Source organism: Clarias gariepinus, chromosome 13, assembly GCF_024256425.1.
Source record: "Clarias gariepinus isolate MV-2021 ecotype Netherlands chromosome 13, CGAR_prim_01v2, whole genome shotgun sequence".
In the NCBI taxonomy this organism is placed as follows: domain Eukaryota; kingdom Metazoa; phylum Chordata; class Actinopteri; order Siluriformes; family Clariidae; genus Clarias; species Clarias gariepinus.
The window spans coordinates 23,182,116-23,254,204 of record NC_071112.1 but is presented as its reverse complement, the minus strand read 5'-3'; the positions used below and the strand labels follow the sequence as shown (position 1 = coordinate 23,254,204).

General features: G+C 36.8%; 4 protein-coding genes across 6 annotated transcripts in view; 1 reads left to right on the top strand and 3 right to left on the bottom strand.

Annotated features, from left to right (window-relative positions):
• LOC128535871 (zinc finger protein DPF3-like) overlaps positions 1–10,838 on the top strand; it is a 35,125-nt gene extending 24,287 nt beyond the window's left edge. The window contains exons 4-10 of one of the 3 annotated variants that reach the window (XM_053509949.1): positions 132–227; positions 2,112–2,175; positions 2,426–2,467; positions 2,722–2,865; positions 3,011–3,121; positions 4,861–5,769; positions 6,913–10,838. In XM_053509949.1, coding sequence (XP_053365924.1) covers positions 132–227; positions 2,112–2,175; positions 2,426–2,467; positions 2,722–2,865; positions 3,011–3,121; positions 4,861–5,021 — 618 coding nt within the window. In that variant the 3' untranslated portion in view covers positions 5,022–5,769; positions 6,913–10,838. Of the gene's footprint in view, positions 1–131; positions 228–2,111; positions 2,176–2,425; positions 2,468–2,721; positions 2,866–3,010; positions 3,122–3,458; positions 4,067–4,860; positions 5,770–6,912 lie in introns of those variants that run through there. The other 2 variants (XM_053509947.1, XM_053509948.1) reach the window with 2 other exon arrangements.
• Positions 10,839–13,361: 2,523 nt separating this feature from the next.
• LOC128535868 (RAS guanyl-releasing protein 1-like) lies at positions 13,362–30,915 on the bottom strand. Its single transcript, XM_053509944.1, has 15 exons — positions 30,551–30,915; positions 28,843–28,948; positions 27,775–27,837; positions 24,152–24,283; positions 23,861–24,014; positions 22,902–23,075; positions 22,020–22,136; positions 21,378–21,653; positions 19,509–19,589; positions 16,634–16,743; positions 16,299–16,443; positions 16,181–16,217; positions 15,372–15,506; positions 14,867–15,162; positions 13,362–13,705 (listed from the first exon to the last, which is right to left on the bottom strand). The coding sequence occupies exons 1-15, from the start codon at positions 30,624–30,626 to the stop codon at positions 13,565–13,567; spliced, it is 2,043 nt and encodes a 680-aa protein (XP_053365919.1). The 5' UTR covers positions 30,627–30,915; the 3' UTR covers positions 13,362–13,564.
• Positions 30,916–31,980: 1,065 nt separating this feature from the next.
• On the bottom strand, positions 31,981–48,342 carry gcfc2 (GC-rich sequence DNA-binding factor 2). The gene is made up of 18 exons (XM_053510548.1): positions 48,006–48,342; positions 46,050–46,157; positions 45,821–45,955; positions 45,500–45,739; positions 44,589–44,683; positions 44,313–44,422; positions 43,687–43,870; positions 43,433–43,556; positions 42,117–42,177; positions 41,545–41,630; positions 40,731–40,930; positions 39,626–39,770; positions 38,073–38,194; positions 37,910–37,986; positions 36,354–36,420; positions 33,064–33,210; positions 32,823–32,962; positions 31,981–32,571 (listed from the first exon to the last, which is right to left on the bottom strand). The coding sequence occupies exons 1-18, from the start codon at positions 48,301–48,303 to the stop codon at positions 32,454–32,456; spliced, it is 2,457 nt and encodes an 818-aa protein (XP_053366523.1). The 5' UTR covers positions 48,304–48,342; the 3' UTR covers positions 31,981–32,453.
• Positions 48,343–52,922: 4,580 nt separating this feature from the next.
• On the bottom strand, positions 52,923–58,758 carry ywhaqb (tyrosine 3-monooxygenase/tryptophan 5-monooxygenase activation protein, theta polypeptide b). Its single transcript, XM_053510253.1, has 6 exons — positions 58,668–58,758; positions 56,865–57,292; positions 55,768–55,888; positions 54,791–54,954; positions 54,602–54,697; positions 52,923–54,023 (listed from the first exon to the last, which is right to left on the bottom strand). The coding sequence occupies exons 2-6, from the start codon at positions 57,156–57,158 to the stop codon at positions 53,976–53,978; spliced, it is 723 nt and encodes a 240-aa protein (XP_053366228.1). The 5' UTR covers positions 57,159–57,292; positions 58,668–58,758; the 3' UTR covers positions 52,923–53,975.
• Positions 58,759–72,089: the final 13,331 nt, after the last annotated feature.

Genomic DNA, 72,089 nt, shown 5'->3' with positions numbered 1-72,089 from the left:
AAAATAAATAAAATTTCTATTTACATGTTTTTTTATGCAATAAAATCCTGTGTCTCACTCCCTATCCTGTACTTCCTCTCCCCCCTACTCTTTCACTCTGCCTCTCATCCTCCCTACATTTTCAATTACAGAGAGTTTTAGAGGCTGACGCCAACGAAGATGGTTACCATGACGATGAAGACTTTGAAGTGGACATACCAAAAAGGAAACACCGGGGAAAAGGCAGAGTGAGTGACTCCTCTCTGATTTATTTATGAAGTCAAAAGGCAACACAGTGCTACACGCCGTACACTGATGCTCGTCTATCGATCTGTTATGATAATGTTCCTGATAACATCAGTGAAAATAAGAGCCAGAACTTGAATACCGTTGTGGCCTGTTCGATGTTTTTTGGATAAAATTTCCTTTTTCTTTCGACATTGCTCATTCACACTGTTTCCACATCCAAAATATCAGGTGATGGGTATCACTAATGAAGGGCATTGTGATTACTTTGGACATGTATGGAAATATTTAAACCCAAAAATGTCTTGAATCTTGAAATGTGGAATTCACTTTTAATTTTAAAAATATTATATCATCATGTGTATATCAATATATAATGTATAGAAATTAATTTAGTATCTTTTTTTCCCAGCACAACCTAGGCAATGCTGTATGATAAACTGAATCTTAATTAATTTTAACCAACTATACAAACATAACTAAGTTATAAAGAAATAGTATTATTAATAGAAATAATAATAATAATAATAATAATAATAATGCACACATTTTAGTTCTGCATTTTTGCGACAGTATTCTTATACTTCTTCGGGAGAAGTACAATTTACATGTTTTAACACTAATGATAGCTTTGGGTCTGCATGACATATCAGAAACCCCAAATGCACAGTGTTATGTCTGAAGCCTCCCTGTTAACACACACCAGCAGGACTCCAGTATAAACGGTTGCATTTTTAAATCGGTCCAGTGCTGTGTTGTTGCACGGATCAGTTCTGCTTGAGTGGGTTTTAAGGGTTAATCCTCCTGTTTTTTTTTGTTGTTGTTTTTTTTCTCAAGTGCAGCCCTTTCACTGACATTGTGTGAAATTTAGTTTTTTTTTTTTTTTTTGCAGAGCATGTGTGACCCTTAGTACAATATTTTTATACTTTTACGACAGCTGGCATGCGCAATGTCATTTACTGTGTCTCAGTAAATGACTGAAACATAGTCATTTGAGGGCCTCCGAGTGGCGCAGCCGGAGGTCTAGAGAGAGCTTATTGGCCGAGCTCTCTCAGAGGGGAGGGATGACAGGTACTTTGTGGTCCCACATTAATCACGGCTCTACACCCAATCAGATTCACAAATTTTAAAAAGGGTCGGCAAAAATACTTAGGCGGCCATCAGTGTACTCTGTGTGTGTGTGTGTGTGTGTGTGTGTGTGTGTGTGTGTGTGTGTGTGTGTGTGTGTGTGTGTGTGTGGGAAAATGCTGAATTTAAAATTAATTTAAAAACACCAATCAGTCTATACCACATGTGTTTGAGAGGAAACTGGTGCACCAAGCCTAGGGAGAACATGCAAACTCTTCTTACAGAGTTCTTACAGTTTTGCATAGCCATGCCACTAAATCGAGCTAAGCTGAGGAATATACAGTAAATCCCTGATTTACGAACATTCTTTTTAAAAATTTCTGCAGATAAGAACGGACCACGGATCTACGAACGTTCTTGGATGCAAATGAATCACGGAAGTAGCTCACGTGTTTTGTACAAAAAATAAACACTCCAGTGCACCAGATACCAATATTTACACTTGTATACAATATTTTCAGTGTGTACGTAAATGTATAGGTATATTTGATTTGTAAATTTGGTAAGGTATATTTTATGTGAAATTAGTTGGCCCTTACCAGTTTTAATGAATCAGTTTGGGAGCATGATGTTAGAAAATGTCTGTCGTGTAAAGTTGTCCTGTTGGAGAATAATCCTAATTTAGGAAAATTCACAGTTCACAGTAAAGTACAGCTCTGAAACAAAATGGCGTCCATTCATGAGACATCTGCGGAAATTCGCAGTAAACACAATCTAGCCTTGTCCTGAGATAAAATAATTTGCTCATCTCATTGCAGGGTCGAGGCTCAGGACGCCGGAGGGCAGACCATGATGATCAAGACAAGCCATATATCTGTGAAAGTAAGTTACTTGTACTGATAAAAAGATAAAAATACGCATTGTGTGAAAAGCCTACCCAAGCACTGAAAATTTCAGTAAAACAAGTACGGTTTCATAGATTGGCCTTTCGTTCAGCATGTAACTTCCCTGCGGAATACCCCGGAAGGCAGATAAGGTGTCAGGGTTAACTGTGCCACCTTTCTGAGTAACCCTTGCTCATGTTTGTTCTTTTTTTTGTGTCTCTTTTTGCTTTGTGTCTTCTCTGTTTCAGACAGATACAAACAAAAGCATAACTCAAAAACTGCACCTTCAGGTATATGAATTTTTGTCTGCTTTGGATTCAAAACTAGGATTAGGAAGTGAAAAAGTTTGCCTTTCTATATTCTTTGTTAATAATGCAAATTTTTTGCATATATTCCATAATATATGCATATTAACTCATATATTAGACAAAGACTTGGCCCTCGCACAGGATAATGGTTGCCTTACTTCTCATTCACAGGTTTTGCATGCTGTGAGGATTTTGTGATAGTGCCTCCTTGCTAATCAGCATTCCTTATTTTTCAGTCTGTGGGAAACGCTACAGGAATCGCACTGGCTTAAGCTACCACTATGGCCATAGTCACATTGCTGATAAAGAGGAACCTCAAGCCAGAGACCAAGAGCCATCACCGTCTCCAGCCATCAACCACCGTCCTCACAGTCGCAAGCGTAAGATATTTACTCCGCTTTCCAAACATAAATAAATCCTTTTAGATGGATTAGCATCTAAAATACAATTATAACTTACCTGTTAATTTTAAGTATGTTATACTTTTTCTAACTCTATATATTGTGTATTGTTTTCTGCTCTTAGATCAGAAGAGTCCAGATGAAGCACATACACTGAACAACTTGTGCAAAGTCTGTCAAGTGCATTCAGACTCCAAACTGAAGGATGGCAAGTGCTCCAAATGTAGCCGGTTAGGTATGTTGTGGTCATTATATTGTTAGAAGTAGCATGATAAAATGTAGATGTGATACATGTCAAGTCTTAACATTTTAATCTGTATAAAATAAGTTAATTTTACATGTTAAAATAGAGAATTTTTTTCACAGACTTTATGGACTTTTAGTTGACTTTTATGGTTTGGTTTTTACATAAAAATTTTTTTAGTTGTTTAAAAAACTCATATTTTACAATTTATTAAGGTAATATAGGATAGCTTTCCCAAAGTGTGTGTGTATTTATTTATTTTTTTCATATCCCGTACTCCCTTAATTTCACTCCTCAAATGTGGCCTTTCTGTGTCTTTGTAAATAAGCTACAGCAGAGCCACACCTCACCAGAGAGCAGCGGAGCTGAGCAACAACCTTGGGGAGGGGTTTTTCCTTTATGAGGTCACATTTGGAGAAAAGTCTAAATGGCTTGCTTAAGCCCTGGCCAATGCAAATATGGAAAAAGAATATGCTCGTCCTCATGCTTTTTTATGTTCGTGCACACCCATCTAAATGTCTATAAAGGTCTAAACAGTGCATTTTGCACAACACGTCCCTTTTAAAGCTGCAAATAACTACTAGTCAGTACTGTAGTCAGTTGATACTGCACTATAGGAGACAGTGAAATTTGATGTTTAAATAAATGAAATAAGCATCTTAAATAGTTTGATTAGTCATTCCTTCCATGATTACAGCTGCTGACTTTTCTCTGTTTCGATTATTTTAACCCAGAGGTTGTGTTAGACTTTCTGGTTGTCCATCATTTTGACAGACAGGGCTGTAAAAAGTCTGTCATAATCTATTACATGTCATTTTAATTTTAAATGATAATTTAATAGCAGGACAATTTCTGTGTTATGACTGTGACATTTAGAGAATAGATAACTTTGTATCAGGGAATTAATTCGCATATCTGAAAATGTAAAGCTAAAACGTCTAAGTCCTCAACATTTTTGCAACCATTTACATCCTGAATAGATGAAATTCTTTGAGTTATGTATATATTACACATACACACTTTTATGAGCGAGTACAGGTTTTCTACAAACTGAATTTTAAGGACATTTGCAGAATGCATTACACTTGTACTATGAGACTTTTCTCTCATTTCTATGTTCTCTTATTCTGCACAATCAAATGTCCTGGTTTTACTTGAATACCCCTCATATTTGTGATAATCTATTATGGTAATAATAATGTAATATTATGGCTGATTAGTGTATATAATTGGGTTAAATTATGCGTTCTAGTACAGATGTTATTATTTGACCTGTGTTTTTTTTTTTTTTTTTTTTTAAGTTAGCAGGGTTTCAGCACTGCATAGGTGGATTTTGTCAGTATAATTTGGCAACCCTACCGAGCGAAAATACAATTTGTGCACATGCACAAAGCCATATAGCGACACTATTATGGTTAAACTTTGCAATTGTATCTAAACCGTAGATTGTGCCAAACTATGTAAAGTCATCAGTATGGATCAACTCCGGTATCATTTAAGCTTTATTTCAGTTTTTATTTCAGTTCATTTATTTCTTTTTCAAATGAACATGTTCCAGCTGGTTTGCTTGTGTTCATGCTCTTTAAAATGTCTTCACCACTGTACAGCTAGGATAATTAGTGAAATTAGTGTGTCAAAAACAATATAGAAAACAATGAGATGTGGTCGTAACAAAAAGAAGAAAGCTCTACAAGCAGTTACAAAGCAACATTCTGATATGTTTTGGTCAGGTGGAGTCGATGAAGGAAAAGAGGAGAAGTCTTTCACTGGAGCGGAGGAGCTATTTGGTGCCAGCTCTGAGAGCGACACTTCTACATTTCATGGCTTTGAGGAGGATGAGCTCGAAGAGCCCATGTTTAACAGCAGCAAGGCCTCTCCAAAGGGAAGATAGAGAACAGTTTAAAAGACGTGCTGTTCCTTTTTAACACAGCGCATCCCCCTGCAAAAATTCTGCTGCTTCTTTTTAAAGGTTTTTGTTTATTTGTTTGTTTTTATTTTTTTCCCTTTTCCCTTTTATTGGAAGCACAAGTCATTGTATCAGAAGATGATGTATGAAAGTTTTATCTTCCTTTAATGAGTTGTGGATATTATTATTATTATTATTATTATTATTTATATATTAAGAGCAAATAGGAACAGACTGTTTTTTTTTTTGTTTGTTTTTGAATTATTATTATTATTATTATTATTTTAACAAACGTTTTTTCTATTGTACTTTTCCCCCTTGAGGGGAAATTATAGTATATTATAAAGGCTGTAATGGACAGAGATTACTTGCAGGTTTGTTTCTGGAAACATTTTCTGAGACTTAAGACAAAAAAAACTTTAAAGGATACCTTGCCCCTGTTAAGGAGTACAAGTCAGTGAAGAGAAGACACGAGCTTCGGGAAAAAGAAAAAAAACTGGTAGCGTTTCATGTCACTGGAATTGCCAAGGGATGCAACCGAGATCTCCTCAATAAGTCAACTGGGTACTTAGTCTTGTGTACTGTGACTACGCCAAAATGGAGTTGGACAACCTTTAAGAAGAGGAGTAGCAGATGTGCCGTCTCTCATGCTTCTATGGAGATTAAGGAGCTGTTGTGAAGAAGAGATTATTTGAATCACTGGTTAAACGTGGAAGATCTTGGCTGTGTAAAGGTAAGGATAGCTGGATGGTTTTTATAGTGTGAAAAAAAAAGATGCTTAATGGTGTGGGTGCATCTTGGAACAAAAGAAAATGCTATAACTTTTTTTTTTTCACACCTAGAAAGTACAACTCCATCTTATTTTTTTGTCAATGTTTCCCATATAGGCAAATCTCTTGAGAATTAAATTGAGACTTTAATGTTACACATCCTAATCACACAAGCCAAAAAAATACATTTTGTTATTAAATGTGTCTAAGAACCATCTGTGTTTACTGAAATCAGCATTTTGACTGACCTTTACCTGTAGCCTTTGGCAAACGCAGGATTTTCTTGTTTATTCATTATAAACTCCCAAAAGTTTGGATACACCACAATTCCACAGTCTTTTATGGTTTTTATTTTGTTTTACATTGTGAACCAATGACCAGTGAATCCAAAATATGCAATAATCTCTAATCTGAGGTGCTGTTAATTGGTGGTTTTTGATGCTCTAAATTAACTTCTCCTCTACAGCGAAGGTAAGTTTTGTTCTTGCTTTTCTGGCATGGTCTTCATGAGAGTCAGTTTCATCACATGGTGCTTGATGGGTTTTTCAAATCCACTTAACAATACTGTTCTTGCAAGAACTATTCAAGAACAGCTGATCTTCATGTCTTAAAATAAAATCGGACTGTTGTTGCTACTTAATTATGTAATGCCATATGTGTTACTTCATAGTTTTGAAATCTCCAGTATTATAGAATAGTAGAATGTAGAAAAATAGATTCTGAATTAAAAGTTGACCAACAAAATATCAATTAAATAGCAAATCGTGCAGCTCTGCCGAACACCACTCTAAGTTTTTTTGGGGGGTTATCTGAAGTCAGTAGTCTATCAGAATCATGCCAGAATAATCATTGCACTAAAAGAGAAAATCATCTCTGCATGTAACATCTATTCTGATACATTAAGGGATGTTCTTGTATTTAGCATAGTCAAAGATAATCAGTTTAATAATCCATTTCAAGAAGTTCATGTGCTATTACACTGAAATGTGAACAGCCTGACTACAGTTTTTTCCCAGTTGTCCATACAGTATATTACACTGTGTATCTAAATTATGGGTCATGCTATTGATATCTCTGCTCATCCGTCCTTTTTTTTTTTTCCACAGCAGAGAGAAGAGCTGTAATGAAGGAGGAAGGGGAGACATGAGCTACTCTTGGAAATAAAAATGAGTTCCAGAGTCTCAATCCACCTCTTCAGTCTTCTGAATGTCTGAGGCAGTAAAGCCGAGGAAGCCTCTGTGCAGCCAGACAAACACCAGACTCACACTCATAGACAAGTATTGATTTTTCATTTTTTTTTTTGCTTTGTTTCTTTTTTTTTTTTTACTTCTCGGACTGCTGCTGCTCTCCTCGTGTTGGTCTGCAGCCTGAATTTGAGACTGCGATCGAAGCCGTATGAGACTCTTCCTCCACTCTCCGTACTGCAGGAGGTCTAGGAGAGATTCCCGTTCTAGCTTTACAGTGTCACTTGGTTAAAACCTCAAGGACAGTACTTAATATGAATATAACTACTTGGTTTTATTCAGGATCTTTACAGCCATTGTGTGATTTTCGTCATCACATAAGCATACTGTGTGGACTTTGAGATGTCATGTTCACACGTTTGAAGAAAACGAAGACGTTTCTGTTGTACGTAAAAGCACAAAGCCGTCCTAGCTTTTTTCTCCACATAGAGTTTTGAATGTGACCTTGCTCTAGATAGTGTTCTCGATATACCTTCGTGTCATTGCATTTATATATACTTTTCCCCCCCGCCCCAAATGTGTGAACATGACATAATAGCAGAGAGAGAATATTGTGAAATTGTGTAACTTTCTTTTCACGTCCCTGGTGCACAAAATTTCTATTCTGAAGTGACATGAATAGTGAATAGGATTACGCTGTGTTTTACCCAGTCTCTCAGGGGAAGATGATCCTGACAGCCATATTTAAAACACACCACTATAGAATCCTGCAAACATGGATCTTTTAAAACTGCGGTTTCAATATCTATTTACAGAAATATTTTAATTCTACTGATTTCACTTTTCTGAATGGACACATTCTTTACAGGCTCTTTTACCCTCTCTTGTATTAGAGCCTCAGTACCTGCTCAGGCATTTTCTTTCAAACGTAGGACTGCTCCTTCCATGCAGGTGCTGTACACTGTATAGTCAGGCTTTATCATGCATTTGGATGAAGCTAAGGTTAAGCTAATGACACCCTGCTTGGGTGTAAGTCTGAAAAACAAACCGTCCCCATCATTGATTAACCACTAATAAAAAGAAGTGACGGGTCCTCATCTATAGGTTGCTTTTAAAGATTATTAAATATGATCCGTTATCTGTTAGTTTGGATTATTTTTCTAGGCATCGCAATCAAAATCACAATAAAGTAGAGAATAAAAGGCAATATGGATTATTTTTGTCATAACAGTACCATCCTACTGTATAGTGTTGTTTCACTTGCATTACAACGATTTGCCAAGGATTTGACCAATCTTTTTTTTTTTATTTAATAACTAACTACACTTTTGATCCAGATATACAGTGAAACTTTGGATTGTGAATAACTCAGTCTGCAAGCGTTTTTGCAAGATGAGCCAAATTCTTTTATGTTATAAAAACATTAATAAAAGGTCTTGACATATGAGTAGAGTATGTATGTGCTGTGTCTGCCGAGCGTCAAGTGATCACACCTGAGCCAATGGTTCTTCTTTCGTCTGTGCTGCGGGATTGTGGGTAATCGTCTCCATAGGAGCATACCTCCAAGGACCATACTCAGTCTCAGTCCTTGTAAAGTAAACATCCGTGTGCACGTTTACTGTTTACTATAACATTGAGACCACGTATGTGTGCATGCATAAAGCAAAAGCAAGTGTCCTAAGAAAGTTTCTGTGTTAAAGGTCCAGTTTCCACTGTCTCTCTGTCAGTGATTCTGTTGGTGTGTGTGTGCACACGACTGTCATTAAAAAGGTTGCTTGATAAAGAAGTTTCCCAACAAAGCACGAAAGTGTGTGCACGAAAGTCGTTCTACACAGTAGCCCCCTCCCTCCTCTTTTGTCTTACTTTAGCCATAATTCTTAAATTCTTAAGGTAAAGTGCAGGTTAACTTTTAAATTTTTTACTTTATTTTTTGTATTAATTATTTTTATATGAATATTTCTGGCTTGTGGAACAAATCATCTGAGTTTCCATTATTTCTTATGAGGAAATTTGCCTTGATATACGAGTGCTTTGATTATACAAGTAATCAAACAAGCTTCCAGAACCAATTATGCTTGCAATCCAAGGTTTAACTGTAGTTGGATTAACTGTTTTGAACCATCCATGAAACAGATTAGTTCCTGGTAGTTCCAGCTAGAACTGCTAAATAATGACACCAGCCTCTTTTTTCTCCCTCTAATAAAACTAATAAGCTAGTACAAAAAAATATATATATATTATTTCTGGTTAAAGCCCTGACACTTGAGACTCCTCTTACAAATCTTTCTTCAGCGCCTTCTGATAGAAATCTCATCTCATCAATGACTGTATAATTTTCTTTGTTAAACAACAACTTTCCATTTTCTGTTTAAATATGGTGAAGTGTCCACCATAAAGGTTCCTGTTTCTACTTCCAGTGGCCGAAAACTATTGTCAAACTGCTGGTAAAAAAAAACAATACACAAAATCACTGTGGTAGAAAAGCAGTGCTTTGTGATGGTATCACATGACGTCACATTAATTAGGATTTGTATGATTGAGCCTTCTTAATGATCATGCGGAAAAGAAAATCCATGTTATTTATTTATTTAATTTTTTTATATTTTAGTCCACACAAGGAGTGCTAAAAAAAGCTGTTTGGATATGAAAAGGGTGTATTGAAAACTTTTCAGTGTTTTCATGGTTTGTGGTCCTGAAATAATCTAATAGAAACTGCCTGTGTGTGATCAGACATCTGTTGGGATCGTCTTTGCGGCTGTACGGGTCACCCAGCGATGCCAGCATGAACTAGAGGAAATAGACCTTTTATATTCTATACATCATTGTATTTTGTTGTCAAAAGTCTAATGGTGCTGAGTTAAACCATCATTACGTCCAGCATGGTAAAGAGGTTGGCACTCCAGGGTACGTGTTCATTTCCAAAAAAAAAAAAAAGCTGCACCTAACATTATGGCACATAGATTTTCACTTGATGTGACTAACACTCCACCTACGTGCAGGCCAGAAGACTGTGAGTGCCGTTTATTGTTTATTCCTCACATATCTGAACCCTGTTCCCACACTGCTGTTCTAATATGATTTAAGGAGAGTCCGGTTCCAAATGCAGTTGGTGAGTTAGGCATAATGCTGTGATGTAAATTTTAATGCTTTTTTTTCCTCTCTTGCTTTTTTGAGAACATTTATTTATGTTTATGCAAGAATTTTGTTTGCTTTGTCTACTGCACATCTAGTTGGACTGGTATAAACATGTAATGTTAATTGTCTAATGAAATGAAGGTTACCAAGTGATAAACAGTGGAAGGCGGAAACGTGTACACGACGGCTTACACAATGACGTGGACTGGTGTGCAAACGAGCACACATAATAACCGACACTCAAGAAATCCCCTCAGGGACCATAATCGCACACTCAACAAGAGCACGAGGAACGATTCGCCGAAACAAGAAACGTTTCATCAGTCTGAATTCTTCATTTCTATCCAGACATTTTATGGAACTGTGTGCATTTTGCTGATCTTCCATGCAGTGGATCTTGTGCACTTTTTGAACAACTAATGCTCCTGCTGAGGGGTAAATGATTGATGAACGAACATCATGATGAATTTAAGCAACTGATCTGTCTAATACTTTCTGCTAATAAGTTTGTAGTCACTTCTGTACCTCAGAAAAGTCAATGAGCAATAGGCCTGTCTTTTTTTTCTGCATTCCTAGAGTTGGAACAAGAGCCAATTTGAGGTGAAGGAGTTGAATTGATTATTTTGTCTGCATCTGTAAATAATATAATCCAAATGAAGTCTTTGTTAGTTGTTATTTTTATTGTGACAAAAGGAATTAAAGAATGGATTAGAGGTGTGTGGATGTAATACCGTTTCTGCCTGTTCTAACGAAAAACGTATTGCTCAAAAAAAATTTAAGTGCTTTTATGCCATTTATGCCAAGTATGTCATAAGTGTTATTTGCAAGTTCATGAGACCACATTCTATTCATTGAAGCTTAGAGATTTGTGCTCTGTGCAGGACTAGCAATCCTCAACATATGCATATTACCTTCCAGTGCCACCAAAATCACTTTTACTGTAGTTCATATGGACTAAACTTCAACTGCTGGCACCTAAACATTAGAGAATCTGATTAGATTGAGATCTGGAGAATTTGAAGGCAAATGAAGAAACATGAAAACTCTTGCAGAGTAAAATATCTTGTTGAAAGGGGTTAATGCCATACTTACTATGTAACAATGTTTAGGTAGGTGGTACATCTCAAAGTGACATCCAGTAAAGTTTCCCAAAAGAACATTACCCAGACCATCATACAATCTCTGCCAGCTTGCCTTCTTCCCATAGTGCATTCTGGTGCTGCTTGTGATGCACAAGTTGTTGGCCATACACGTTAACGATGTTGTGAGTCATCAGACCAGGCTACCTTTGCACATCATTACAGTCTCTCTTCTGATGCTCATTGTAGGCGCTTTAGGCAATGGGCCGAGGTCGTCATGGTCATGCTGGCCTGCTACACAACCCCATTTGCATTAAGATGTAATGCGCTGTGTGTTCTGAAACCTTTCTGACATAGCCAACTTTAACTTATGCACACCTTGTCCTACAGTAATTAACTTTCCTTCCCAACAGGTATTAATGAGTCTATCACTGGTTACTGACTGCCCTTCCTTTTGGGTAGGTACAGCATACACTCCATAAGGCCTCCTGTTTGAGAGACGTTCTGACTCTAGTCAAGCCATTGACGATATGGCGCTTATCGGACTTCCTCAGATCCATACACCGATCCATTTTTCCTGCTTCAACACAACTTTGAGAACTTTACTTATTGTGTTTACTTATTGCTTAACATATTATACCCCTTGATGGGTGCTTTGGTGTAATGAGATAATGTTATTTAGGTCTGTGGTTTATGTTATGGCTTATACAGTATATAGTAGCTATAAAATTTATATTTATGTATTTCAAAAATTCCATTTAAAAACTTGTTCAGCTTACTGAGTCAGAGAAACAACTAATGCTCATTATATTGCTGGCTTCCTTGCTAATGACTCTGTGACTAGTAGCAGCTTTTGAGTTTTTGAAATGATGTGCAGGCCTCTCCCCAAAACTTGTTTACATTGATGACAGATGGTTCACGGTTAAAGGTTAACTTTGTATATTCCCATCAAATTCTTTTGCTTAAACCTGCGTCACGTGCTTGGTTCCCAGTAGTATTCCAGTAATTTAATCCACTGTCAGCCAAAAAAAGAAACAGTTCTTGCCGCACATGGAATGAACTATGCAAATGGGTAAGAGCCTTCCATTGTAAATCACAGCATTGATTAATTTGGTTTAGCTTGCAATACATTTATTTAACCTTAACTGATGCATTTAAACCAGGAAGGATGGTGGTGAAGCATTATTGATTGAGTAAATGTGGTTGGGTTTAAAAAAAAAAAAAAAAAGAAATTGAATTGAATGATCAGGATTGGAGATCCCATAAACGTTCAAATAAATCAAATAAACAACTACAGTATAGAACTTATAGCCATGTCTAATAGTGAAAGTTAGAGCATTTCTTTACTTACGATGCAAAGAGAACTTTTGGGATTGGGACTAAACAGCTGTGCAGCCTCAAGAAAATCAATTATCAGTGAGGCTAATCAGGAAAAAAGGGCTTTAATTTGCTAGAGAGCATAAAGAATAGCCTGTGGAGCATTGGGAAAAGGCCCTGTTCCAGAGTGATCCATCATGCCTAGTGCTTACTGTACAAGCCTCTGGGGCAGTGTTATGATAGGAATTGCTTTAGTTGGTCGGATCTAGACTCAGCAACTTTATTTGGCAATAAAATGAAGTCACCCAACGACCTGAATGTAGTAAATGACCAGGTTATTACATCGGTTGATTTTATTTTCTTCCCATGATGGCACGGTCATATTCCAGGGCTCAAATTCGTCGTGCTGGAGAGATGCACAGCTCAGATGGGAGCAAATGTTGCCAGGACAACTACTAAACAACACTGGGCCTCAAATATTTCTCTCAGATTTAACAGGAAATGTTTAATAGGAGAAAGATTATGCAAGACATTGTTTTTGTCTGCAGTTTAGTAACTTAATCTGTTTTTCAAGAGAAATGTCATTTTAATGTTTTCACTATTCCGTATGGTTAAGTCTACGAGCACCAACAACATCACAGTTAAATAAAGTAACTATTAATCATAAAGTAGGTGCAACTAAGCAAGTCGTTATTACACATACCCAATATGTGTTACTAGTCTGCCAGCTGTTACATATCAGCTTCTTTACACAGATATTGTAGCTACAGTGCTGGTGTACAGTCAGAATCTCAAAGCTGCTCTGAAATGAATAATAAAAAAACTATTAAAATTACCATACATATTATTAACAACAGATAATTTGATAGCTGCAGATTTGCAGAGGAATCTGCTTTTTGTCTGAATGTGTCGTGAGTTAGTGACCCTGAGTTGATGATTTAGGGACATTATAAATATATTAGGGTGAAGAGGATCACTATTCTAATATGAGAGTCAAGGGCCGTCCTGCGTTTTGAGTTCATACAAACAAAAGGTTTACAAGATCAAGAGGAAGAAGAGGAGTCATCCTCCACTGGACGGAGAGTATGCCGCTTCAAGAGCGTTTTAAGGATCTCCACCTCACGTTCTGCTTCTTTTAGCTTGCGCTGGAGCCTCTCGTTGCTCTTCTGTAGAGAATGATTCTCCTAAACACACATCGGACAGGCACAGTTATTCCATACAGTCACAAACCGTACAAATAGATACAGTATACAATGTCTGTATATGTACACTGTATACTGTATAGTCTCTTCTGGTTTGTCTCATCAACATTCAGTGTTTCAGTCTGCAGATCATCCTCTCACAGGATTTTTTTTTTTTTTTGTCACCATTCTGTGTGAAATTCCCAGATCAGCAGAAATCCTTAAACCACCCCATCTGGCACCACCAAATATGTGCCAAAAGTCAAAAAGTTTACACTTGGTCTTCATTCTGATGATTGATCACTCGCTTATTTTCTACCCCGGTTTATCCTGTGTACAGGGTCGCAGGAAGCCAGGAGCTTATCCCAGGTGACTTCGGGCACGATGTGGGGTACACCCTAGAAGGGGTGCCAATTCATCACAGGGCATACACACAATTTTGAGAAAAATTGTCAAAGGGCAATTTTGGGAATGCCAGTTATCCTAATCTGCATGTCTTTGGACTGTGGGAGGAAACTGAACAAGCTCGGGGAGAACATACAAATGCACACAGACCTGAGGTGGGAATCGAACCCAGACCCTGGAGGTCCAAAGTGTCAGTGATAACCACTAAGCCACCTCCTGATGTGCTTGACCTGTACCTGCATGATTTCTTACATTATGCTTCTGCCACATGATTGGTTGAGTTAAGGTTACTGTTTATCTCAGTTTATTAAAGTGTAAACAGGAGCATTGCAATAAATTGCTGTCCCACCCAGGATGTATTCCTGTCCCACACCCAGTGTTTATGAGATGGATGCACTTCTAGATGCACTAAACTACTAAACATCACACATTCTGTCGCATTAAATACTCCAAGACCTGCCGCTGAAAGGTTCCTTAGTAATATCTTTCTCTTTTCATACACACTACTTTTTCCCATCAGGGTCATAGTGAATCCGGAGACAAACTTGAGGAAAGTGTGCATGAGGTGAGGGTACACCCTGGATGGGCCACCATGCACATTCACACATTAACTCACACACATGCACAGGAACCTAAAACCCTACACCAAAATTGAAATGATGGTATGTTTTTTTTCTTTTTTTTAGTAAAAAAAAAAAAAAAGCCTTTTAACAGAAATATATATATTTAACATGTGTATCATGTTGAAACACCAATAACCTTCTCCAGAGCTTCGTAGGTCGGCTTGTTCTCCTCAGCAGGGTTGAGTGAGTTGAAAGTCTTGTTAGCACACACCCGTTTGCGCTGAGGAACAGGACTCGGGCATGGTGTGCGAGACGGACCACTTGGACTCAGCAGAGAGGCCTGCACGTGGCTGGATGATGAAGTTCCGTCTGTCTGAGTACTTCTGTGCACCATAATGGTTCTTGGTCTCACGCCCGGGCTGAACTGTTTATGGCGCTCGGAGTTGTCAGTTATAGCAGTGGGTGGATATACGAACTGAGTTTCATCTGACCCTCAAAAAAAAAAAAAAAAAAAAAAAAGAGTTGAGTATTAAATTCAGCTGACATGCAAAACTTTCTCAAAATGCTTCAACAGTTTTTATAGTCTGGTTCAATCCAAAACTGGCAGTCATTATCAATCATTTAAACCATTGAATAAATTGTTGATTTTTATTTTTTATTCTAATAATTAAAATGTTTTGTTGCGTTGCACTTGATCTCACCGTCATGACCACGTGTTGAGGTATCTGGTGTATTAGATGGTGGACTCCAGTCTGCGTTGCTGCTTGGTTTGGCGTTCTTTTTACACTCGAATGCTACCTGCTCCTTGCAGGATTTATGGCAGTTCATTCCACAGTCTGTGGAACCACAAGATACAGTAGTATAGCATTCCCACCGTACACAACCAAAAGTTAGTGGACATTCACGAGTGCACTTTGCTAATACGTATAAAACTGTCCAATCTTCAGGAAAGGCTAGATTTTGGAATGTTGCTTTTTTTTGGATTTGGGGTCATTCAGCCACAAACCGATGAAGTAGAGCCTTCGTTCATGAAATTCTTTGTTCTTCCCATGTCCCAGCTTCTTAATCAGCCATTATACAGATCAGACCAGATTAAGGGCCTTGCTTAAGGGCCGAACATCAGTAACTCAGAACTTTAACACACTGAGCCACCATTAGTTCCATCCAAAACACCTGTGGACAAAGGTCAGAGCTACAGGCCATTCGAGTTTTCCATTTCAGTCTTGGCAGCCATGCCTTGAATTATCATGCTGGAACTGGTTTGGGCTTCTTAGTTCCGATTAAATTAGAATAAGGCCTACAGCATACAAAGATATTATATACAATTGTATGCTTCCAACATTGTGGTCAATTTTGGAGGAAGAAATACATTCGGGTGTGATGGTCAGGTGTCCACAAACTTTTGGCCGTGTAGTGTGTGCAAAACATAGCATAAAGTTGTGCTTTTCTGTTTAGAAAAAAAAAAAATCATTAAGTAAGAAAAGGAAATTGTAAAAGAATGAATGTTCACCTCTGCATCTGTAGCCTTGCTTAATGACGCCCCACAACTGCAACAGGATTTAAAAAAAGGCATTTCAGTCTGACGCAACCCACACAGCAGCGTGATCATGTCTGTCAATGTTACTTACAAATCCTGAGCAGTTGTCACAGAAGGTAGGTCTCATGTATGTGGCTTCCTGGAAGTTGTGCGAGAAGCCTAGGCCAAGTTTGGAACAGATGACGCTGGCCCGCATGAAATACGCTGTGATCTCGTCCCTGCTGATGAATCCGTCTCTGCATTGTGCGGCAAGAAATAATACATATTACATGACTGGTAAATGAAGCAACACATATAAGGTCATGTGTCCACAGGGACACGCGGTTATACGGTACAACCAGATCCGATTGGACCATCGAGTTAGAAATTCTATTTTACATATACAAACATTTCTTGCTGCAATTTTAAGTCATGTTTGGTACTCACTTGTCCTTGTCTGTAACACAGAATGAGAAGGGAAAGCTCGCAGCAATTTTTTCAAAGTCCTCCTGGGAGATGAAGCCCCTTTCATCATGATCATAATTCATAAATACAGACTGCCAGAAAACAGAGGTGAAAGCAAAAAGAATATAAAAATTACACAAAGATAACACGAGTTATGCATACAAAATGCAGTTTTTAAATTATGATTTTATTTATTGAGGGAAAAAAAACTGCCCACAACCTGCCTGGCCCTATGTGCAAAAGTAATTGCCCCCTTGCTAAATCATGTATGAACTGTGATTTTTGGAAAGCTGAGTTACATTTCTTTGCCACACCCAGGACCGATTACTGCCAGACCTGCTAACTCAAGGAATCGCTTAAATAGAACCTGTCTGACAAAGTGATGAAAAAAGCAACACATATACCGAAACTTCAGAATAGAAACAAAGAAATTGACAGTATAAGTCTGAACATTATCCACAAAGGAAGAAAACCTGGAACAGTGGTGACCAAAATTACTTACAAAATGAATAACATGTATGCACAAAAAAATACAAATAAAAAAAAAAATCATGAAGGGGGCAAATACTTTTTCACGGCACATGAAACCTAACCTAATTATTCTTAAAAGCAAAGGAAAATACAAGGAACAGTGTTTATGCCTCATGTAACACTCACATCAACCATTCTCTGCACATGTTTGCTGATGGTTTTGGGATCTGGCTTGGGAGCCACACCTGAAGCCCAGTCCGCCACCACAGGGGGTCTGTAAGGAGTCGCTGGCTGATGCAAAACAACAAAGAAAAAAAGGGGGGAAAATACGTAACACATTTTTATTCATACTCAGGATAAAATTCCATGGCACAGTAAAAACCAGCCAAAACCTGTTAAAAAATAAGAAATACAATACACAAAAGATTTTCATTTTTCATTTATCACATGCAGAACCTGGATCTCTCTGAAGAACTCTTTTGTTATCTGTTTAGTAAAAAAATGGATTGAGTTTTTCAGAAATGGAAACTAACTTGTCTTTCCAGCAGGGATTTTTGGTTATCAAAGCATTGTGGTGATGTTAACTTGGCAGTGGACCTTGGAACGGTTATGGACGTTGCAACAAAGTAGGTTTTCAGTTGTTTTTCAAAGATACAGTAAAATGAGTTTCATGAAATGACGTCGGAACAACCTTGACTACATGACGATGAGATGATATTGAACGAATGGCCCTAACAAAATGTTGCAAAAAATGACTTTAAAACAATATTGATACCAAATTCATGGCCTCCAGACACTGAGATGGGAGGTCCGCACACCTAACACTAGACCACTAGGGAACATGCTGCTGATGCTCATAAGTGCATGTACATAACGACAAAAACCACAAATACCAGACAAGAGCAATTTGGTAAAATATTAAATAGGAAAGCAGACAAAAGAGCAGACAAAAAAATCCACTTAATGTTTGAGATTTGTACTATAAAAGTGGGCACGATACAGTTTGGATGCTGTGCAAAGACCGTATTAAAGTACAGTAGTTTAAGAGCCATGATGCGCCTTTCTGTAATGATTCCGAACACTAAAAGATATGAGACATACTGTAAGATACACACACTGTGAGTGGGAAGCTGTTGAGTCCTTCCCAGAACTCTAAAACCTGTTTGAGACCTAAGGGACTGTAAATGTAGCTGAACACTGTGGGAATGGGTGTTATCATTTTTTTCCTATACTGATAGAATTTTCTGCCAGTAGCAAATACTTATAGTCAGTCTGCGGCACGGTGGCTTAATTGTTAGCATTGTTGCACCTCAAGGGTGCAAGTTCAGTTCACACCTATGTATGCATGGAGTTTGCATGCTCTCCCTGTGCTTGGTAGGTCTCCTCCAATAGTCCAAAGACATAAAGATTAGGCTAATTGGTATTCTCGAATTGCCTGTAGTGAGTGAATGAGCATGGGAGTGTTTGCACCCTGGGTGGACTGGCAAACCATTCAGAGTCCAGACCCCCTGCTACAGGATAAAGTGGTATAGACAATGAGTGAGAGAGTATCAGTCAGTGCTACTTTTTCAATCTCTTCTACCTATAATTTTGAATGGTCATAGCATAGGTCAACATACTGGTAGCACGAGCCATGTTATTTTTAATGTTATCAGGAAATAATCCCTATTGCTTTATCACTGGTAGCCCTTTCTGCCACTGTTAATCTACTAGTCGACTTTTAAATTAACCATGCAAAAAAAAAAAAAAAAAAAAGACACAATAAAACACAAAACGAACAAACCAACACCAAAACCACAAGTTGCTTTGATGGAAATTAATGGGTAGGACTAACTTCCAATTCCATCATTTTGGGGTTGCATTTGTAACGTTGTGCTTCAGTCCTTTATTCAACATTACCTCAAAGTCATTTTATTAAAGTCATTCTAACAGTGTTGTCCTGAGAGTCAACGTCACTGCAACAGCCATCCAACCTCAGGGCTCCTGCTCGGTTGCAAAAGTGATTGTAATTATAAATTGCACTGCATTAAATTTTTTATCACCACATGGTAATCAAACCACACTGAAATGCAAACACTGTTTGAAGATGCTTTAAGTAGTACTGTCTTGTATTTCCAGGAGAAGCTTTTATCCATATATGGTATATAAAAGGTATATATATTTTTTTTTGTCTCATCGTGTTATAATTCGCACTGCACTCGGCTTTCCACAAAAATAGGCACAACGAGACTACTAAAAGCTTACAATAGGATTTAAGTGATGTGGCACAGAACTCCGTAGTTAAACAGAGTACGAGCCCTCTGAATAATGTCCATCATTAAACTCTCCAAACACTGTCATTTCTAATAAATCTGCACCCCACACACACTCAGTTCGCCACACTCACAGGCGCTCTGTGGTTCCTCGGCTCCCTTGCGTAGGACAGCTCATAGATTTCATCTTCGGTGTAGTACAGGTCAAGAGACAGCTGTGTGGGAGAACCAGCAAAACATTTCTTAGTCATTTCTCAGGAGAAACGATGTAAGCCAAGAGAGGACAAGGGATGTTTCTTTTTTTTTTTCCATCACCCACACCTAGACTGAATGAAACAGTATTAATTTTTAAAGGTTTTTGTCTAACATGTAAAATACCCGCATGACTCACTGCTTCCAATAACAAGAGACAATTCAGAGAAAGAGAAATCACTCCAGAAATCAGTTGAAATCACATAAAAAGCTAAACTGTTTTTGTTCAATGATACAAAAAAAATTCTAAAATGAAGTGATTTAAAAATGACGTGGTGTGCAGATTTAAAATGTATTCTGAGGAGCAGCTGATATTCTATTAAAGTTTATATATATATATATATATATATATATACACACATATACACACACACACACACACACACCTAAAGGATTATTAGAAACACCTGTTCAATTTCTCATTAATGCAATTATCTAATCAACCAATCACATGGCAGTTGCTTCAATGCATTTAGATGTGTGGTCCTGGTCAAGACAATCTCCTGAACTCCAAACTGAATGTCAGAATGTGAAAGAAAGGTGATTTAAGCAATTTTGAGCGTGGCATGGTTGTTGGTGCCAGACGGGCCGGTCTGAGTATTTCATAATCTGCTCAGTTACTGGGATTTTCACGCACAGCCATTTCCTTGGTTGTAACGAGTGGTTATTTCAGTCGAAGTTGCTCTTCTATCAGCTTGAATCAGTCGGCCCATTCTCCTCTGACCTCTAACATCAACAAGGCATTTTCACCCACAGGACTGCCGCATACTGGATGTTTTTCCCTTTTCACACCATTCTTTGTAAACCCTAGAAATGATTGTGCGTGAAAATCCCAGTAACTGAGCAGATTGTGAAATACTCATAACGGCCCGTCTGGCACCAACAACCATGCCACGCTCAAAATTGCTTAAATCGCCTTTTTTCCATTCTGACATTCAGTTTGGAGTTCAGGAGATTGTCTTGACCAGGACCACACCCCTAAATGCATTGAACATTGAAGCAACTGCCATGTGATTGGTTGATTAGATAATTGCATTAATGAGAAATTGAACAGGTGTTCCTAATAATCCTTTAGGTGTGTGTATATGTGTGCTTTGCATAGGATTGACTCTCTGTCCAGGGTGTACCCCGGCTCGTGCCCTAAGTCTCCTGGGATAGGCACTAGGCCCCCTATAATCCTGTACACAGGATAAAGCGGTATATATGATGAGTGAGAGAGTGAGTGCAAAATAGATAATAACATATATATTTAAATTTTCTGAGATATTAATTTTTGGTATTAATTGCCTATAAGCCATAATCATCAAAATGAAAAGAAATAAACACTAATAAAATCTGCTGTATAAGTCTGTGTGCAATAAATCTATAATATGAGTTTTACTTCTGATTCGAATTACTGAAATACTGTATATCTGAAAAAAAAAATTCTATCATATAGTAATATATATTAAACAAACAGTGTCACATTGGCTTAGAGGTTTTCTGAAAGTAAATAGGGGGAAGAATACTTAAAAGAACACGTCCTTGCAAATATGAAACAAAAAGTGGCTCTTAGTTTCATATTTCACAACATGTCTAGTTCTACTGTAGATGCCCTCACACCTGCACAACACACACACACACACCTCAGCAAATATAATAGTTTTCTCTATGTTGCCAATTCATATGTGTAGTGCCATAAAAAGGCGAACTGAATTAATAAGAAGTGTGTTCTAGGTATTGAGGGAACAGAATATAAAGCGATTACTGACGGTCAGTAAGTGCACCAGGTCTTTGTTTGCATCCAGCAGTGGTGGATTCTGCTGTAGTTGGATGAGCTCGTTTATGTGGTTGTAGAGGGCCTGAAGTTTCTGCACATTGATCTTGCCGTTATCCACGTAGTCAGTCATGGCCTCGTTCACGGCGATCAGGTCCTTCAGGTGGACCCCCAAGATAGGAATCTTGAAGCCTGTGGACTTGCTGTATGCTTGTCTGTAATTCTCGTAATTTCTAGATGACGAGAGCAGATCGGTCATTTCATTTAGAACCTGTGGAGAAAAAGAGCCTTGAACAACTCAGTTTCTGAAACTGTCTGATTCATCCTGAAACTCTATTTCTGTATGGTGCTTCTGCACTTTCTGCTGCTGCAGACAGTCCTACATGAAAATGCTACAGACGTCTTCATCCTCACTTTGTTTTTTTTTCCCTTGTCACTGTTGATTAGGCATCTAAATCTACATGTAGTTGTTTTTTTTTAAACGTTCTTTCTAACATTTTCTACAGTTACCGTAAAACATCACTCAATGAAATTCCATGATTTCAAAGGAAATGTAAAAAAAATGTTCTACGACCATATCCATGAAATTCAGGTCACGTAAAACAATTACGTACGAAAAGTACGACTGATTTCATACCTTGGTGGTTTCATGTGGCACGTGCGTACATGTGTCTTTTAGTCGGGAGATAGACGTGTGACACAGGCCACCCACTACCGCCATAAGAGAGTTAAAGTTCTGCATCTGATGGAGGTTCTGCAGCAGTAGAATACAAATCATCACACTACACACAGAAAATATGTATACTGTAAGTGATCTGCCTTTTTGTGATTTTTGCTACTAAATGGATGTCAACAGCAACATATGACATATTTTATATTCACTATAATAGAGGTACCATTGCTCAGCCTAATGGGACATTCCACTGTGGGTTTCCCTGACATCCGATAAAGAAACTCATTACACGTTTTAGATTACTGGCAGAGTTAAAGTTTAAATCTTATTCATTTATTTATATATGTGTAAAAGATTATATATATATATATATATATATATATATATATATATATATATATGTGTATATATATATATATATATATATATATATATATATATATATATATATATATACACTGTATTAACGTGGCTCGAGAAGTCTTGAGAAGTCTCAGTTTTAGCTAGACCTCTTTCCAGCACACTGAGGGTGATAATCATCTCTTCCCACATGCAGTATCGTCACTAACACAGGAAATTCCTTTTCTTAAAAGACAGAAGACAGCACCATTATACTAATTACAGTACACAACACTGAACATTTAACCCGGCACAATCCCATGCTTAAAGTGAGCCTGTACTCACTGATACTGTACACACATTCTTTTGCTCTTTTGACTACCGAAGTTAGTTTTAGGTCCACTATTACAACATATACTACTAATATCAAATCAGATGGTAAATGGATCAAATACATTCAAAACCTGATTGTGGAAGAACATCATGGTGATGTAGCTGACATGTTACCTGTGCTACATAGATGAACTTGGTGAAAACCTCGGCTCGGAGCTGAGGGGTTGGTCGACTGAGAACCATGAGCTGGACCCACTGGGAGATACCATTGCACAGTGCAATAGAACGCTCCATCGTGGGGTTTTCTGACAAACACTCATTTCGGATGTACTTCTGGTAATCTGCAAACTGAAATAAATAACAATTCTTACATACAGTGAATGTATATTACAGACTCCTGACCTGAACCAGTGTTGGACAAGAGGAAACACATTCCTGAATTTGAGTAAAAGGAGAGATATCTCAGATAAAATATTAATCAAGTAAAAGCAGAAGTCATCGTTTTACATAAAAGTGAAGAAGTAATTGTCTTTAAATTTACTTTTGAAATAGCAAAAGTACTGGGGTGGATTAGCCCCAGTAGCCTTTAAGTCATAGGAAAAGTGTCTGACTGTTTGTGCGTACTCCCAGACTGTGAGTGTGCCGGTTTATTTCTGTCTGCAACCTTCTTATTTTAAATACCTACTAGAAGTTTAAGAATTTCGTGGAGGGAAGGCAGATTATGTGTAATATTGGCGAGATTACCGCTTCCAATACTACACATCACCGTGGTTATGTAACGCAACACTATAACCACAGAAATGTAATGCAGTAGAAAGTACAGATATTTGCTGTAGCATGCGGTGGAGTAAAAGTAAAAAGTATCTACTAATAAAATTACTCGCTGTGGCGACCCCTTTGACCCCTTTGGGCGCAGGTGAAAGACCAACAACACAATAAAACTACTCAAGTAAAGAACAAACTATATGTTCCTATATGTGAAATATGTTCTTAAAGTAGTAAAAGTACTAGGTTAGCCCCCCCCGCACTCAAATACACACTTCCTTTTATAGATTTTTTTTTTCCCTGAATAAGAAAAAATATGCATTTCATCAGTTTTTATTAAAAAAACAAAAAAACAAAAAAGGACTCACAGAGATTCTGCAGAAAGATTTGAACTCCAAGTAGGTGAGATGTTCAGCCAACTCCACTGGCTCCAAATGATCAAAGAGCAATGAGACTTTTCTCTTCCTGCTGCTTCTTACCTTGATTTTCTGACTGGATTTGTGAGACCACACTCTGTCACCCCTAAACCAGATCAGAAGAGATTGGACATACAGTAAGAATGAAGTATTATTTGCAATATAATCAATATCCCAGGAAATATTGTAGTATTGTCGGAATAATTATTTGAACACAAGAACTGAAATCATTACAACACTGACATCCACTTGGCGTGCAGTAAAGAGCAGAGATTCTCCTGCCCATGTTCCCTCATAAGTTCCTTAAATTGCTCCAAGGTTCCTGCCAGACAGCTGTGCAACTGGAACATGGTCCAGAACTCACTTATCCAATACCTATAGAGAAAATATGTACAGTTCACAAACTGAGGTATGTTTGCTTTTGACGTTATCATCCAACTTGTCAAATGCTATTGTATTTTTTTTTTAAATCTAAATTGAGCCCCCACCCCAACCCACAGAAAACTGTTTATGCTCAAACTAGTCAGCAGATAACATAACATTTTTCCTAAATTATATTAGATATTCATCAGCATTTTGCATAGCTCTAAGCAGTACAAGAGAAAACAAAAAGGACAGAGTAGTCTTTAATAAACTGGCTTGTTCATTCATAAAACCCTTATTCTATTTAAAGCTGTGGATTAAGGGTTAAGTTATGGAATATCTTGCATTCTCATAAATTCAACAGTAAGTCTTAAATACAGGTGTGGTTGATTGTCTGCATAGAGAGAAGACAAAGATCATGAGATTATTGAACTTTTATGGATTTCCTTAAACTGTTTTTTTTTCTTCAGGGCAGAATTATTTAAATACATTTTTAATAGAAGTAAAAGTAATCTGATGCACAATTTTTAATAAAAATGATAAATTTTCACAGATCAACACAGGGTCACAACTATACATACAATGTAAATAATAAATATATAAATAATAAATAATAAAAAATATATACTGTACACACACACACACACACACACACACACACACACACACATATATATATATATAGATATAGATATAGATATAGATAGTCTTATGCAAAATCTTAGGCACCTTTTGATAAATAACAGATTTTGGTGATTTTTAAATTGAAAAGATGTTAACACAGACCCTCTTGAGAATGGAAAAAAAATGCACAAAAGTCTTTCCATTCTTGTACTTGGGATTTTCTCCCATTCTTCCTTGCGAAAGGCTTCTAGTTCTGTAATATTCTTTGGTCGTCTTGCAGGCACAGCTCTTTTTATCTACCCACAAATTTTCAATGATGTTTAAATCAGGGGACTGTGATGGCCATCCCAAAACCTTCAGCTTGAGGTATTCCATAGGGGATTTCAAGGTATGTTTAGAATCATTGTCCTGTTGTAAAAACCATCCTCTTTTTAGCTTTGCCTTTTTACAGATGGTGTGATGTTTGCTTCCAGAATTTGCTGGTATTTGGTGCAATCCATTCTTCCCTCCACCCATGCAACGTTTCCTGTGCCATTGGCCACAACACAACTCCAAAACATGATAGATCCACACCCCTGCTTAATAGTTGGCAAGGTCTTCTTTTCATGAAATGCTGCTCCTTTTTTTCTCCAAACATGCCTTTGCTGATTGTGGCCAAAGAGTTTTATTTTAACTTCATCAGTCTACAGCACTCACTTCTGTAGATGTTCGGTTGCAAACTTCTGACGTTGGATTTTATGATGGGGACGCAGGTAAGGTTTTCTTCTGCTGACTCTTCCATGCAGGTCTTGTGGAACGGTGCACCACCACGCCTGAGTCTGCTAAATCTTCCTGCAGGTTTTTTTGTAGTCAAATGGGGGTTGATTTGTCTTTCTGACCAGCATAAGAGCAGTTCTCTTTGAGAGTTTTCTTAGTCTTCCAGATCTCATCTTGACCTCCACAGTTCCCCTGAACTGCCATCTCTTAATTACATTTCTCACTGTGGAAACTGCAAGCACACAACACTTTGCCATCTTCTTGTAGCCTTGTCCTGCATTGTGAGCATCAATAACTTTTATTTTCAGAGTCTTACACATAGTTGTTGAGTGTCTGCAAGTGTGTGCACAAGGTCAAAAAGAGTCAAAATATTTGTAAGGCTTTAAAATTGGCATTTACTTATGACAGCTGTCATGCATCAGATCGAACGAGCTGATTAAGATCTGAAACCTTACGACTCTGGAGCTTTTAGGGTGCCGAAACTTTTGCACAGTGCCATAATAATGTTTTTATTTTTTGTTTTATATTTATAATAAGTAACTATGCATCAATATTTGCTGAAAATATTGTGCATTTTTCCCATTTCCAAGAGAGACTGTGTTAACATAATACAAAATAGACAATGATCGAAACACCCAGCAAGTCCATGTCTATAAATAAAGAAAGAAATGGAGGTTTTGGATTGGTCTAGTCAAAGTCTGGACTAAAATCCAACTGAGATCCTTAAATAGGTCGCTCATACTTGAAAACCCTCCAACAATTAAATTAATTATGCATACAAGAGTGAGCCAAAATACCTCCACAGCAATGCCAGGGGCAAATACTTTTTCACGGCATTGGATAGATAGATAGATAGATAGATAGATAGATAGATAGATAGATAGAAAACACAAACACACACACACACAGTTGGAGCAGCATAAATAAATAATCATAACATACAGTATAGTTCAGAATCAAATGAATACACCCACCTTGACTAGCTCTTGCTAAGACACTGCAAAAGTCTTAATATATCACAGAAAACACAAAACATCAGCACAATAGAGATGCATTTTATGTTCGCCTACTGCATTAGAGATTCCCCTGACTGGGCTCAGAACCGAGTCAATAGAATCACAGAAAACCTTTACGATGTGACCTCAGTGCAAGTTAAACTAATCAATTATATCCTAGTTGTACAGTTTTACAGTATGTAGCCTGCAGCTGCCGTCATTTTATTGTCAAATTATATCCAGTGTTATGTAAGCTATCAACACAGGATAACAAACATAAATGTAATACTAGCCTTTTTCAATATAATACTCATAGATAGAGAACATACTGTATCTTCATTTCTGGTCCTCTTCCTTTCTTTTTTTTTCTAAAAATTCACACCTCCATTAAAGTCTGCAGCTGACTACATGGACACCGAAAATGCCTTCTGGAGGAAAGTTTTGACCAGAAGTATGTTTGGAGGAGTGAAAAGTGAAGCAGTCAAGTCCAAGAACATTGTACTAAGTGTTACGCATGGTGGTGGTAATATCATACTTCTCAGTAAATGTTCTGTCCGTATGCCAGTATGTATGTCCGTATGTCCCTCCAGATTTCGTCACAGCATCACAAAAACTGGACAGAATGATTTAATGAAACTTTCTTTAGTCTGCTCCCGTCAATGGTCGCCACATCGGACCATCTGATCCGCACACAACAACATAAGTACAACTTAGCATAAACAAGGAGTAAGATACTCAACCTTACATAATTTCCTTGTATTAATAAATTAGACAGAGAGTTCTACGGTACAGAAAGACAGGCGGACGTGTCCATGGGCTTCAACTTGAAAGAACTGTCAATGTGTTGATGTACAGTATACAGTATATATACATGAAGGACATATACAGTATGGACATTTACATAAAAAATTCATGTAAATGTCCAACCACAGCTGTATGTTTAATTTTTTCAAACAAAGAAAACATTTTTTGCTGAAAAACCAAAAATTGATAGCTGTCACAGTGTTCATTTATGAACTATTAAGATTTCCGTGTGTTGTGGTCCTTTACAGTAAAAAAGCAAAAAAAGTCAGTGCAAGTAGTTTGTTATAGATAAGGACAAATTAGCAAGACAAGAGGAGAACCCACCGAATAAAATAGCAGATTTTCAGGCATGCTGCAGACTTTTCACCCTCCAGTGTATTTTGAAAGGTAAGGAATACAATTTAAGGAACATAACCATAAAAAAGGAAGGTTTTTTTTTTTTTAAGCAGCATACAACACAAAGGCAATAACTTTGCTAAGTTAAGGGTTTACATATTATGTATTTACTCAGCTGTTCAAAATGATTTATGGCTTCATGGCAACTGTCTTCGTCGATAAGGGAAGCTACTTTTAATGAGAACTTCTTTTACCCACAAGCACATTTAGTAATGGCAATCAGTTTGGCATTACTAAACATACTAGAATACCTGGAGAGGACCATGTAATCCTCATGCAGATAGACCGAATTCGAGATTCTGACCCCAAACCCTGAAGGTGGGAGGTGACAGTGCTAATCACTAAGCCAGTGTGCCACCCATTTCTGTCATGCAGCACATAAATTCCCCAAATAAATTCATTTGCAATGACAGTAAACAAGTAAATGAATAAATGTATATCATCCATCCATCCATCCATCCATCCATCCAGATGACCCACTTCTTCATGCAGCTTGCACCACCTTAAAAATCACATGCTCCCTAGGATGGCCCAACATGGGCAGTCTTATCACTATGAGATTACGATGAATAGTACCGCACCCGCCCTAACAGTTGCTACAGATGTTCTTCCTTGGAAAGACTAAAGACTGCAATTGCAAACAACCGGTGATAACTTCAGTTTGATATGATAGATTTAAAGCTCTAATTCAAGTTCCTTTTGGCACTGGTTAACTCTATAGCATACATTTATAGAACAGAAAATGAGTCTGGTTCTTTTCAAGGTCTTTTCCTCATGTTGCCTCTGTGAGTTTTTCCTTCCTATTGTCTCTGGCTTACTTTTCTGGGATAAATTTAAATGTTATATCCACATTTCAGTAAATTGGCTTTGTGACAATTTTATAGACAATGATATACAGTAGTTATGTGGAAGTGCTATAGAAATATAATAGAATAGATTTAAATTAAAGAACACCAACAAGTAAGAATTTTTCGAGTGGCTGATGTGAAAGGATATAGGATAATCAGCTTGTCCAGTAGATCTTTGGAGGACAGTAGTAATCTGTGCATGGTGAGGGTGATGTTCAAAAGATGGTTGCTTTGGCAAACATTACCATCGTCATCTGTAAAGGAAGATATTACAAGAAGACATGCACAGAATTTGTTTAGCCTTTTAATGGATTTCTGAACAGCCCTGCATGCTGCTGTAGGTTTGATCAACCCTGCCTCGGCCATCTACAGTTCTTTCTAAAGACCGAAACTGGTTCTAAACAGCTAGTGTAAACCTTCGTCACTTTAACCAGGAGAAAGCATTTAGTGAAGATGCTAGCACCATGAATACAATCCACTGTGTTCAACATGCTCCCATGTTAACGAACAAGGCCTTTTTTTGTTCTGCAAGCTTCATATCTGAACATATACTGTATGTTGCATATGCACAAAACTCTTAAAATTGGGTCCTTTCAAAATATTTCCATCCATTTATCTAGGAACTTTTGTACTCCAACTAGGACCATTGTATTTCCATTTGTACGACCATGGTAGAAAATATTCCGTGCCCCCTTACGGGGAATTTGGAAACGCCAATTAGCCTCATCTGCTGGTCTTTGGACTGTGGGAGGAAACTGGAGTACCCAGAGAAACACCAACCAAGAACGGGGAGAACATGCAAACTCCATGCACACAGACCCAACACGGGAATCAAACCGGGGACCTGCAGGGCGACAATGCTAACCATTAACTCACCATGACACCTTCACCATAAGTAAATTAGGAACAGTCAAGAAAATAAAATCAGAGGCTTAGGGAAAAGATGTCAGGCATCATTAATGCACCATGCTGCATGACACACTCTTTGTGTTTTATGTCTTTCTCTTTGCACTTGTCTTGTGAAGGGTGGGATGTGATATAGGGGGTATGATGTCATGCTATTGATTCAGCCCTCGGAAAGCTTCAAAGACTGACCATTATCAGAGAGGCCTCATTCGGAGAAGTGACCTTTCTAAAAAATGCAGCGGCTTCCAGGTAATCATATCGGTCCGGTTGGATTTTTTCACCTTTCAAAAGGATGCTTAACCACAGGATCCTTTCTGATGTCGGAACTGAGCACCCAGACCTACCATATTGAAATTTATCTTATACTACAAGACTAGCATTAATCTTTTTAATGCAAGCCAATTAAACCTGATGTTTAATCTCATTTATTGCAGCGACTCTATGTGGACGTTTTCCTATACTCACTGCAACAAATTAAACAGACTGGAGACTTAAGTATAATATACATCCATATTCAGGTATGTCAGCCAAAAAAATATATAAACACTTCAGGGAATATTTTTTATAATGTACATTATATTAATATAATATTAATAATATTATCATATATATCAATATATAACATATAGCAATACATTTAGTATCTAAATATGTATACTGTATATATGAGGTTTAAAGAACTTTTTAATATTATACTAAAATCTTACTATTATATGATGCCTATTAACTAGAAAACATATATAACCCCCACAATACTTGTTTAGAGCTAGAAAAAAAACAAAGACAGTTCACTCTTTTTATTTCATTAAACATGTTTAATATTCCTTCGTGGTCACAGACAGCCAAACGAGGTCATGCAGTAAATTACTGAATGAAATGAACAGATCGTGGCCTCGTATTACCCCGCAGGAACATCAGCACAAGTCAACAGAAGGAAACGGATCACATACCGAATGACTGGATGCTTGCCTGAATGAGTTCCTCCCAGGAAGCTCCTTTAGTAAATTGTCCCAGAGTGCTGCTCATGATTGTCTGTGTCTTGACCTTAATTGGGTAAATTGAGTAGTTATAGTTGAGCAGTTGCTCCAGCGGGTGGATGTAAACAGCACAGAGATAGCTATGCCCATTCCAGTGGAATGAGAGTACAAGTGGGTGAAGGAAGCCACGCTGTCTGTGTGTGCGCGTGTGCTTGTGCGCACAGATACAACTGAGTGAGTGAGCACACAAGTGATTGATGTTTCTGTCAATAAATTCCTGGTAAAAATAGCTAGAATAGATAGTACAACATAGATGGAAAAGGAAAAAAAGAACAAAAATTGTTTTTTACAAAATCTGCCAGACTTGTAAAACAAAATGTAGAAATCCATTAAAACCATACATTTAAATAAATGTAATAACAGGTAAACTTTAAAAACTGCATGCTATTTAATATTTCAATGACTCAATTAAAAACTTGCAAAAAAAAAAAAAAACTAATTTGACCACTTTTTTTTATCACTAGATGTATAGAAAATAGTAAAAATATGTTTTAGTATACCTAGGCTTGGGTTCAATTCCCACTAGGTCTGTGTGCATGTTCTCCAAGTGGTTTAAGTTTTGATGCATTGCATTCTTTTCAAATTCAATATCACATTTTATTAATTACAAATTCTATTACTAAAAATTAAGTGAAAGGACCCAGATGTTGGTGTCCACAGGAATATAAAATTGCCTCTATAGCAATGACCGCTAAATTATTATGCCTTAGTCAAAAAAAAGATGTAACATGAATACTGCAATGCAACACAGATGTCTAACCTCTAAATGATCTCCAGGAAAGTTTCTAGTACATATTGTTCTAGTAAACCATTTGGAAGTATTGAAGTTACTTCTATTGTATTTAGGACAACATACGGTAGCAGCTGATTGTCACAGGTTCAATAGGTCATCAGTTAAGTTCCTGGAATTTGTTATACTGTAGTTCCTGTGTATTGTGGCTGTTTGCACATGATGATCCTTTAAACTAGCTCCATATATAAGTATTTTCTAATTAATACTATTTGTATATTTATGGGAGGGTAAAAGATTCTCAGTTTCATAAATGTACTGTACTGTGCAAAAGTCATGGGCCACACCTCAATCCCAGAGTGTTGGGAACAGACGAGAGGGGAGATGAGGTGTCTGCTCGGGTTGTTACAGTACATCAACAATAAATTTTTACAATTTACATTTAATATGCATAATTAAATAAGATACAATTCATTTAAATTTAAGGCTGGTTCAAGACTTTACAGTGCTGTAGCTGTTGGGTTAAATGTGCTAATAGTTAGAAACACCACAGTGGATTAATGAAAAGCGAAAGGGAAAACCCTCATTAATAAACAAAACAAAATCTAAACAATTTTAAGAACAATGGCACATTTATTGATCACACCATACAATCATTTCTAGGCTATAAAAATAGATTTATTGTTACACCGATATAAAACTGGCGACGCGGTGGTATAGTGGTTAGCACTGCCGCCTTGGACCTCCAGGGGCCGGGTTCCCGTCTTTATGTGCATCGAGTTTGCATGTTCTCCCTGTGCTTGGTGGGTTTCCTCCGGGTACTCCGAGTTCCTCCCATAGTCCAAAGATACGCAGGTTAGGCTAATTGGCGTTTCCAAATTCTGTGTGTGTGTGTGTGTGTGTGTGTGTGTGTGTGTGTGTGTGTGTGTGTGTGTGTGTTGTGTGTGCACGCCCTGCAATGGATTGCCACCCTGTCCAGGGTGCACCCTGCCTTGTGCCCTAAACCTCCTGGGATAGACTCCACGTCCCGCAACCCTGAATACAGGATAAAGCGGTATAGAAGATGAGTGGGTGAGTGATATAAAACTATGACTTTTTTATAGATTCTAACAAATCATAACAGTTGTATTTTTCTGCTAGAATCCTCATGCTCTCAGATGCCTTAATGGTCCAAAGAAGAATCATGACATCAGATAGAAGAGTTCTAGTAATAAAAAAAAAGACATGAAGCATATCATTAGTTATATCTAGTGCTTAACTGCTGACATTTTAATACACGATTCTGAAAGGATGACAGGAGAAGCTTCATTTGTCAGTCACCCCATAGTTTATAGCATAAATCATCTTTTATTTTAGAACAAAAATCAGTTACCAAACAGATAAAAAGCTCCGTGAAACATTCTTCAAATGTCCTGTCACTGTTTAAGCATAACCCCCCCCCCCACCCGCCGTTACCTGCAGCTGGTGGAATCCTTTCTGTCTTTACATAATAAATCTGCTGTCTGCAGAAGATGCTTGCTAAAGTGTTGCAGTTGTGAGACTGATGATCCAGTGCTGAGATCCATGAACCAGGACTTTGGAAAACACTCTGCCACCTATTGGGAAAGAGAAGGGAAAAAAAAATACACTTAGTCATAATGACTGAGACGCCTAACAATAGCTTGCATCTGATTAATGCGTTGCAGTGTACCATTACCTTCTTGCTTTTCTCAATAACGTGCTGTGAATTAGACTCGTTCAGAAGGGTCATCATTAGGTAACGGTTGAGAAGTTTGTCCAGCATCAGCTCCTTCAGGACATCCTGAGCAATCAAGCCATCCCATAATGAAATGTTTCCAAGCAACTTAAAAACAGGATGGTTTGGACATGGATTAATATTGTTACCTACAAAAGTATGCAGGTGACTGATTATACCACCTAAAATTGATTGAGTCTTACCCTAACCTTAAACTAATTATACAAAATACTGAATCAACATGTCATGCCCAAAAGCAAGCAGTCAGATATTAATCCTGAGTTTTAATTTTATTTAATAAAAACACACAAAGAACTGCAAACTGCAAACACTGTTCTGGTCTTTTCATTTCTTTTTACTTAAGTAATTTTAGTATTGATTTAGTACATGCCACTGATAATCATTTCTATAAGAAAGATTTGTTAAAGAACTTGTAAGAATGCACACCAACATTAAAAAACTGTTTACTTCATTTGCTAAAGTTGAAATTTGAAAAGAAACACAGGAGGAAACGTATACAAGATATCACAGGTAATAAAAATACATAGAATTGGTTAAAAGTATTCAGTTTTGAGTATGAATGGTTAGAAACCTAAAGAATGAATGTTGAACTTAAATTTTGGTGTTATTTTAAAATAATTAATTTGGTAATTATTAAAGTCCTTACCATTAAGCGAATTTTTAATAATGCGGATTATTTAAATTTTTTATAAAAGAATGGTTGTGCAACTTTTAGCAAGATTGGGTGAGGTTAAGAAATCCCTCCTTCTGTCTTATGATTGGTTACAAGAATTCAGCCGTGTCCATCATTTGGATAGGTACCTAAAGAATAAAGGTGGGACTTGAATCACATTTTTAAGCGCAGTTTACAAGGTTTTGCAAGATCTTGACTTTTTTTTTTTTTCGCCTACATTTTTTTAAATTTCATTTAGTTACCATGATAAAGAAAATGTGCTCTTTATATGTAACATAAAAAACTGCAAACACTGTCTTTTCATTGCTTTTTACTTCAGTAATTTTAGTATCGATTTAAGACAACATGCCACTGCATAATCTCTTCACTGAAAGAGTGCAAAAATAATTTTTAAGAAATTAAAAATAGCAGACCATGTAGTAGGAGTGATTGTTATTTTCTGCATTGCATTTTATTTTCATCGTGTTACAATAATGGCATTCTTAAATGAAATTACTGTCCAACCAATAATAATACTACTAATAATACTATACTACTACTGCTTTTAATTATTGCTAAAACATGATAAATGTAATGTTAGGGCTCAGCGCTGTAAATGGTTTCACATTCAGGATGCCACAGATGAGGAGTAGAAATGTCTTCTACTAATAAAATTTTTGCTATTTTAGCTCACTTTGTTGGTCTTGATGAGTGACATACTGTAAAAGCAATCTGATAAAGTTTTTAATTTGCACCATGTATAATGTTCTCTCAAATACAGAAAATGTTTATCTACTGTCTTTTACATTTTACTACTTTTTGCTCAGGCGCAGAATATATTTTCTGCCATTCTCTGCCTGGCCAAAAAAGTGTCACCACCTGGATTTAATTAAGCAAGTAGGTAAGAGCCTTCCATTAAATAATTACTGCAGTGATTAATGTGGTTGAGCTGGCAACAAGTTATTTAACGCTAAGAAATGAGGCTGCTCAGTGCATCAGTTAAACAACTGTGTCAGACAAAAACACTTCAATTTACTAGAGAGCATAAAGAATGGACAGTGGAGCATTGAAAAAAGGTCATGTGGTTTGATGAGTTGAGATTTATCCTGTTCCAGAGGGCTGGGTGCATCAGGTTAAAAAGAGAAGTGATGGCATGATGGGCACTGTACGAGTGTCTACGGTACAAGCTTGCGTTATGATCAGGGGTTGCTTTAAATGGACAGGTCTATGTTTAGCAATGTTATGTGCCCAAAAAGTGAGCTTAGCTCATAATGAATGACCAAAAATTAATATGCCAAGATGACACTGCCAGAATTCACCAGGCTCAAATTGTGAAATAGTGGCTCAGGGAGACATCATTTTCACACATTGACTTACCACGGAGTCCAGACCTTAACCCTACTGAAAATCTTCGGGATGTGCTAGAGAAAACTCATAGCGGTGCGAAATAAATGGAACTCTGGATAAAAAAAAATGTTTCGACATTGTATAAGCTTATTAAAACAATGCCACAGTGAATGTGTGCCGTAATCAAAGTAAAAGGCAGCCCAACAAAATATTAGCGTGCAAGTTTTTTTTTTTTTACAAAAACATGACCAAGGATCAATGCATTTTTTGATGCACTGTTTAACCCTGAATTTTAGAGATGGGGCTGTTAGAAAGTATATTTAAATAAATCTAATAATTTAAATAAGTTTATCTGTTTGTTTTAGAGGTTAAATTTTTTATTCAGTTCAATAAAATATATATTTTTTGGAACAATATTCCAAAGGGCCAGACCTTGTTGTATTTTAATGTAGTTTAGAATGATAGTTTATCAGGCTTCCTGAAGGTTTTTTTTTTAGTCCAGTCCCTGTACCTGACTAGTTTCAGAGGAATCTTTTTTGTTTTTTAAGCCTTACAGAGTCCCACAGTATGAATCATTTAAGCATAAAAAACATCTAACTTAAGGCATGAAACTAGTGACAAACAGGTGATGGATGAACAGGCCAGTGATTATTATAATGGTGATGCTGAACAGGCCAGTGATTACTATACTGGTGATGATGAACTGTATAAACAGACAAGAGGGGAAATGTGGTTGCTGCTGTCATAAACAAACAGTTTTTATACTGTATCTTTTAAAACTTTGCAGCCTGCTGCAGTAAAACACTAGTTCCTACTCCTTTAATTTAATCTACATTTGTAGCAAGAGACACCGTCACGAAACAACTTTAATAAAGTCACGTAAGTACTGTAAGTCTAGTGGCAAGAAAAACTCCCCAATTCGACCTGAAAAGAAAATCCTACATGGAACCAGACTGAAAAGAGAACCACATAATGCAATTATAAAGCACTACTCTATTACATCCGTATATTAAAGAGTCAAACAGTACCAAGAATGTTGGAAGAATGTTCAGTATGACACTAATCTTTCTAAAGAAGGCCTGAGATTTAAACATACTGTAAACTGTTCTCTAGAACCATAAACTTTAAAGTATTTCTGCAGGAGAATCCACAGATTACATGCATTCAGAGCTCAACAGCCAGACTGGTCTTAAGATTTTAAATCTGAGTGGAGAAGTGGAAAGCACTGTACCTTAACGGCACTCCAAAACTGTTGGTTCTGAAACTGAAATTGTGGGGAAGTCTTGTCATCCAAATAACTAAAAGATACAACAAAAATATATAATGTAAAAGTGTTAGAAGACTGATGTTTAGATCTTCTCTTCTGTACGAGGACGAGTAAAATATGTACATATATCTACATTCTTTGTATATCAACAAATGAACAGACCTACAAAAGTTATAAGAAAATATAATTAAAACAGAAATATAAAATATAAAAATTACACAGAATGTACAAAGTGTATATGTACACTGAACAGTATAAAAAAAATATAAAAGGTAAATATATGGCATGAGGGTACGACAGCAGCAGTATAAGTAAAACATGAAGTGAAATGATTGTGTGTGTGTGTGTGTGTGTGTGTGTGTGTGTGTGTGTGTGTGTGTGTGTGTGTGTGTGTTTTTTGCGTGTGTAAGCAGGAGTGATATTGTCCACATTCTAAAGTTCAAGTCAGTCCTCCTTTTATGTGTAAAGCAAGAACAATTTATGAATTTATGAAAAATTAAAACACTCACTCTCTCATCGTCTATACCGTTTTATCCTGTGTACATGGTTGTAAGGGGCCTGGAGCCTATCCCAGGAGACTTAGGGCATGAGGCGGGGTACACTCTGCACAGGGTGCCAACACATCGCAGGCCACACACATACACACACTTAGCCTAATCTCCATGTCTTTGGACTGTGGGAGAAAACTTAAGTACCCGAAAGAAACCCACCAAGCACGGGCAGAACAAACTCCATGCACACAGAGACAGGAATCGAACCCGGACCCTGGATGCCACCACAGGTAAAACATAATAATCTTTTTATTTGACTCATCCTCATACATGAGGGAAGAGGACTTTATTTTTATTAGTTTAAAGTCAGAATTCTAAGGAAATCTTTTGTACATCAAATTACACTATTTTATATTTTGATTTCAGTCTGTTAAAAAGCAATTAGAGCAATCGAAAAATTTTCCAACCACACACGCATATTGTTAAAACTAGCAGCTGTAAATCTAGCTGGGAGGAACTGGAACAACTGGGTGAGTTTGTTTAGCTTGCAAAGCCTTGTATCCATAGAATTTCTATTTGCAACCTGACAAAAGACTACACACCCTGCTATAATCACTCACTCATCATCTATACTGCTTAATCCTGTATACAGGATCATAGGTAGCCTGAAGCCTATCCCAGGAAACAGAGGAGGCGCGGCGGGGTACACCTTGGACACGGTTCCAACCAATCGCAGGGCATACACACATACACACACTTATTCGCACACATGCAATTTGGGAACACCAATTAGCCTAATCTGCGTATCTTTAGACTGCAGGATTAAGCCGGGTACCGGGAAGAACATGCGGAAACAGACGGAAATTGATCCTGGACCCTGGAGGTGCTAGGTGCTAACCACTAAGCCACCTTGTTAGAAATAATATTTATAATTACCATTAATAAATAATATTTACACAATATCTAATAAAAAGCAAGTGTTGCAGTATTGAGGGTCTTCTAGAAAACATCAGCTATTTGCATCCCTACCTTTTCGGATAAAGAGGGATGAACACATCGTTGTCCACAGCACTCCTAAGTCTCTGGGTTACAGCTTCCAGAAAAGCCTATGAGGGATCGTACACATCACATTAGATGTTAATGGCAGAAACCATTTACAACACCAGTGCTGTAAAAGTCTGTAGATCGATACCTTCACAGGCTTGCTCTGTTCACCATCGAAAACATTGTAATCCTCCTGGATCCTCTTGCAAAGTGACGTCAGACACTGAGACTGATTCAGAGACAAAGGGTCCCACACGAGCTCGACAAAACCTTGGAGGTAAAACAAGTAAAACTAGTGAATTAATTAAGACATTTCTAAACAAAAAGATCAGTGTGTAGTGAGATTATATGTCATGAGTTAGGTGCACATTCCAAAACAAAAAACACTCAAGATGAACTATGTATATTTTCCAACTTCGACCTGATGTTAAGGTTTCCTAGCACAACTAACCCTACATGTAAGTAGCAAGATTTTTTCAAAGAATACTCAACATATAGTGTAATCCAAAATCATGTTTAATTCCTCCTTCAGCACAACCTTATTTTTTCAAATAAAGAACCTTGCATTTCAACACTCCATATAATACACTTAATCAGCTAATTAAACATCCTGAATATTTTCCTGAAAACTACATTCCCTTTCCTGAAAACTTAAACAAAAAAGACCTGTCTTTTTTACTTGAGACACCTTCCAAAACTTTCCCACAGAACACTTCACCACATCAAATTAAACATTACAGTCTCATATAGTCAACTACTGTGCGCGCATGTACTGCTTACCATAACACTATAACCATGTGTGCACATATGCGTACAGCCTTTTTTTTTGTGCCCAAGTGTACTAACTGTTCTTTAGTAAATGTACTGCAGCAACAGCCCCTGTTAAGAAAAAGGTTAAAAAGGCTGTAGCAGTGCAAGAGATGAATCTGTTTAAGAACAATGCAACGTCACATTTCTGCAAAAGCAAGTCTCATTAGAGAGGTTCCTTGTTAAAGATGTCGTCCTACACTGTAGCCCCCCTCCTCCTCTACTCTCACACCAGCTCAAATCAAATTCAAATTTTATTTGTCACATACACAGTCATACACAGTACGAAATGTAGTGAAATGCTTACACGACCGCCAGTGACCTTAAAAAGAGAATTACAGCTTATAATAAGTAATAAATATGAATAAAAGAAATTCGATAGAAAAATTAAATTTAAAAAAATAAAAATAAAATTTAACTACGAAAAATAGAACTAAAAATAGAAACTGAAGATAGAAATATGCTGTACAAAATAGATATATACTGTACAAATAGAAATATAATGGTGTGCAAATCTGCATAGAAAAAGTGTCTTTGTGCAATGGTTATTAAAGTGTCTTTGTGCAATGGTCCAGAATGTAAACATAAACATGTAGTGTAGATGAGAAGGTAGCTACAATTCTTTTCAAAGGTAAAGTGCAGATTGATTTTTTTTTTTTTTTTTACTTTATATTTTGTATTATTTTTTTTAATTAATTTAATTATTAAACTATATGTATTTATTATTTTTATTAAGAATATTTTTGACTCATGAAACGAATCATCAGAGTTAACCATTATTTCTTATGGGGAAACTGGCTTTGATATACAACTATAAGACTTCAGAAGAATACAACGTACTTAAAAGGTAAAACAATTAGCATATTATGTTAAGATTCAGAACTTGAGTTTTACCTCGAATTTTGGGCAGGATGGCCTTCTCCACGGTCGCAGGAAGTGTTTTCTCATCAGCATTCTCGCATTCTTCATAGCCTTGTCCATGACAGAATTTCTCGACAGCAGCGTACCATGGAAGTGCTTCAAAATCTCCACCCTCTGTCTGAGATTAGCATAATTTTGCTTGTAAGATTGTTACTTTTTAAAAACATGCATTGTGGCGAATGAACACTTTATCGTTGCACTGCACAGGAGCCTTGTTAAAAACTCTTTCGAATTGTGAGGAAGGGAAACTTTTTCGAGATCTCTTCATATCACTCAACAAGATTTAGATCAGGGCTCTGACTGAGACGTTTCCAAAATGAAGATGTTTCTTTGTCACAATGGATTTGTGCTTTGGGTCAGTATTGTGATAGAACCTGCATTTTTCAGCTCTGTCTAACAGAGGCCTGCAGGTTTCATGCCAAAATAGATGTTTTTTATTTGAAGCTATCCATGATCACCTGCCCTGACTGAAGTGAACCCAATCCAGAGCAGTGTGCTGCCATTACCATGCTTTATTTTTGATATTTTGTGTTTTTGAATTACTAACCTTCTTATACAGTAATATCTTGGGATTAAGGCCAAACTTATCTGTTGTATCACGGTTTTATCAGTGAAAAATATCTGACATAATTAATTTTCCCTTGGTTGTGAAAGCATAGGGGAAAAAAAGCAAATCTGTAACAATAACTGAGAAGTAGAGGCTATAGTTGTGTTCTGTAATCCTGTTTTTTTATTTTTCACGGGTTTGGAAAAGCAGTCAGAAATGATGATCAAAAGACAAGGTTTTAATTTAGGTGTGTAAAGTAATACTATCTACAATAAAAAATAAGAAAGCTAAAGAAAACATTTAAGTTTTTCAGACTGAGTTTGAGCAAAGAAGAAAGCTTATGACATGTTTGGAGGTTAATCATTCCCTAGTGCTGTAATGATACGCAAGTGTTAACATTCTTTGAATCACCTTGTCTTTTTACAGAACGATCTTTGCTTTTGAGGTAGCAAAATGATCTGTTAGTGGTAACAAACAAAAAACCCACACATTTATCATGTGAAGTGAGAAACTGTGTGTGGAGTATAATACCTTGAGAGGGTTCCAGTCAATGAGCTGGTGTCGTATCAAAGGAGCCAGGAGTTTAGGAAGACACAAACTGATGTAGGCGTTGGTATAAGACTCTGGAAACGAGACACGCCACTCGTTAAACCTGGACAGGATTTTCTTCACGTCTGAGAAGTCGACCTGAACATCAGCAAAAATCTCCTCACTTCTCTTTAGTATTTCCTCTAAAGAGCAAAGACAGAGATTCTGCATTAGCATTGCAGTGACAAATCTATGTATATGAGTCACTTTCATGAAGTTGTTGTGTCTGGTAAAAAAATAATTTGAGGGTAATAGATAACATCAAGATGTTTTTTAGAATTTTTGTCTGTCCATTTGTGCACATATCAAGCAAAAACTACTGAATTAATTTTAGTGTTTTCTTTCATGTATATATGGCTGAGAGCTTGAGGTAACATATAGAGTTTGTTTCATCACATTCAGCACACAGGAACAGAAGATATACTTTAAATATAAAATTCTCTTATAAAAAAAATAAAAAATAATAATAAAATCTCAAAATTCAACAGACAGTATGTTTTTAAATACGATTATGAGTGTGCAGGTGAAATATACTTAATAAATGCAATCTCATGCCTTCATTCCGTGGTAACAAAATTTTTTGTTAATTGCAAAATTCAACAGACAGCATTGTACATTTTTAAAAAAGCGAGTAACTGTGCAATTAAATTCACGGGCACATTTAGTGAATAAATAAATATGTTTTAAAATAAGTATATTGTGCTGTCAAAAGTTGATACAATCATTTTAATACATAGAATCTGAAGCGAAGACGCACTTCTTTTACTCTGTAATTCTGCCTCCTGTTCTGCTGTTGGTTCCAAATCTGCCCGGACGTTCCCACATTCTTCCTTTAACAGCTCACTGGAATATAATTAGAGATTTATAGATCATGCAAAAGTTTAAAGAAAAAAACAGCACGTCCATCAACTCTTGTTTTTGTGGATGGTGAAAGAGGGCACTGTAAAACACCGCAGTCCAAAATCTTTTTCCATAGGTTTTTACTTGAGTTGATGTCTAGTGACTGACAAGGCCACAGCATATGATTTACATTATTTCCATTCTAATGAAACCATTTGTTGAACCCTCATGACCTGCGGATGGTGACATTGTTTTCCTGAAAGAGACTGCTCCCATCAGGAAAGAAGTTTGTCATCATAGGAATAAAGTGATTAGTAAAAATAACATTGGACTGATTTGCAGGGACCCTTTGCTCCAAGAAGCCAAGTCGACCCAAATCATGCCAATATAAAGCTGCATAGCCTGACTACACGTTAAAAAGTTTTCCTTGATATATGTTCCTGCTGCATTAAGAAATTAATTCATGCATCATGTTGAGTCGTCTCTCACCTGTCTTGGGTTGTGTTGGTTTTCCCCAGTGCTTCTCCATTGCTTGGTGGATTAGTGCTGTCTATAGGAGGACATGTTATAAGATATAAATGATTAATCATTTCCTAATGGAGGACGAGAAATCTTCAAGAGTGCTGTGGTGAATGAGTGCAATAAAACTATAATGGATTCAGAGTGAGAACCATCAGAGATGCTCGTGAATTTTTTACTTGTAGTTTTAAGTATTAACTTGTAGTTATGACTAATTATAGCAAAAAAAATTTATATATGTATGTATAAGATAAATATCATGCCTGATACATTTACGTTGGTTTTTGCAACACCCAGTACATACAGTGGGGTTCAAAAGTCTGAGACCATATTAAAAACCAACTGTAAATAAACAGTACTTTTTTTTTTTAGAATAAATCTTAAATATTTCATATTTAACATTTCTAGGTTCCTGTGTAAAAGCTGTGAACATTGTGATATCAACCAAACTGCTTTCTACAATAGGTCAGATTCTTCTCATGAAGCATTTATTTAGAGGACACTTAGAATTTAATTTAAAATGAATCATAAGGTTTTGTCCAAATGTGACTGATCAAGTGCTCCGTGTCATTAGAGCAAAAAGGGGCAGACACAATAAGAGGGGTGTTCAAATCAAACCAGGACTTTTCAGTCAGTCAATCATTTAAATCAATCAAATCATTCAATCGATCATTCAAATCAATCAATCAATTAATCAATCAATCAATCAATCATACAAATCAATCCCCTGGTACACGAATACAGTTATTCAAGCGTTTTACTAGTGATTGAAAACCAACAAGGCAGAAAGTTTTCTCAGAGTGTTGGGGTCATGATCAGACTGCCTGCTTTATGTCTAAAACTCTGGCATCCCAGGAACTCCTTTAATACCCCAAAATATGTGGGAGCAAGTTCAGACCCAGCCAAGGTTCTGTAACATGCAAACGGTGTCTGTGAATGGTTGTGTGTACAGTTTCCACAGACATGTGCGTCTCTTCCGCAAGTTGGTGACAATTTATCCGTCAATTTTCAAGAATCAGGAGTCACCAAGCCACCTTAGCTGTAATCGTCATTCACTGACATATGGTCGCCTTTAAAACGTTTCCACCATTCAAATGTCTCACAGTACTGTTGTTGAAGTCTTCTGTAAATGTCCCAGTATGACTTGAATGCTTCTCATACTAAGGGACTGAGTATGTAATAGTATTAAATTAGAAATATCTGTATATTAGAAGCATCGTAACTAATGCTCTCAGTGACCATATTTAGTGTAACATGTGCGCGTAATGCAGTAACCATCCACTTACACGTTAATTGCTGGAGGTGTCTAGAGCGTTCCTGAACTGCGTTTCTTCTTTGACACAACAGCGCCTCCGCCTGGTCAATATACAGATGGTGCATGTCCAGCTCTACGGAGTTTATCAGCTGAATCTATAACAATCATAACACATTGCATTAACGAAATCTTAAAAACGTAACACTTCTAACTCACATGTCAAGTCTGGGATTAATTCTGATGTACGTGGTAGAAGGTATAAGGTACGAGTTATGCTCTCCTGACCTTCTCAGACAGGCACTCCACCAGGTTCTGGGTGAAAGTGTTCATGCTGCGATAGAAGAGGAGCTGGCTGTCAGCAGGATGGTTCTCCAGGTTCTCCACAGCACTCCTCGCGCTCTCTATGTCCTGCTGCATCCTCCTGAGCTCAGCTTCATGAGCTCTCTGCACCTCCTTTAGAGATTCAAGCCTAGAGAGATACATGCAAAAGAAAATAAATCTATAAATTGCTAGTCATTTGACTTATTGGTTAAAACTTGGGTCAGACAGATAGGGGAATTATGATTTGGGAGCATAAGTCCTCAGTGCAGGACAATGTGGTAGAGATCTGCATGCTTTTAACTCAAATTCTGTACTTTGTTTGCGAAGTAGGTATGTTTGTAAGGACCTAGTTGAGACATTTTTAAGAAATTTAGTTGGGCATCATTACAGAAGACCATAGGTTAATGAGTGATCATGGTACACTGGTATATTTTATACACTGTATGTTAATGATAGCTTGTGGGTTGGTCACAGTCCTCTAGGCAATACGTTTTATTTAAAACCAATCAATACAATTTAAAATACAAGTTAATGCAACACAGTTCATAATATTTAATAATTATATTGTACAAGAAGAATAAAAAACATACTTTCCAGTAATTCTCTTCTTTATGATATCAATGCTGACTGGAGAAAGAGTCTTAGGGATGTCAAACATTTTTTTTCGCCTGAGAGGTTTGAAATAATTTCCACTTTGCTTCTGAAAACAAAAGTACCAATAGTAGCATAAAAAAATATGTCAAAGTTAATACCTTAAATTTTGCTACTCAATTAATGAACTCAATTTTCTTGAACAACAAGAGAAACAAAACAAACAAACAATAATAATAATACAACCAAAGAATAAATGAATAAAAGACATTCACCTGGTATCTTTTAACACCTTTTCCAATCTGCTGCTCCTCCCAGAGGTGCTGGTCCTCCTCCTGGCTATCAGAGAAACTCCCTTCGCTCCCACTCCCTAGCGAGGATATTCGGATTTTCAGAATATATTTTAACACATTTTTTGACAGTTACTTTTATACATGTTCCTGAGGGGCGATAAAGTAAAACCGAGACTTTTGATTATAATTACCAATTACAGTTAGGAGAGTGAAACTTCATTTATTTCTCTATATAATACTAAACTAATGCACTTTTCCCAGTGTTTCACTAGTGCTTGGATACCACCAAAGTAGAACATTTTCTTAGTATGCTGGAGCCATGATCAGGCTGTCTGCTTTGTGTCTAAAATGCTGATATGCTCCCAGGAACTCCTTTAATGGCTTGGACATGTGGAAATCCTTTGGAGCAAGATCAGGACTGTATGAGCGATGTTGCAATAACTCCCAGCCGAGTTCCTGTAATGTGTAAGTAGTGTCTGTGAATGACTGTAGACTGTTCCCACAGACAGATGCGTCTCTTCCACAAGTTGGTAACAAGTCATCTGTCGATTTTCAAGGATGACACTCCAAGATAAGTCAGCTTCATATTCATAAGAGATTTTCATTTGATTGAACATTCATTTGATTGAACACACCTCTTACTTGTAACAAATACAACACAGTTAATTATCACTTACCTAATTATCATCTAAGGAATGACAGAACAACATGTTTATGCACATTTAACTATTAATTGGGGGTATATTAAACATTTAATATTATACAAAAAAATCTTCATTAAGGAACAGAAGAAACCCAAAAGAAACCAAAAAATAAGCTGTGAGGTCTGTTTAGATTTTAATGATAAGGCTCCTCGCATGTGCACTGCTTTATATCTACTTTGCATCCCTTACCCATTTTCTCCGTCATGCGCTCTCTAAGTGTTTTGGGTTTGGGCGCGAACTCGATCCTGCGTTCATGATCATCTGGCTCATCATCACTGCCATGTTCTCCATCGCTCTCGTCCTGCACTCTGTCTCCAACCTCAACGTCATTTTCCTCATCTGCTTCAAGAGGGATGTAGTCCCGCTGCGCCCTTGCTCTCCTCCTTTGGTCCTTAGCTGCACGGATCTTCTCTGCATTAGGGATGTTAACTACAGTAGGAAAGACACAATCATATACTGTATCAAAAAAACAGTGATTAAAATCCAATGATGAGACCTGACTCAGCTTACCGGTTTTTTTTTTGAAAGATTCAGTAGAGCTGGAGGAGCTGGAAGCTGTAGAGTTTGTTTCATCATCGCTGTCTGGAGACATGTCCTCAGCGGAACTGCTCTCGGATTGCTCCTTAGGCTTAACGTCTTCCACATCTAAACAGAGTGAAAGTAATCAATGGGTAAGATTCTTGGCTTAGATAAAAGCTCTGGTTATGGAGTCAGTACGCTGAAAGATGACATGACAAACCTTGTTGTGAAGTGGTCACCTTAACGGGAGAATCTTCCTTTTTGCGAGCATGGAAGACCACAGCTTTGTTTACAATTCTTTTCAACTTGAAGTCACTCTCGGCCAAACCTGCATTGCACATGGATTTTTTTTTTTTTTAGAAACACTAGCCAGCATTGTTCTTTAACATTTCTAGAATCCCCTTAAAAAATTTCTGAATTACCTCAATATTTTTTTTATTCTTTCTTTTTTTATGTTATAATCATTAGGCTGGCAACAAACCTGGAAGGTCACTTCATTTACATTTAGTACAAGTGTTAATGAAGTGGTGTTTGTTTATATATATATTCTTTTTAAAATAGTATATGTATATATTAAATTGATGATCATGTTGCATCCATAACCACTTAAGTGTTAATGCTGTGATAAGTCTTGTGGTTCACATAAGCCTTATTGTCGGTGTGCAGGGCGTTTTAATGTGTGCAAGTAATGGCTGTGTGGACTGTTCCCACAGACAGATATAACTCTTCCACAAATTAATAACAAATTATCTGTCAATTTTTTAAAGGATCACACACTGAATGGTCACAGGAACGACTTTACTGGGCTCCAAGATACCTCAGCCGTGGCAGACTTTCACGATTGTACTTTAAAATGTTTGCACCATTCATTGTCAGTGTGCAGGGCATTTTAATGTGTTCCATGGATGATGCCCACAACTCTAGGGAAACCAACAATGTACATGAATGCACCTTGTTTTCCAGTGATTTCACGCTGGGTGGTGGGAAAATGCATGAATCTGTACACGATCTGTGGTGCTCTAAGAGCAAAGTTTGATTAATTATCTCTGACACTGACCCAAATTAGTACTGTTTCAAAGCTGCATCTTCACTGGTATTTAAAAAAAAAGGAAGGAAAGTAACAGTCACCTGTGGAAACAGCATACTAAATGTCTGTTAATAGAACAGTTGCATACTGCACATGATCTATCAGAAAAAGTATCCCGTTTTTGTCCAAATGTATCATTTATGAGCTCTCAAACTAGGATATATACGGAAATCATTTCACTATGCTGTACGGTACATTTAATAAACTACTGAATCTTAATGTCCACTACCTGTATTTACGATATTATAATGGTCACAACCCAGTGCTCTTGATCATAAGGGAGGATCAAGTCATGCGTGTTAATCATCATCTAGCCCTTGAGTTATGTTTTCAGGTGGTGTACATGCTCTTGGCCAAACAGTGACTGGAAATCTTAAGAACACTGCTGTGTCAGTGACGTGCTGACCCAAAACAGTTCCCATCAGATGATGTGCTGTGGTGCTCGCTATCCAGTCAAGGACAGTTTATAGGGGAAGCTGACAAATTATAAAGGGCAACTGCTGGTCAGGTGAGTGCACAATTCACAAGATCTCAGATAAAAGAGGGACAGTTTTCACAGTTCTCTATGACATACACTACATGGACAAAATTATTTGGCCAAACCTGCAACAACATTGTACCCAAACACATGTACTTTAATATGGAGTTGGTGCTCCTTTCGCAGCTATAACAGCTTCCTCTCATCTTGGAAGGCTGTACACAAAATTTTGCAGTGTTTCTGTGGGGATTCTTTCTGTGCTCATTCATTCTGTAAAGCATTTATGAGGTCAGGCACTGATGTTGGATGAGAAGGCCTGGCTCACAATTTCTGTTCCAGTTCAGCCCAAATGTGCTCGATGTGGTTGAGATCAGGGCTCTGTGCAGATTAGTTAAGTTTGTCCACACTGAACCCATCCATCCAACCATGTGTTTATAATCCTTGCTTTGTGCACTTTCATTTTGGAATAGAAAATAACTTGATGAAATGATGAAGCATTAAGTTGCCTAACTGAAACACCAGAATTCAATAATTAACATGTTTGGCCTGATACTTCTGTCCATATAGAGTACTTTACCTGTGAACAGGGGAGAACCCAGACTGAGACTCACCTTCTTTTTCACCCAGGAAGCTAAGGGTTTGACTCTTCTGAGAAGACTTTTTGTCGTCTTTAGTCTGAGTGTGAGGTGCCCCCGGCTCCTGTGTGTGCTCTGGACTGGACTCAGCGCCTCTGTATGGAGGAGTGTTGCTGGGTTTGGAGCTGCAGGAAATCCCTCTGCGCGCGCTCAGCTGCTTTACACTGTGCACCTCCGCTTCTCTCACGGTCTCAACGACTTGCTCTCTTTCATCTTCTTCACTCGAGTCGTCTTTCCTTTGTCTAAAATTCCTTCTTGCTTTCTTGTTAAACATTCTGCTGTAAATTTAAAAGTCTCCTACTCTTACAGCACACGGAAGCAGACCGTTTCTACTTCTGGGTCACGACGTGTCAAAATAAAAGTCTTTTAAAAGCGAAGCTTCATTGGCATGACTGATACTTTATGGGTATTTGTGTAGGCTAAGCTTAGAGAGAATTCTGAAGAAAATAACAAGAATACGTATTTTTAAAAAAGAGATAGTACTTAAGTAATGAAGAGAAAAATAAAAATACAATAGTATAAAACAGAAAAATTAATATAATTTAAAAAAATACAATTTTGTCAATAACAAATAATTATTTTATTTGGTTTAATTTGTGAGTTTGTTTTGTTTGTTAAGTCGTTCTTAATAAAAGTGTCTGATAAATGAGAAACATAATAAAAATAAACAATTTTAACTCCACACTATATTCCATATATAAAAGTACAGTAATTCGTGCAAATTCTAAGTCAATCAAGTAATATTTCACATTAATTGCATAAGTAATTAAATACTTATTACATTAGGAATGTCATCTTATGTAAAGTATAAGTTAACACTCATGAGCATCAGTAGGACATGGTAATTTTTTCTTATGTGTACTTTATTTTTTTTGTAAATGATTTATGAATAAATAATTGCTAACTAGATGCTGAGGAGGCATGTGAGCTATGGAATATATCATATAAAAAAATATAGTCCTTTTATTGTAAGATCTGCCAAATCTTGTGTGATTCATATCTGCGAGTGAAAGTGCAACAATTTACGTCCCACTTACATCCTTTATTTTTCTACGAATCACAGATAAGACCATATTTTGTAACCAATTAAATCGCAAAAGGTGAGTTTTTTAAAACACTTTATCACTTTGTCTTTTTTTTTAATCAATTTCAATAAGCATCTATCCTTTCATCTTCAACCAGCAGGGAACCCCAAACTGCTACCCCCACCAAACTGTGTACGCAAAGGAGTAGCGAGTTTCTCACGGATGACTGAGCTTCTCATCCTATCTCTAAGAGAAAAGCCAGGTACCCTTCTGAGAAAACCCATTTCGGTTGCTTGTATTTGCAATATTGTCCTTTCAGTCATGACCCAACGCTCATGACCATAGGTGAGGGTTGAAACGAAGATTGACCGGTCGATTGAGAGCTTTGGCTTTTGGCTCAACTCTCTTCTCATCACAACAATGCAGTAAAGTGACTGCAATTCTGCAAAACTGACCATTTTGATTCATACAAATTCACATTTCATACAAACTTAAATAATTCTTTTGACTGTGTAAAGCTGCTTTGCGGCAATGAAAATTGCTAAAAGCGCTATACAAATAAAATTGAATTGAATTGAATGGAATTGAATTGAATTTAATTCTGCCCCCGCTGCTCCAATTCTCTGGCCAACCTCACGTTCCAATGTTCCATCACTTGTAAACAAGACCCAGAGGTATTTAAACTCCTTCATTTGAAGTAACGACTCGCTCCCTCCCTGGAGTAGACAATCCACCGGCTTCCGCTCCAAGTATCTCCGTCATTGCCCACATGTGTGTTGAAGACTTTGGAATCCCCTACTGGGGCCCGATGCAGTACTCCATTCAGAGTCTCCAAGAAGGAAGAATACTCTGAACTGCTATTTGGAGCATAAGCTGTTCATGGTTCTCAGGCGCAGAGAGGCAACCCTCTCGTCCAATAGAGTAAACTCTTACGTTATGACACTCAGCTGGGGACTCGTGAGTATCCCCACACCACCCTGGCGCCTCACACCCTGGGCAAATCCGGAAAAGAACAAAGTACAACCCCTATCCAGGAGTATGGATCCAGAGCCGAGGCTGTGCATCGAGGTAAGCCCCACCAGATCTAACTGATAACGCTGCATTTCCCGCACAAGCTCCGACTCCTTCCCTCACAGAGAAGTGACATTCCACGTCCCCAGAGCCAGCGTCCGCCGCCGGGGTCTGATCAAGGCTCTCGGCCTTCACTGCTACCCAAATAACATAATCATCATCATTTACAAATTACATAATTGTACATAAATGTGAAAAAGATTAATGTTAAGATCTAATAATTCCAAATTTTGTGCTAAAATGGGCAAATACATAACTATTTAAGTTACACCATTGTGCTCTAGGTTTCTAAAAAATCATAGACAAGACTAAATTCTACTAACCTCACCATAATTGTGAAGGTGGGATTTTTTTAACCTCACACAGAGGCTTGGTAACAGAGAAATATTGTAAACACAAAGAAAGTGTACTTGTCTAGCAGTGACTATTCTTATATTGACACAGATATACTCTCACTATGCATTTTTTCCTAAAAAAAATTTTATCATATTTTGTCATTTTCATATTCTGCTATGTCCCTTAAGGTTGCACGGTGGCTTAGTGGTTAGCACTGTAATTTTGCACCTCCAGGGTTCGAGTTTGGTTCCAACTTTGGGTCTGTGTGCAATGAGTTTGCATATTCTCCCCGCGCTTGGTGGGTTTCCTCCCACTGTCCAAAGACATGCAGATTAGGCTAACCGGTGTTCTTAAATTGCTCGTAATGTGTGGATGTTGACCAGAGGTCCTTCCATGGTCATAAACTGAAAAAAAAATACAATGGCCAAAAGTGGCCTTCACAGTCTCTAGTTGGACTACAGAGGTTTCTAGATGGATGGAGGATGTTCCTTAAGGGGCTCATAGGAAAGAAACAAAAATACAGCAACGGTTTTCACACTTTAGCCATTCAGATTTAATTCTAAAAAAATATTTTATGTTATCTAATTTTATGTTTTTTTTAATAACAGTATCATTATCTGCAAATCAAAGATTACGTTTTAATTACTTGCTACGTATACTTCACACCACAGTGAAATTTCAAAATATTTCAGATATACCACTAAGGAAGCTGAGGTATGAGTATTAATAAAAGGTTTTGATAATGTTTTAACCACTAGTTAGCATATCTTTCATTTTCTAAATAATCAGTTTTCCCATAATATTAGCTTTCTGACATCATAAATTTATACAAAAAACAAACAAACAAAATCAAAAACAAACAGAAATAACCCACCTTAAACAGCCAGAGGGCGTACTGTTAAAGCCACACCTTTAATACACTTCAGTATACACCTTCTGTAGACAGTATACTGTTTATGGACACTGCCCTGAAGCAAACATTGCCCATTGAGGGAAGCTAAAAAGATGTGTTCTGTCCCCAAAAGCTTAGCTATCTTGACTGGGACAAAACCATCGTCCAGCTATGTAGTCTGATAGAGGTCTTTAACAGTGTTGGATAAATAAAAGGAAAATATCATCATGATGATTTTTGCAAACAAAGTATGAAATTTTTTTTACTTTTATATTTTTACATATTTTTTGTTTTTTGCAGTTTAGTCTTTTTGTAAAAGTGGCATGAGTGTGAGGATAGTGTGAAGTTAAGCATGAACAGACAAGAAGGTGCACCTTGCATTGTTACTTCTGCTGCTTCTGCTTCAATTTAAATTCATGCATTAGCCACGAAAAACTATGAAAAACTGTTCATTCCTGAAAGTATGGAGAGATAATGCAGAATTAATATCTGGACATTTACAAAAGGTCAAATAAAATCTATTTAAACAATGGGTTGTTTTACACTGATTTTACATAGGTAGCTTTTTCTCTGTTACACAGTAACTGCTTTAGCTGAATCTACATTTCCTGTTCTCGATTATTATGTTATATAAAATCAGATTGTTATCTTCATATTTTGTCTACATGTTATTTTTTATAGAGCTTTTAGCTACCTTATACATTGTAAAGTTCTTGTACTAGTCCTCTCCATGCTCAACTGGAAGCCTTGGAGATTCCTTTTATTTATTAAGTGAAATTTAAAAGGTTAAAGTTGTAAACACCATATATTTATGGTTATGACTACACTGTAAACCCAAATAAGTTTTAAGTCAATCATGGCAAAACTCAAAAAAATTGAGGTAATCAGTTACATCAGAAGTAATGTTGTTAGTTTTAAGTAAACAGAACTATGAGTTTTTGAGTTTGTTGTACTCATTTATATTAATCGTTCTTTACTTGCATTATTGAGTAGCCTTACTCATACTATTTAATAGCAGTAATAATTTTTTTTTAGTTGTTGCTGGTCTTTCGGCTGCTCCCGGCAATGCGTCGCCACAGCAGACAATCCGGTCCACACACAAGATTGGCACAGGTTTTATGCCAGATGCCCTTCCTGACAAACCCTCCCATTTTATCTGGGCTTGGGACAGGCACTTTATCCAGTTGTTGAGAATCGAGCCCAGGCCTTTTGCATGGCAGGCGAAAAACACTTACCACTGAGCCAACAGTGCCCTATTGTCCTGATGTTGTCAGACACAAAATCGCTAGTCTGAAAGATTTTAAGTTGGTGGAACTTTAAGGTGACAGTTACTGTTACTTAAGTACTTAAAATATCAAATTTGTTCAGCTAACTTAAAAAGTGGCATTTCTACAAACTCAAAAATACCAAAAAGTTCTAAATACTCATCAAGGTAATTAAAATTATTTAAGTTAAAAGTACTCAATATGTTTAATTACTTTGAGCATTAGGGTTTACAGTGTATTATGAAAGTATGAATTTAAGTCCTGTTTTTTAGATTTTGGAAAATATCACAGCACCATTCCTCAATGTTTTTGGAAATGTTTTAATTCATGTTTTGATATTCTAAATTTCTGTTATGGCGGTTGTTTTCATGTGGGTTTTTGTGTTGTGTATGTGACCAGGCAGTTAGGACTTTTAAATATCATAGAGTAGTTGCATAAGTACAGATGAAACATACAGTTTATCCCTGATATTCTGAAGAGAAAATAAGGTCAGCATTTGTTCCCCATTAAGAAATGACAAAAGGAAAACTCACCACATCATGGCTAATGCCGTTATAAAATTATCATATTACACCACATGCACATATAAACAGTAGGAAAAACACACTATTTAAACGTTAAAGTAAAATCCACTGGGATAATTAGGAGAATTACAAACTACTAACAATGGTACATCAATCAGACATAACATTAAAACCATTAAAATTAAAACCACCTAGTTTTTAGGTAGCCTGTGCCACCAAAACAGCACTGACCCCTCGGGCATGAATCCACAAGACCTTTGAAAGTGTACTGTAGTGTGGTGTGGTGTGCTCCAGGATGTTAGCAGCAGATCCTTTAAGTGCTATAAATTGCAAAGCGGGGCCTCCATGGATCAGACTTGTTTGTCCAGCACATATCATGGATATTTTTTTTATTGAAATCTGGGGAATTTGGAGGCGAGATCAACAACCTTGGACTCTTTACCTGCTAAGACCCACAGCAAGCTGTAATGCATTAAGTGTACTGATACATTTATGCCACAGCCAGCATTAACTTTTCTCAGTAATTTGTGTTGCACTGTGTCTGTGAGATTGGACCAGACAAGCATTTGGTCCCCACAGGCAAAAATGAGGCAGGGGTGTCCATGTACTTGTTACTTATTTACTGGTATATAATTGATAATCATTGTTATTCAATTTAGCTGGTGGTGGTGTTAATGTTGCTGCTGATTGGTGTGTAAGCCGTAAGCCACAACATGACTTAAATAGCAGCACTGATGTGCACTAGACAACTGTGTTGTATGATGGATTAAAAAAAATAAATTCATCCTATTTGATTATTTTTCCCTCTAAAGTAATCAGAAGGCAGTGAATCTTCAGCTCTGCTTTTCTTCATTCTCCTCTCCAGTATCAGCTGTCCATAACTAGAAAAGATTTAACAAAAAATAGGTAGGTCCATCATTAGGTCCAACTGTCCAACTGAACACATACATTACAATTTATATATATATATATATATATATATATATATATACACTACTGGTTAGAAAATATAAAAATATAAAATCACTTAAAAAATACCATATGGATTACAGTGGAACCTTGGATTACGGATTAACTTGGTCGCACGAGCATTTTGCAAGATAAGCAAATTTTTTTAATAAATCATAAATGAGTGTGGTGTGTGTGTGAAAGTGGTGCTACACAGTAGCCCCCTACCTTCCCCTCTCCTCTCCTATTCTTTTCAAAGGTAAAGTGTAGGTTAACTTGTTTTATTTTATACTTTATATTTTGCATTACTTATTTTTGTATGAACATTTTTGGGTTGTGAAACATATCTGTAGAGTTTCCATTATTTTTTATGGGGAAATTCACTTTAATATTTTCATACAAGTCCTTTTATATACAAGCATGCTTCTGGAACGAATTATGCTTGCAATCCAAGGTTTAACTGTATTTGACATGACAACTCAAGTACAAAGTTTGCTTAAATGTTACTCACTGAGAGGTTGTCTCTTAGCAGCTGTATGATGATGGCGCTGTCATTAAAAGATTCGTCACTAACGGAACTTGCATCCTCTGTGGCTTTTTCAAGTACCTGCAAGCAAACAGACGTAGTTTAAATGGCAGCTCAAAACAAATTGGGAAAAAAACATGGCAGCTGTTATAGGTCTGTCTCATTGCTAGGTACCTCTTTTGCAAGGTTGCAAGCTTTCTCCGGAGAGCCAAGAATCTCGTAGTAGAAGACAGAGAAGTTTAGGGCGAGGCCCAGGTGGATCGGGTGTGTTGACTTCATCTCTTTCTTGCTCAGATCGAATGCCTCTTGGTAGGCTTTCTGAGAGTCAGTTACAGCAGCTGGGAAACAAAACAACAAAAAGAACCAAAAGTGAACAACTGAAATAATAAATAGGATATCTAAATGATAGGATGATGCATGATTGTTCATCTTCAGGAGCTGTTCGAACATGGTCAGAATCACATCGGATCCTCAGCCCATCCCAGAAACACTGGGTGTGAAGCAGGGACACACCCTGACTGAAACGCCAGCTAAGACAGTGCATCATGCATGGACATTAACACCTGGAGGCAATTTAGTATAGCTAATCTACCTACTGGCATGTGTTTTGTATAGTAGGTGGGAGGAAACAAAGAACCTGATGGAAACTCTAGCAATCACTGGGAGAGCAAGCATAACCGTACATGAGCTAACAATCAAGCAAGGAAAACTGGAGCTGATGCTAATAAAAGGTCTAATATTCCAAGATTTGTCCATAATATTCTTAGGGAGAACCAACCGGTTAGAGATGACCATTATTTAACTTTAGTCGATGGTTCTCGATAACATAGATCTGTCCGCTAAATACAAATATTTTTGTTTAATGTTGGATTCATGATAACGATACTCTATCTATTCTCCATGTTCAAAAGTATGCACTATGAAACCATCTAGACAAATTGATACAGGGACCGGGACCATGTGGAAAGCATATTTGCTTTTGTTTTTAAGATCCTACCATCCCTAGGAGTCTGCTTTTATTTACATGTGTCTAATGTGCTTGGCACACAATCAGTCAACAACATGTTCTCACAACCAACACAAGGTGGCCTGCAGTTCTCACTTTGAGGACTGAGGGTAATACATGCAGTTTTAAAAATGTATTTTCTTACTTTTATCATCTTTCGGAGCCACTTCAGCAAGGTATCTGAAATAGTCTCCCTTCATTTTCAGGTAAAAGACCTTGTTCTCATTATTTGTAGAATTTTTTATTAGATATTTAGTCAGCAGGTCCTGTAGACGAGAAACAAAGTCCTTAAATTAAATGAGCAAAACCTTTAAACAAACTCAATAAGAACTTAAAAAGACCCAAAAAGAAGATCAGTTATCACTTATGATTAGTGAAGATATTATTTATCACCATTAACTTCTCACAGAGACTGTACGAATGTAACTATTGCTGTGTTCCTAATGCTTTTGTAGTGCCAATTTTCAAGTTGTAATAATGTCTTTTTCCATCTCCATGCAAAGCTGAAAAGAAAATACATGAAAGCTTCTATGGAAGTGCGTCTTTTGTTTCCTCTGTCAGAGTCCGTAAGTGACATGAATAGCTGCTTTTAATGCATTTTTTCCCAGGTACATTACACACCTGGAGTTATTAGTGCTGTTCTACCATAGTGAATATTCTATAGTGAGTTCTACTGTTTACTGTAGCAAAATATGCATGCAGAATTTTGGACAGCAGTAAACCAACAGTCATATCATAGTCATATCTTAGCATACTGAAATAACATTGTACCCTAAGAATACAATAGGAGATAGAAGATACATAGCTGCCTATTGGCTAATTTACCATAACCATTTGTCTATCCTACTAAAATTTAAAAATGCCAAGAACTCAATGCTTAAAACAGTTTCAGATATCCATGTCATTCACATTGCTGCCAATGGTTAGTCTAGGGACTGGATTTGAACTGTAGCATTAAAGATATTCTTGACTTTTTTTTTTTAATTGCTATCTGAAGGAGTAGGCCACATGGTGCATTTGCATAATGAATTCAGCTCTCTCAGGTGGTGTTAAAATAGAAGGATTTTATATCAACCTATTAGATATCAGTATTTATTTCGGCTTCTGGAAGTCTATCTAATATTAGATAAGATTGCATGATGTTTCTGAATGCAGAATCACTTTATCACTTTACAGTATCAAGTAAGCTATCTGTAAATTAAAGGCCACCCAAGACATAACCTTGATTCTTTGCCTCCTTACCAGTACATCTTTGCAGATATCTCTTAGTTCATTCTCCACTTTCTCCCGGTATTCTTTTACCACTTCAGGCTTTTTGTCACTTTCTTCTGAATTGCTCTCAACGTTGGATATGACCCGCCAGGCCAACCTGCGTGTGCCAACCACATTCTTGTAGGCGACAGACAGCAAGTTCCTTTCCTCATTTGAGAGTTCGCCACCAGCCTTGGTCACCTCCCTCATACAAGCCACCATGTCATCATAACGCTCAGCTTGCTCAGCCAGTTTGGCCTTGAGGACAAAGTCTCCTCTTTCCATTCTGTGTTGGTTTTATGGGTGTTTGCACAAAAAAGAAACTACGTAGCACAAGAGTGAAACAAAATTTTGGCGAAATTACTGTAGCTAACTAAGCAGCTGCAGTGGACTCAGTTCTTCTTTAATCTTCGGGGAAACTGAGGATGCAAGAAATAAGTAACATTAGTAATTTTGAAAATTTATTTAACTAATGTCTTACTTTTTAAATAAACAGTAATCGGTAAACATTGATCAGTTTTTTAATGGAACAGTCATTATTTATTCAATTCTGTAATTAAAAATCTGATTAAAAATCAATGCCTAATTACGTGCATATTAATATTTATCATTGACATGTGGCATGCAAGTCTAATTGTGTCCTGAATGTCTGAGTTGGTCTTGTTTGATTTTCACATTTCCCAGGGAGAATTTAACTCTCGCTTCATTTCTATATAAAGACAATGATGCAGCAGTGCTTTATTATAACCACTGACCGTTTTTTTCATCTGTGCATTTTACTTAAACTGTGCAAAGCTATGAGATTCATGCTAATATCACTGTTAATACCACTGTGCTTGTCATCATGTAGATCACTAACTAGCTACATCTGGGTCTATCCCATAACTCTGTGTCACTTTTCCTGCGCTAAATTCTGCTTATTCTGTTTCTACTATCTCCATGCTGACCCTTCTCACTTGATGTGCCCTATCATCAGGTGATTGCCAGTTCAAATTCAATGGAAGCCAGGGGAATAAAACTGGGTGTGCTCTCTGCGTAGAGAATGGCATAACCACTATTCCATGTCAATCATCAAAAATGAAAAAGGCCACCAGCCATATGGTGTACAACAGCCATGTATTCATCATTGTTAGATCAGACGGAGTTATGACCTGAAGGTCCTATATATTAAGATTGTCGTTGCCCATTATTAAAGGTGCTATATAATTAAAATTCAATTGAATGTATGTAGAAGAAGCCAGATGGTGCTTTCCTCTGAGTGTGTGACACTGCCTGTGATGCAGCATGTTCAGCAGGGTGGAAAAAAACACAGTTGGCAGGCTTCACGAGTCTCAGAGGAAGCACATGCATAACTCCCTCTGGTTGGTAGCTGTTGTATAATTTAGAGAAGCTCTCTGGTCATTAAATATCACTGAAAAATGGTGAGTCAGAAAAGTAGATCTAGCTTCTTTGTGTTTAGGAGCTAGAAGTAAAACCTGAGCATAGAGATATGCTTGCGAGAGTTTAAATGTTTTCTTTTACAAAAGACTATTTTTCCTCAGTGACATCATTGCTTAACAAACAGATAGAGATCGATATAGTTACAAAAGTCAATAGCAGCGTCAATAGCTAAATCTGTATTATATACAGTATAACATAAGGTTATGACACATATATAGATATATAACAGATATATAATATGTAGATAGAGAAAACAGATATAATATGAGGTTTAAACACATGCAAGATTTAACGTGAGCAAAAAAGCAAGCAAGCAAGAAAAAAAAGAGAATGTACTGATTTTGGTGACCACACCTGTGAGCTAGGTTCTCAGGAACTTCCTTGCCACACCTAATAAATCTGCTGGCGGGTTGTAAGGGAAAGTTAAAATGTACAAGTTGTACAATGGTAAGGAAGATGGAGTAATCTTGATTTTTAGAATTTTTATGGTTTACACAATGCTTTAAACCATGCATATCTTTATAAAAGCTTTATATACGTTTCTTTTAAAATGCAAAGGCAAGCATTTAATATGTGGCATGCTCAGAAATTAAGTTAGCTTAATTAAGCCCCCTTAATTTAATTCTTTTGTTTTAAGAAGACCCCTACATAACACATGCATGCATGATAAACAGACCTCACCTGTGATGCGAGCGCTCCTCTTTACACCTGAACAGATGAGCGATTGAAGCGTACACTGCATTCCTTAACGGGAAGTGCGGCTGTACGGCATGACCACGCCCACAGAGCCCTCCCCCGAACAGGACTGCGCCTGTCCGCTTTAGCAGGTCCGCGCCTTCGAGATTTGAGCGCGCGGACCGGTTAGAACAGATCAAACGCATTGCCATGGTGATGTCGCATCCGCACTCCAGCATCTGAAGCATCACGATGAGTGCAGATCAGTGTGTCTGCTACTTATGCTCTGTGAAGTTGTCATAACAGCTCTAATCTGAGGTGCCCTCAACTGGTGATTTTTTCTTTTTGAGGATGGTAACTGCAAAAAACTTTATTTATTCTCATAGCCAAAACAAAAGTATAGATTGAAGAGGAGTAAAATAGATGGATGCATAAACTTCTCCTCTGCTGTATATTTGCTCTGATTTTTTAGATTTTGCTTGTATGTTTCTTTTTTTTTTTTTCTTTTTTTTATAAAAGAGGATGGTCAAAGGTTTTGTGAGCATCATTCCAATATAGCATGCAGAGTTGATGTGCACGGACTGATGCCCACAAAACTTTGACTATCATCTTCTTTAAAAATCTCCTGTGTAGAAGACTAATTACAGTATTTACATATTTTAACAATTCAACATTAATATAATTTTAACTACACAAGTAACACTGTACCTCTTATCCATTGTGCATAATAGATGCCTTTTCTGCTACCTTAAATGGGCAGTTTAAGCTGATATATTCCTAATCTAAAATGTAATTTGTAAAAAAGTGTAAACAGTAAAAAAATGAATGCTGTTGAATGTGATCCAATTATTTTTACACTGAAGTGTTTCAGAGTGTGCTTTTTAGAAGTTTAAAAACACCAAACTTCCGTGCAGTACTTACAGGTTTTAATACAATGCTTCTGAAATACAGTACCAGTCAAAAGTTTGGACACACATTCTTTCCATTGCCTTTTCTGATTTTTGTTTATTTCAACATTGTAAAATAATAATAAAGAGATATAAAAGATGCAATCATCTGATATTTAAAAAGTGTCTACTACTTATGCTCTGCAAAGCCTTATAACAGCTCTAATCTGTGGTGCTGTTAATTGGTGATTTCCTCTGCAAAGAGAGCCAGTTTCATCATGGTGCATGATGGGTTTTGCAAATGCACTTGACAATTCTGTTCTTGGAAGAACTATTCCAGAACAGCTAACAGTTGAATTTTAAAATAAGAGAAAGAGAGAGAGAGAGAGAGAGAGAGAGATTATGCCAGAGAACAAAGTGTACACTACAAGCAAAATAGAAAACAGTCTATAATCAAGGTGAGCACACTTTATCCAGCTCCTGTTACACTGCAGTAGTTATTTTGGGAATGGCTAGTTTTCTTTGTCTTAAGTTTTTAATTTGTTTTGGATCATTTTATTTCATCATTATTATCAGATGTAAAACTCATTATATTTCAGCATGTATCTGGAACAAATGCTTAATATTTAATAATGTAATCAATATATTGCAATAAATATAATTAAAGTTATACACTACATATCCGATTCAGGGTCACAGGGGGCCTGGAGCCTATCCAAGGAGAGGAGGTGGGGCCAGTTCATTGCAGGGCACACACACACACACACACACACACACACACAGGTGCAAGGCCGAAGGTGCAAGGCCACAGTTGCTAATTATGATTCAACTAAATTATGTAATTTAAAATCTTGCCATTAAGGTTTATGTTTATTAGTTTTACACAGTTTAGTTTTATTTAGTTTTATTACAGAATGTAAATTTATACCAACTCAGAAGCACTTGGCATAGCATTCAGAAAGACTACAGTATATATGAAATTAATCATACTAAAAGCCAACCAAAACAAATTAAAATTTGGACTCATATATTGGCACAATACTTAACTGCTGATTTAACAAATAAATAAAAGATCTGGTAAATTAAAGCACCAAATAACGATGGCACATTCTTTGTTTCAACATAAAAATTGGATGAGAGATATTAACATAAAGTGACAAAGCCAGTTTGTTTGGGTTTCCTGTTGTTAGATTCACTGAATAATTGTTAAGTCCAGTTTTAAAAAAATGGGTGTGGAAAGCCACAAATGTTTAAAAGGAGGACAATGGTGATGTTACCATCCTGTAGAGCAAAGAGTATCAAGTCTGTTTCAGATCTGTATTATAAAAGCTACAGTATGAATTTTTCCCACTTTGCGATAGACAAAGTTTTGATTTACAAGATGTATTCCCTTTTGGGGACTCGAAAAATGTTTAACATTGGGTGTGACAGGATGTGCAATAGGCTTTCTGTACTTGTAAGTGTTTAATAGCCTGATCTTGTCCGAACATGTAGTTATTCATGCCAAGGCATAATAACTCTCTGAAGTGGTGCTATATGAGACAACACAGAGAAAGAAAGAAAGAGAGAGAGTGAGAGAGAGCTGTCTCATCAAGACACACCCTTAATGTTGTTTGTGAAAGCTAAATGTTTAGCTGAAATACAGTTTATTAAGGTTTGTCTTTATTTAATGAGGCGGGTTTATCATATTTGTTTGACCTCATTAGAATATATATTTTAAAATAAATGAACAAGCGTTGCACAGTTTCTCAGTTACTGTCTGAGAACAAGTTAAATTGCCTCTAGGTGTGAATTCCTTCACCTTCTGCCTAGTTTTTTGGGACAGGCTGTACTGGGATCATGACCATGAGAACATGGTTCATAAAGATGAAAGAAACAAAGAAAGAAAGAATGAATGAATAAATGAATGAATGAATGAATTCACTTGAAATTTAAAGGGGGTTAAAGCATTTCTGATCACTGTGTAAAGTCTCAAAGACATAAGGTATAGTATGTTTGATATAAGACTTTTGAATCTATCACCTGCTATTACACTGCCAAGTCATTACTTATAGTGGTGAATTGTATTATAGCATCTAAAGTATGGGCTGCCTTTTAATGTTAGCACAGATGAAGAAGCTTTCCAGCTTTTTTGTAGCTAATAGGTTCAGTCATTAAGGCCATCTATGAATACTGTATACCGTATGTGGGTGCTAGGAAGTAGAAAAATACCTCTTGAGCTTTAAAGTGTATCATCTCTCAGCCCAGGACTAAATGCAGAGTGTATATTATAGTGAAAAATGACACTCCATTGGATTTCGATTGGATGCATGCTTATTAATTATGTAACTCTAAATCAAGGATGTTATTTCATCTTATCCATTATCCATTGCTTCATTATCATATTGCTGCAGAGACATTGTGAAAAGTTTATGAACAGTATATTTTTGTGTCTTTTTTATTAAATTGGTTCAGGTTTTCATTTGTTGAAAGAGCATGGTAAAAAGAATATTACATTGATTAATGAGCCACCCATTCCTTACAAAGGTTTCTACCATGAGAATGTGGATTTACGGATTTAATTGAATGACATTTTTATTAATTATATGTTTTTTGAAGTGAAGGGGCAGTACATGCTCCAATATTTGTCTTTTTGCCTAATGTGAAAAGGAAAAAATTTACAATGATCTATTGTAATGATCTATCACTTTAAAACATTTTAAAATTTATATATATATATATATATATATAAATTCTATATTTTGTGATGTTTTTACATGCCCTTATTTGTACAGTTTGTTTATTTTACTAGTTACATTTATTTTCCTTTGTATTTTATTTCTTTTATTAATATTTATTCCTTATATCTAGTTTTTTTATTTTCTTTTTAAGGTCACCGGCGGTCGTATAAGCATTTCACTGCATATCGTACTGTGTATGACTGTGTATGTGACAAATAAAATTTGAATTTGAATTTGAATTTAGGCCTTCTGTTTTATTACAGATTTCCTGTTTTTTTCCCCTTTTACGTGACTGTTTATTTTGGCAAACGTTTGTTTAGTTTATTGCAATATGCATGTTAGAACACACTTCTCTTATAATGTGATTTACATTTGTCAAATCTGCTGTTTTTTTCTACTGTCTTTCTATCTTGCCTTTAATCTTTGTTAAGATGATTTTGAAACTATGTGTGTGCGCCAAGGTACTGTGAGTGTGTAGGAGATTTATTTGTATTGTTGTTTCTAGTCAGTTGGAAATCTTTTCCATGATGTGTCACAGGACAGAACAACACACTTGGGTTACCTGTCCTCTTCTGCACATTACATTTATGTTTTCATTTGTGACATTTAGCAGACACTCTTATTCAGAATGACTTTCAGTACATTGTTATCTCATCTGTGCATCTTGAGGGTCAAGGGCCCTGCTTAAGGGCCCAACTGTGGCAACTTGGTGGTGGTGGGGTTTGAACCAGTGACCTTTTGATCCATAGGCAAATACCTTAACCACTGCACAGGCAATTTTGCTCCTTGACCTACTGGCCATAGACAACTGAGGTATTGTCAAGATTCAGATGTCCACGTGATAGGGTAAAAGTGTGTGTGTGTGTGGGGGGGGGGGGGTATAACAGCTGCAAAACATCATCATCATTAATATTATTATTATTTTATGTAAGAGAAAAGCTACAATATATGGTCAAAAGTATGTGGGCACTCAACATCCACACCCGTATGTGATCCTTCTCCAAAACCTAACCATATAATTAAAAGCACACAGTTGTCTCTGTATGCTCTAGCATTAAGATTATCTTCCACTGGAAACATGGTAAAACATGTTCCAGCATGACAATGCTCCTGACACAGAAACCTTGTTTGCCAAGGTTAATGTTGAAGTACTTGAGTAGTCTGTACCTGGCCTGATATTAACCTCACTGAACACAGACAGGATGAATTTTATCACTGGCTATACTGTACGATAGAAAATGGGCATGATTCAATTCAATTCAATTCAATTTTATTTATATAGTGCTTTTAACAATGGTCATTGACTCAAAGCAGCTTTACAAAATTAAAAGAAGATTCTGGAAATGTATAGGAGAAAGTTAAAATGTGTATAGATCATAGTGATCTACGTCATGAACAAAACAAGGGCGACGGTGACGGTGGCAAGAAAAAAACTCCCTGGAATGGCAATAGGTAGAAACCTTGAGAGGAACCAGACTCAACAGGGAACCCATCCCCACTTGGGTCATAACAGAATAGCAGGAGTTGATCTGTGGTTATACTGTGTGTTAGACAGCTGGAAGTTCAATATAATAGAAGATGTCCAAGTTAACATGGAGTCCAGTTTAGTTCGGCACCAGGATGAGTCAGACAGGTGCAGAGGGCAGAGGGGGTCTAAATTGCTGGGAACTCGGGAGCAGCGTGTAGCTCCAAACCATCATAAAGCAAAATCCAGCTAGAGGTGGTCCTTCTCTGGATGCTTCAGGATTCTTGCAGGGTTGGTCTCCTACTGGAGCTGGCACAATCTCCAGATGCCTCAAGATGGGCATAAAAAGAAAGAAAGGGTGGAAAAGATTTAGCGTAGTTGCTGTTAATTTTATAAGCAGCACTAGATGAGAGCGTGCAATTAAATGTACTGGAGTGATGGTGAATGATGGTGAGTTTTACTTACTTTTGGTCATATAGTTTTTTTGGCAAATTTCCTGTGCTCACCTGTGAACAGCATATTGCTTTCAACTATGCTGATCTAGTGGCAATAAAAGTTTTTCTAGAGTAAAAAAGGTTTTCAAGTCATGGAGCCAAACAATACAACACCATACACACTATGTTCTAACCTCTAATCAGTCATTTTATATTAGGTTAGATGGCAAAACAGTCAAAGTCGACAAATCATGGAGATTTTCATTAAACCAAGGTTCAGCAGTTGACATGATTATATGTTTGATTCGGTGGTGATTTGAATTGCAAATTTTATGACTAGGAGATATTTAAATAAAATGAGATAATGTTTCCAGATCAGTTCAGGCTGGGTTAGTGTGACCATATTTTTCTCTTCATGAAATCATTGGTGTCTTTACCATAATAACAGGGTCTTGACATATTCTGATTGACTTCCACTGAGCCTAATACTTTCACAGAGCCCCTTGTATTTTAAAAAAATACTGCTTTTTCTTCCAGAGCTATTAAAGTACATCAAATCCCTGACTAGTTATGTTTAAATTTTGTATTTATTGAATAATGTAATCGTTCTACTGTTTTTCTGTTGGGTAGTTTCTGTGTTTTTTCGTCTGTATTATGTTCAGTATGGGAACAGACACAGTCTTGGTATCGGGAAACTCGAGTTATGCCTCAGGGCAGGTAGCATACAGTCAGTTTACCATTTTTGTCTGCTGCCACTCTACCTGTACTATCAGCATCACATTCCTAAATGGGACGCATATTATCCTGCCCTCAAGGTGTTTGGATTCTCCTATAACCAAATCCTTTCCAACAAAGCCTTTCTGATGGGTAGTGTAGATGTGGCTCATCATTGGCTTTATTTTCTCCATTTCGATTGATGGCGACTAATCTATAGATTCTACTAATCTATACTTTGCACAAGTAAAAATATGACTAATGATGGAATAATCTGAATGTGGACTGTGACACTAACACAGACATCATTTAAAAAGGTCTACATATAATGATCATTTAAATTTGAGCACAAGCTACCATTTCTTTTACACGGATACAGTTGTCAGTCTGTTGTAACAGTCCATTCGTGAGAACGGCCACAGGAGTGTATCCACGTCATACCGAACTGAATCGTAATCTTTAGTCAGCCCAACAACTGTTAGCAAATAACAGTGCATTATCAACCAAGCAGATATCGTTGCATATGAAAATCTCATCCTCGTCATTCTCTGTTAGCTATGTGCTTACCAGGAAAGGCCAGAGTAGATAAGACACTAACAGCATGGAAAGTTAAACAAATGGTATTGATAGCGCGAACAGAATATCAGCACCAGACATATAATTATCTTGCTAATGGCACACAGCTTATTGTTTGATGGGTGTGTGTTGTCTATTAGATCATCTTTAGCCTTTAGTTCTAAAGAAACTTATAATTGTCATATGACTATAAAAACTATTTAGATTAGAAGAGTTTGACATTGAATTATATGGCAATGGGATTTAATAGCCTTATTAATATAATAATTAATATTATTATTATATATATATTGACATTAAACACATTAGACTTGCTATGAGATTTTAAAATGCTTAGAAAAGCATCTGTGAGTGTGCTGCTAGATGTGTCAAAGTAGCTATTCATTATTGTGCAACACAAAGAACAGATAGAAATACTGTAACTGATTTCTGCCGTAATATTGCAGTGAGAAACTGCCACACTAAGTCTAAAGCAGATCCTCTATTCTTAAATGCTTAAGGGATATATGAACCAAGAACATGCGAACATACAATATTTATCTTGTAACTCATGTACCAAATCTGTTTTCATTATTTATTACTATTACCATTTTTTTTCTAGACCGTGGTGACAGCTTCGGGACCTCTGGACCACTAGTGTCCAGTTCTGTCTGGTGTTTAGGCAATGCAAGGGTTAGGGTTTAATTCAAATACAGATATCCAAATACAAATACTGAAATGCAGACAGTGTCACATGGTAGGTATATTCTGATCTACTGGTCCTAATGTTGTATAAAGATTGTGCAATGGACATAATTAGCGATGTTGCTTTGTTGACGACGGATGACGGTCTTGTTGTCCCTTTTTCTTGCTTTGCCTCCTTCCCTTTAACCTTCCATAAAATCTTAATTTCCCTGCCCAAATAGCTTTTAACCAGAATTTGCATAACCTCTAAATGAAAGCCTGGATAATTAATCATGAAGCTAATACTTTTTATATAAACTGTACCCACATACTTGTCATTGCACAGGCTATGATCCTTATCTGTTCTTATTGTAGTAGCTCATACTAATGACTAAGAGTCATGCTTTACAAAGAAAAATTTTACCATTTTGTTTAGAGGAAGTAAGTCACAATTTGGGTGTGTTTTGTTATTGACAGTTCCTTGGGTATAGCCCATGAGGAGTGAATCAGTGGGACTCTGGGCAAGCCCAGCCTGGCTGTTTAAAAACCATTCTTTATCACAACAGCTTGAACAAGCACTGACTTCACAGTGGTTTACACACGTTTTAGGGTGTGACTGAGAACTGTAGGGCAATTCCAATCGAATGTCAAACTTAGCATGCAAAACTATTGCACACAGATGGCTTTCACCTTTATTTTATTATATTTATTTTTCACTAATGATTGAATTATAGAGAAAATTGCAACCTTTATAAATCAAATACTTATAAAATATAAATTCAGACATGCCAGAGCTGTGACACATAATCGCCACATGTTGTCAAACCACCTTTTCTCATGTATGTAACACACACACACACACACACACACACACACGTATGTATACCAATATAAGTACAATTGTCCCATCCATAAAACCACAATTATTGCATTTACTTTTTTAGCACTGTTTTCCTTTCCTAGGGAATCTTTCATAAGATATTTTTAAATAAAGGATATTACAAATATAAAAAATCCTAAGATATTATAAGAGCAAAAATAACATTTTGATGTGTTCTACACGGCTTGGTGAACTGAGGTAACTAGTGTACTTTGACTTGTCATTTAATTAGATTTTTTTTATCAGTTATGCTCAAAGTGAAAGGTGGAAATCTCAGGGGTCTGTGATGTAGAGCCAGAACATAAACAATGGTTTGCACGGTGGCCTTGCATCTCTAGGGCCAAGGGTTTGATTCCTGCCATGTGTCTATGTACCTGGAGTTTGTATGCTCTCCCACAGTCTAAAAACTTGTACATTACGCTTTCTTAAACTGCACATGGTGTGTGCCCTGCAATTAACAGGCACCCTGTCCAGGATTAGGCTGCAGGCCCCCCTGTGCACAGGAAAGAAGCGGTATAGAAGATTAAGAAATACATTAATGAAACAAACTGTTTAAATTCTTAACCTTAAACACGCTAGCTAAATGATGAAATTCAATAGGTTGATTTTGCTAATACTTTTTTTCAAGTATTTACTTACCCCATTTTTTCCACTTTCCTCACACTCTCAGTGGTGGCAGCTGAGATTTGACTCTTTTGAAATCTGTAAAACCAAGTTTTACAAGTAAGTGCAAGTAAAGAAGTAAGAGGTACTTCCCATGTTCTGATCAACCTCCAGATCAGCAGAGAAAATAATGATTATCTTATACAATTGGCTATAGTCAATGTATTTTCAGGTAATAACTAAAGATGTATTCTGGTAGACAGGAGTTGACAGAAGTTGGATCAAAAACATTAATGTGGGTTGCGGAAAAATTGTTTATTTAATCAATTGTTTGTTTGTGTTTGTTTAACTTTTTTTTGCGTTTAAAACCTTTGTATCAGCCAACGATTGATGTGTATCTATAAACCTTCCTATGCAATGTAGACATTATTATTATTATTATTATTATTATTATGCATACAATATTATATGATACTGTATTCTCACATACTCAAAAATTATAGTTATAGCTATAGAATTATAGCTTTAGCTATGCTTTATTGATTACTAGATCATTATATGATTATATATTAATATATATTAATATGTATTAAAGAGAGCTTGAGAAAATTTTAAAGGACAAAATTTAATTATTTGAAATATTCTTTATGGGGTAAATATTTAACTTTTTATTTGTACTATACTATACTTACTATATACTCTAGGGCCACAGGTGGCTCAGTGGTAGGTGTTTCGAAGGGCTCGGGTTCAATTCCCAGCCAATGCCCAAAGCCCAGCCACTGGATGCAGTGCTGGTCCCAAGCCCGGGTAAAATGGGAGGGTTGTGTCAGGAAGGGTATCTGGCGTAAAACCTGTGCCAAGTTGTAGTGCGGACCAAGTGTCTGCTGCGGCGAGCAGCCGAAAGTCCAACAACACTTACTATACACTCTGATCAACTATTACATTATGACTACCTGCCTAATATTGAGTAGACCCTCCCTTTAGACATGTAATGAACTGTGTTCTGACACTTTTCTACTGGAACCAGCATTAACATTTCCTCAATTTGAGCTAAAGTAACTCTTCTATTGGATTGGACTACATGGGCCAGCCTTCTCTTCACATGTTCATCAGTAAGCCATGGCCACTCCTGACCCTGTTGCTCATTTCCCGGTCTTCCTTTCTTGGATCATTTTTGCAAGTCCTGACCCCTGGAGGCCGGGAATCTCCCGCCAAAGCTGCAGTTTTGGAGTTGCTCTGAAGCGGTCATCTAGCGTCACATTTTGGTACATTCTGACCCCTAGCGGTCACTTAAGAGCATCACAGGTTGGTTTAGCCAGATTTTTTATTTTTTATTTTTTTTTACTTAATTTAGCATACTTAATCTATTTTCAGTTTAAATACTAATCATCCATTTGTTGATTTTAATATAATTTGCAATGAAATCAGTTTCTAAATATATTACATTAGTTTATCTTATTCACTATCAACCAATTCAAAACAGGTCGTTCTCAATTAGCATACTCAGATTAGCATCCACGTTGCACTGATTTAATCATATTGTCTAGTGAACTGTCCAAAAATTTATTAATTAAATGTAATTAAAATTAAGGAATTAAATAAAATTAAGGAATTCAAAATAAAAGCTAGGTGATATTAATGTACAGATGCTCCTATATGGATGGATAGATGGTTTTCATTTGAATGGTTTTAATATTTTTATATCTTATCGGTATAAATTAATGAAGTAAAGTTAGTATACGCTTCTATTTCTTACTCCAGGTTGTAAAACAGTTTATAATCACTTTATTTATTAACATTATTGCTTGGAGTACAACTCTTCCTACAGCAAGCACTGCAAAAAAACAAAACAAAAAAAAAACAATTCAGATTCTCGGTTAATGTGCACTTAAGTAAGAATAAAAGTTTCCTCCAAACAAGTGACTACTTGTGTGATCTATATATTTTAGCTGTTTTATGACTGAATTCCCCAAGAAAGCCATAGATGATGAAATGACTTTTATCTCTACTACTGAGAGAATGGATGCACTAACCTTTAAACAAGCCACTGCTAGGTCAGAGAGAATTCGTTTAATGCTCATCCTACTAATAAATGTGTGATTAAATTTGAAATCCTCCAGGATAATCTGGGGATTGATTTTCTTTTAAAGGCATTTAACATTGCATCCTGGTACTCATGTACTCATACAGTGGAAAGGAAGACGTGCCCTTCACATTCCCTAAACCACTTATTTCAGCTGCTAGCTTTAAGCAGGCGTTTCAGATTGTCTTAAGTAAAAAAAGGCCTACAATATTTTAATGTTTGTTGCACTTGGTTTTAAGGGTTTATGGAACTTTTTCGTGTGACAGATGTAATTTTCTCCAAACCAAAGGTAACTTTCTATCCCTATGTGATAGACAATAAATAAATTTGTAACTATGGGTCACCACGGTGGACCACCAGATACACATACAGGGTATTTAATGCTTGGTGCCCTTTCTGACACAACCCTCCCATTCTGCCAGCGGGTAAGGATGTCCTATATTCAGTGGCTGGGTATTGAACCTGCGCCTTCTGCATGGTAAACGAGAAACCATCCACTGAACTACCAACGCCCACCTGTTATGGCTGTTTTTGTAATAGTGCCCTCTGCTGCTTGCTTGGTGGATTGCAATTGCAGTAAAAACATTATTTCTGATAAAACTATACATATTTTTCCTCTTTAATAAAAATGTAGTCACAAGCCAGGTATGAAGATGGTACTTTTTTATTTAATGAATTTTTGTAAATTAAATTAAGATCTAACATTTTTTCCCCTTTGTACACTTGTTTCCAGAATATCAGCAGCCTTTAAATGAATAGTTAATGAGACATTCCCTAGAGTGAAGGATAAACAAAATGACATTTTAAAGTTTATTGAATGTACATGTTGTATGCTGATTATACAGACATAATTGTGTGCTTTTGAAATTATTATTAATGTTTTAAATATTTGCTATGACGTTTATGTTTATTATAGGGAAAAGTAATGTAGTTTATATGCTCGTGTATGTTTATATGCACAGGATGTAGACCATGCATACTGTACCTGCATACTTGGCTTTAGTTATCACAATGTACTAAAAACATACAATTGCAGTGAAAATGAACTAAATGTCATTAAGACAGACATGTGAAAGTAATCAGAATGTTAAATCAAAACGCATATGTTACTGTCATCACAAACATGAGAAAAGTGTAGTTTCTTGTAGTGCATTCGAATCATTCATATATTCACTGTATTTCATCTGTTTTGCTATCAGTACCACCGCTAAGGAAAGCCTTTTGTGTTCTGATATGATCTTGGGCAGGGCTTTGTCTTACAAGTAGTATAAGGATTGTTTTTGACCAGTCAGACTTGTTCTTTCTCAGTGATAATTGACTCCTGTGACTGCTTTTGTTGTTCTTTTTCAGTCACCCCCAACAAGTTCAGCTGGTTTTATAATTTTCATTTTGATTAACTTCCATGGATTTGTCCATATTGGTACAAAGAGACTTGCATTGTGATTGATGATGCCAAACTAACTTACATATAATAATATTATATAATGTATAATGTAAATATTATGAAGTGCCCTTTAAGCAACTGCTTTCATTTAAAATTACTGTAGTGCTTTGCCACAGTTTTGTATTTGCATCTGACTATTGTAAAAAGATCCTTTACTGTACAATTGTGTTAGTAAGTAGATCTCTTATCATAAAAAAATTCTAAACAGTCTTTGCTTTAAAGTTTGAGTCTCCTGCTCAAATAGTCATAGAGTAGTCATTTTATGTTCTCTGACTCTAACTCCTAGATTATAAAGTTATTCCCAGCTTGTGCGAGTTGTATTATGACGACTATAAATTAGCTCTCAGTGGTCATACACAGCAAAATTCCTAGTATTGAATTAACACCCTACAATGTTTGTGTAAGTCTTATTGACTTATAATTACCTCTGGAAGTGTTAAATCAACAACATGAATTTGAAAGTGTACATCCTATGATAGTAGTTACTCTCTGTATATGTGGGGCATGCAAGTCAAACCTGGACACAAAACATCTCATGAAGGAAGTCTTAAAACTGATTGACATTTACAAAAGACTTCAAGCACAATACGGTGATGAGACTTTTGCTGCATTAGATCATCAGATTGGTACAA

Excerpts from the sequence above, each read along its gene's own strand:
- LOC128535868 (XM_053509944.1), bottom strand. The coding sequence starts at position 30,626 with ATGAGCAGCACTCTGGGACAATTTACTAAAGGAGCTTCCTGGGAGGAA. Across the intron at positions 22,137-22,901 it reads AGTTCATCTATGTAGCACAG|AACCTCCATCAGATGCAGAA; the intron begins GTAACATGTCAG and ends CTACTGCTGCAG. Across the intron at positions 19,590-21,377 it reads ACCTGGTGCACTTACTGACC|CTGTCTCTTGACCTGTACTA; the intron begins GTCAGTAATCGC and ends TCTCCCACACAG.
- gcfc2 (XM_053510548.1), bottom strand. The coding sequence starts at position 48,303 with ATGTTTAACAAGAAAGCAAGAAGGAATTTTAGACAAAGGAAAGACGAC. Across the intron at positions 44,423-44,588 it reads AAGGTGTTAAAAGATACCAG|AAGCAAAGTGGAAATTATTT; the intron begins GTGAATGTCTTT and ends TTTTGTTTTCAG. Across the intron at positions 38,195-39,625 it reads CATCCTGCCCAAAATTCGAG|GTTTTGTCGAGCTCGTGTGG; the intron begins GTAAAACTCAAG and ends TTTACCTCCAAG.
- ywhaqb (XM_053510253.1), bottom strand. The coding sequence starts at position 57,158 with ATGGAAAGAGGAGACTTTGTCCTCAAGGCCAAACTGGCTGAGCAAGCT. Across the intron at positions 54,698-54,790 it reads CTTGCAACCTTGCAAAAGAG|GTACTTGAAAAAGCCACAGA; the intron begins GTACCTAGCAAT and ends GTTTGCTTGCAG. Across the intron at positions 54,024-54,601 it reads TGCTAAGAGACAACCTCTCA|TTATGGACAGCTGATACTGG; the intron begins GTGAGTAACATT and ends AATCTTTTCTAG.